Source organism: Cheilinus undulatus, linkage group 18 (assembly GCF_018320785.1).
Source record: "Cheilinus undulatus linkage group 18, ASM1832078v1, whole genome shotgun sequence".
NCBI lineage: Eukaryota > Metazoa > Chordata > Actinopteri > Labriformes > Labridae > Cheilinus > Cheilinus undulatus.
In genome coordinates, this window is record NC_054882.1 from 43227798 (window position 1) to 43296165 (window position 68368).

The window sequence follows — 68368 nt, forward strand, 5'->3', positions numbered from 1 at the left end:
AACTAAATAATTGAAACTACACTTCAAAAAATCATTTTGGGTTCACTGAAACTAAATAAAACTAAGCTTTAGCTCTGTTGTGTGCCTACAAACTAACTTAAATGAAAAAAAAAAAAAATGGGGACAAAATCTGCTTAGTTTTAGTCTTTGACACAGCCAGACTGACTGACACCTACACCAGAGTCTGGGGAGTAAAATGGCCTGATCTGATTGGTTAAGACTTCACACAGTGGTAGTTGTATGTCTGGAGTTTTATTCAAACATCACCATTAAATAAATAAATGAAAAGTGAAGAGTAGCCTGTTAGAATATATTTTAGAGAATATATGACGTTCACTCAGACCTGACATCTATCCATAAAAAATAAAACTAATAAAAACTAAACTAAAACCGAGCATTTTTGCAAAAATAAAAATTGAACTAAACTAACAAACCAGCAGTCAAAACCACTAAAACTAGACTGAAATTGAACACAGAAAGTGAAACTGAAAGAAAAATAAAAACTAACTAGAAAAGCACTGAGAGAGCGCAGACCTCCACCATCAGCCCTACCTCCCAGTAGTGAAGAATCCTTAAAAACATTCCTGGATCCGTCCCCATGTGCCCCCCACCACGGCATTCGCTCCCCGGTGGGGTGGAAACATGGTGAGGAAAAGCATTGGCTTTGCTACATGTGCCATCAGATGCACCCTTGGTCTCACCGGATGACTGGAAGTCATGTCAGAGGGTGAATATTCCTCTATTCCTCCCAGCATTGTGAGTATTCTCACTACAGTTCGCTGTCTTTCTCTCTGTTACGCTCCGACTCGTCTCCTCGACCGGGCGTGCGTCTTTCAAACTCTATAAACTCCAAAACTTTGAATAGAAACACACCCACAATGCTGCTGGGATTGAAGTGTCCGCCATCTCCTGGTGTAAAGTGGTAACAGCACACTTCCACCATTAGCCCTATCTCCCAATAGTATGGAATCCTTTAAGAAATTCCTGGACCCAGACAGTGATCCGGATCAGTTCCAAAATCTAATCAGTTCTTCCTTATGCCATTTCTGACATTTCCTCAACATTTCATCAAATTCCACCTGCAACTTTTTGAGTTATGTTGCTAACAAATGAACAAACTAACAAATTAACTAACCCACCCGATCCATAACCTCCTTGGCGGAGGTAAAAATACACCCAAAACTATAATAACCTCGCTGACAGTACAAGGACCAGAACAGATATTCCAAACAGAAAAGAAAATTAATCAAATAGAAATCATTATTTGGAGAAAAAGGGGGTTTATTTAAAAGTCATGTTTTGTGTTTTTGTACTTCAACTACAGTCAGCTGTTTACCAGACGCCCATGTTGAAGAAGCGTACATGGACTGTTTAGGAGTGTTTAAAGCCAAGGGCATTCATGTGAATATAGACAACATTTCCTGTGATTGTTTAAACACAGGAAGTGCTCCAAGTGTAATTACAGGAAACTGAGTAGGAAAGCCCCCCACCCATGAAGCCCACGAGGATCATGGAAGCCACTTCATCCAGGTTTCTGCAGAAATATTATCTGAATTTTGTCTGCATGAAACCCTGTTTTAGGAATTACCTAAAGGCGATGTTAGCAAAGTCTAACAACACTGAGCAGCAAACGTGAACAGATGGGATCTAATAACAAAGATTTAGTATCTGTGGAAACATTTTAAGGTTTACATCTGTAAAACAAATCTACAGATGTAAAAATAATGTGTGCACTGTTATCATTAGTATGCAGGTTCTAATAAAACTTTTTTTGTATTACAGGAAAAAATACCTGGAGGATCCTCACAGAGCTGATGTCCCGCGGTAAATACTGGTCTGTAAATACCAGCCCCTGGTTTTATACACTGAAGCCACAATCAAAAGAATTTTATTGACATAAAAATGTTGGAACTTGGTTCAAAAAAAGTGTAGTTTTGTGGGAGCAATAAGAATCCTTGTACAAATGACTGACTGTGGTTGAATTTTGCTCTGACAGATTAGAATCTGTTCCTATTGAAAGGATATTTAACTTTTGTTTTTAGATATAATACACTATAAAACTCTGAATTTATCTGTGACGGTGTTTCCCAGCCGTGGTCCCACTGATTATTCAGATAAATTATGCTTTGATTTCAAAATTAAAGACAAAATAATCATCTCTGTAAGTGTATGTAGAATTAGACATGGGATGTAATGATAAATATATGACCCCAGATCCAGTATTACAACGCTGGCATTCATTTAACCTGCTGTAACATACTCAACGATATTTATGCAAAATGATCTCAATTTAACTATAAGGAACATTATGACATTAATAATTAATACAAGTCTTTGTAATTCAGCCTGAGTTAGGTGTTTATTAGAGACACCGCTCTTCATCGTAACTGAGTCATCATCAAAGATAACACCAAAAACTACCACAGCCCTGAGACTCTCACAAAAACTAACTTTTATCTGATAAAGCCACAGAAATGATCATCATATCATCATCTTTAATGATCGCATTCCCTGTTTCAATAATAGAAATAATGTTGTTGATGTCCATCTGTGGGTTCAACAAAATGTAGAGACAGAAACGAGAGAGAGAGAGAGAGAGAGAGAGAGAGAGAGACAGAGAGAGAGAGAGAGAGAGACAGAGAGAGAGACAGAGAGAGACGGAGAGAGAGAGAGAGAGAGAGAGAGAGAGAGAGAGAGAGAGAGACAGAGAGAGAGAGAGAGAGAGAGAGAGAGAGAGAGAGAGAGAGAGAGAGAGAGAGAGAGACGGAGAGAGACAGAGAGAGACAGAGAGAGACGGAGAGAGAGAGAGAGAGAGAGAGAGAGAGACACAGAGAGAGAGACAGAGAGAGACGGAGAGAGACGGAGAGAGAGAGAGAGAGAGAGAGAGAGAGAGAGAGAGAGAGAGAGAGAGAGAGAGAGAGAGAGAGAGAGAGAGAGAGAGAGAGAGAGAGAGAGAGAGAGAGACAGAGAGAGACAGAGAGAGACGGAGAGAGAGAGAGAGAGAGAGAGAGAGAGAGAGAGAGAGAGAGAGAGAGAGACAGAGAGAGAGAGAGAGACAGAGAGAGAGACAGAGAGAGAGAGAGAGAGAGAGAGAGAGAGAGAGAGAGAGAGAGACAGAGAGAGAGAGAGAGAGAGAGACAGAGAGAGACAGAGAGAGACAGAGACAGAGAGACAGAGAGAGACGGAGAGAGAGAGAGACAGAGAGAGAGACAGAGAGAGACAGAGAGAGAGAGACGGAGAGAGAGAGAGAGACAGAGAGAGAGAGACAGAGAGAGAGAGACAGAGAGAGACAGAGAGAGACGGAGAGAGAGACAGAGAGAGACAGAAAGAGAGAGAGAGGGAGGCTGTAGATAGATGGTCAATCTCTAAATCACTGAGACTCAACGTGTGGCTCTTTAATCTGAAATATTATTCAGAAAGGGAAACTTTGACCACAGAAATTATCCACTGAAGTCTCATAAATCAGTTTGTTTCCTACACTTCTAAAGTGAGCTTTAAGCTTTATTTTTTCTCTGTATAATTTCATTGTCTTTATTTGAAATTTTTTGCCACTTTTAATCCTTTTTACTGCTTTAAGACCACGTTTGCTGCTTCTTTTGGCCCATTGTCGCCACCGTTATCCAGGTTTTGGCCCTTTTCCCCAGTTTTGACTTCTTTATCCTGTTTTTACTATTTTTGCCACTCTTTACCCATTTAAGCTGCCTTTTGCCACTTTTTTTTTTTTTTTATTACCAATTTTGACACCGTCTGCCCTTTGTACCACTTTTTCTCCACATTTTTGTCACTTTTCACCGTTTTTGGCATTTTATGCCTACTTTGCCCCTTTTAGCCACTTTTTGACCATCTTGCCCCCTTGAACTTATTTTCATTGCCACTTTAACCCATTGTTGCCACTTCTCATGGCTTAGATTGTGGCTCTTGCAGAGGTGTTTTCAACTATTTGTCTGTTTGGTGGAGCAGGGTTGAGTAACGCTGCTCTAAATCATTGGCTTATAACAGACCTGTCTATTTTAGGGCGTATCCAGACTCCTTGTTAGTCGTGATGTTTCTCCTCAAATGTAAAAACAAAACAACAACTCACTGACCTTTAACTTCATATGTAAAAACAAGTACTTCAGAAGATCTCCCTGATGAGCAGCGATGACCACGGTGATCTGAAAGCTGTAATGAATGGAATTTTCAAACTGAACTGGATTAAGAACGACTCGGAAAAACCCGGATCTTTATGGTTCCACAGACCAAGGTTAAAGTAGGAGGACTGGAACGCTTGATGATCTGTAACTCTGTAACCTCGAAACTGCCTTTTAAGCTTCCACAGACAAATTCTACATTGCTGAGAGAATTTTACAGCACATGATGCCCCCTTGTGGAATAAAAGGACGATTACAGTCAATAAGAAACCCTCATTTGGACAGAAAAACATTTAGTTTGTTGTTGAATAGATAAAAGATAGAAAATGAAACAACAAAGTTACTGGAAAAGTTTAAAAATGTGAATTATATTTGATTTTGATTAACTTATCCAAATAATGAATGAATAAAAAATGACAGTCAACAAAAACTGTAAATATATCAAATGGCCTGAAGCTCCAAAAATAAAAGAAATGTGACTCAGAAACTGACCAGTGTCTGCCCAGCTTCTGGACTTGTTTTTGTGGCGATCCACAAGACTTTTACTAATAAGAGCCTGAAACTATTGATCATTTATTCTACTTTTACCAGATCAGGATATTTACACTGGAACTGATAACTCATCCTTTAAAACTCAGTCCCAGTGGAGGCCAGAATCTGGATTTAGGTCTAACCTGAGGGCCGACCAGGGTCAGCATTTAACCAGAAACTGTCAACCTCATTTTCACCAGTGATGAATTTAGGGAAGTAAAATACAGATCAGCTCTGATGATAAAGGATTTTTGGATTTAAAAGTCAAAATGATCAGTTTAAAGGCTCAAAATCTGAAGTAAAAAGGCAAACTTATTAGTTCAAAAGGTCAAAACACAAAATTATAGGAAAAATAGAATAGAAAAAATAATTAAAGGCAGAAATATGAGACTGAAGCTTCATAACCCAAGCTTCCTAACCCTAACCCTAACCCGATTCATTCAGCTTCACAGCTTCATGAATCTAAAAGAACAAAATATCAGACAAAATTCACAACTGTGAATTTTAAAGGTGAAATATGAAAACATGAAATAAAAAGCTGTGATTTTTAAAGGTAAAATATGAGATAAAATAAAAAATCAGGAGTTTTTTTAAGGACAAAATGTGAGGTAAAATTTAAAATCATGACTTTAAAGGCTAAATATGAGATAAAACTGAGAATCATGAGTTTAAAAGGTCAAAATATGAGGTAAAAATAATAACTGTAAATTTAAAATGTAAAATTTGAGATGAAATAATAAATTTTGAGTTTAAAAGGCCAAAATTTGAGGGAAAGTAATCAATATCATGTCTTAAAAGTTCACAGTATGAGATAAAAGGCCTAAATATGAAATAAAAGTTCTAAATCCTCAGTTTAAGATGCAATTGAAAGATGCAAAATTGAAAGTTGGATATGAAAACACAAATTAGTTTTATCTTTTTGTTTTTACTCTTGACGCTGAAATTGATGACTTAAGGATATTTTTAACCATAAAGGTTTAGTTGACATTTTTATACTGGAGTACTGGTGGGTCGGTTAGAGTTAAAATGTGATATGATCCGGCAGGCTGGGTATAATTGTACCATGGGCCGGATTTGGCCCCCGGGCCTTGAGTTCGACACCCGTGCTTTAAACCATGGAAGATTCTGATTTATATGGAGCTCAGCGAAAGTTCGAGCAGGAATGTTTCTGCTCATTCTTCAGTCTCCACTCATTTACATCTCTCCCTCTTCCATCCTTTCTCTCTTCACTCTGACCATCCGCTGATTGTGGGCGTTCACTCTCCTAAGTACTCAGCTAATCAGATTCTGCCACAGCCCCGTTTGACCAATCATAATGTGACTGTCAGATTTTAAATCTGTCATTCTCACAGTCAGCCAGTCATTCTGTGCAGATGCTGCAACCCTCCTCCACCCCAGCCACCTCCATTCAGTTATTCAGGGTCTAGTCCAGATCCTCACAGGTCTCCTGCTCATCTTATCCTGCATTCCTGGGTTCCTGGGCAGCTCCTGGGGGGGGGTATTCACCACCCCTTCTAATTGCCAAGGACTTTGCACAATTCTTTTTCATTCAATTTGTAAAATAAATGATCGTCAAACTCGTATTCAGTCTCTCCTGATTGAAATGAGTAATCTTCCAAGAATATATCAAGCATGGTTGTAATCATTTTAGTGGGTGAATATCATAAACATAAATACAAATGGAATAACATCAACAAACTCTCCATAAACCATTTTTAAAGTTAAATTTCAGCTCTACATCTCATCTGTTAAACTGATTTCTCAGGAAAATGTTACAAAACTCTTTAAAACCAAGTCTTTGTTCCTAAAACGTTCAAACACTACCCATGGCTTAAGTTGTTTCATTTACGTTTCTCTTCTTTCTCAGTGTATTACTGATGTAATTCCTGCCTTTTTGAGCTCTGCTATATTTAGGTTGTACCCCGATGGTTTTATGTCTTATACTTTTTGTTTCATGTGCCAGTGTTGTACTCTCTGCTGAAGTCTTTTCAGTAAAGTTGTTTCAATTAAAAAACTGTTTGTAACTTCATGTTTGCACATGAGTGTACGGATTTTGAGTGTCTCTAAATTAATGGTCATGTTTGTAAGTTTAGAATCACGTCTGAGGATCAAACTTTGTGTCCGTGAAATATTCAAGATGAAATATTCAGGCACAAACACAAGTGGGTGCATGGATGGATGGATGGATGGATGGATGAATGGATGGATGGATGGATGGATGGATGGATGAATGGATGGATGGATGAATGGATGGATGGATGGATGGATGGATGGATGAATGGATGGATGGATGGATGGATGGATGAATGGATGGATGGATGGATAGATGGATGGATGGATGGATGAATGGATGGATGGATGGATGGATGGATGGATGGATGGATGGATGGATGGATGGATGGATGGATGGATGGATGGATGGATAAATGGATGGATGGATGCATGGGTGGATGGATGAATGGATGGATGGATGGATGGATGGATGAATGGATGGATGGATGGATGCATGGGTGGATGGATGAATGGATGGATGGATGAATGGATGGATGGGTGGATGGATGGGTGGATGGGTGGATGGATGGATGGATGGATGGATGGATGGATGGATGATGATGGATGCATGGATGAAGGATGGATGGATGCATCGATGCATGAATAGATGGATGGATGGATGGATGGATGATGATGGATGCATGGCTAGATGGATGGATGCATGGATGAAGGATGGATGGATGCATCGATGCATGAATAGATGGATGGATGGATGATAGATGCATGGGTGGACGGATGAATGGGTGGATAGATGGATGGATGGATGGATGAATGGATGGATGAATGGATGGATGGATGGATGGATGGATGGATGGATGAATGGATTGATGGATGGATGGATGAATGGATGGATGGATGGATGGATAGATGGATGGATGGATGGATGGATGGATGGATAGATGCATGGGTGGATGGATGAATGGATGGATGGATGGATGGATGGATGGATGGATGGATGGATGGATGAATGGATGGATGGATGGATAGATGCATGGGTGGATGGATGAATGGATGGATGGATGATAGATGCATGGGTGGATGGATGAATGGGTGGATGGATGGATGGATGAATGGATGGATGGATGGATGGATAGATGGATGGATAGATGGATGGATAGATGCATGGATGGATGGATGGATGGATGGATGGATGATGATGGATGGATGGATGGATGATTGGATGGATGGATGGATGGATAGATGCATGAATGGATGGATGGATGGATGGATGGATGAATGGATGGATGGATGGATAGATGCATGGGTGGATGAATGCATGGGTGGATGGATGGATGCATGGATGAAGGATGGATGATGCATCGATGCATGAATAGATGGATGGATGGATGGATGATGATGGATGGATGGATGGATGGATGGATGGATGGATGGATGATGATGGATGCATGGGTAGATGGATGGATGGATGGATGGACGGATGGATGGATGAATGGATGGATGGATGGATGGATGGATGGATAGATGGATGGATAGATGGATGGATGGATGGATGGATGGATGGATGGATGATGATGGATGGATGGATGGATGATTGGATGGATGGATGGATGGATAGATGCATGGATGGATGGATGAATGGATGGATGAATGGATGGATGGATGAATGGATGGATGGATGGATAGATGCATGGGTGGATGAATGCATGGGTGGATGGATGGATGCATGGATGAAGGATGGATGATGCATCGATGCATGAATAGATGGATGGATGGATGGATGATGATGGATGGATGGATGGATGGATGGATGGATGGATGGATGATGATGGATGCATGGGTAGATGGATGGATGGATGGATGGATGGATGATGATGATGGATGGATGGATGGATGGATGGATGGATGGATGATGATGGATGGATGGATGGATGGATGGATGGATGGATGGATGGATGGATGATGATGGATGGATGGATGGATGGATGGATGGATGATGATGGATGCATGGGTAGATGGATGGATGGATGGATGGATGGATGGATGGATGGATGATGATGGATGCATGGGTAGATGGATGGATGGATGGATGGATGGATGGATGGATGGATGGCCTTGGAAATGTGGTTGTAACCTTTTCCAGACTGATAGATTTCCATCACTTTGTTTCTCATTTGTCTCTGTGGTTAATTACAGTTAAAAGTTACTTTTTCACTGGGGCAGATAGGTTTGGATTTTCTCCCCCTTAATAAATAAATTCATCATTTAGAAACTCTATTTTGTATTTCCTTGGATTGTCTTTGTGAAACATTATAATTGGTTTGATGATCCAAAATGAAAGTGTGATCAATACTGCAGCATCTCAAAAAATTAGAATATCATCAAAAAGTTCAATATTTTTTGCCAGTCTTTTCTGAAAGTGAAATCCATAAATTATATAGTGGTACAGGAGCAGATTAGTCAAAATAAAGTCAAAATGACAAGAAAAAAGTCATTTTGACTTTATTCTCGTCTTGCCCAAAATTATTTTCTCCTTTGAAAATGGCCCTAATCAGCTTCCGTACTGTTTGTCAATAGCAGAAACATTTAATCTCCAGTGTCTGTCAGTGAAGTATGACATGTCTCTGTAGTGTTTCCTGTGTACACAGAGAGGAGCTTTATTCAGAGGAGAGCTTAAACTGATCTTATACCAGAGGTGAATACAACATATAACAGTTTCCCATCAGCAGAATTGTGGCTAGTGGAAACACGAAGCAGCTAGTAGCCATTAACCACAGAAACTACCAAAGAAACTATTTTCCCACTTCCGTATTGCACCCTGAATGCAGCATCACAGATTCTCACCGGGCATTTCTTACCTGCACAGAGGAAAGTATCCTAAAGATCACAATGCAGGGTAACTTTGAAAAGTAGGGACACTCAGGAAGACGTTTTTATGTATCAATGCAGTAAGTAGGCATGTGGCTAGCATGGACTAGCTGAATGCTAGTAGCAGCTGTTTATGTTGAGTTCAGCTCAAACTTCTGTCTTCAGTTGATATTATCTGTTCTTGCTAGCATGTGGACCGTAACTCAACAGTGGCTGTGGCTGCACAAACCCTGATTTTACCAGCTGTCAACAGCTGCATAAGTAACTGACACGCAGATGTCATCGATGACAACTGAAGACTGAAGTTTCAACTAAACGCTTTAAAGACTACAGAGCTTGGTCCGCATTGCTGGAAGTAAGTCGGACTCGTTCCCGGTGCGGTTTGGACTCCGCCAGGGCTGCCCTTTGTCACCGGTTCTGTTCATAACTTTCATGGACAGAATTTCTAGGTGCAGCCAGGGCGTTGAGGGCGTCTGGTTTGGTGGCTTCAGGATTAGGTCTCTGCTTTTCGTGGATGATGTGGTCCTGTTGGCTTCATCAGACCGGGACCTTCAGCTCTCTCTGGAACGGTTCGCGACCAAGCGTGAAGCGGCTGGGATGAGAATCAGCACCTCCAAATCTGAGACCATGGTCCTCAGTCGGAAAAGGGTGGAATGCCCTCTCCAGGTTGGGAATGAGATCCTGCCCCAAGTGGAGGAGTTCAGGTATCTCGGGGTCTTGTTCACGAGTGAGGGAAGAATGGAGCGGCGGATCGTCAGCAGTGATGCGGTCTCTGTGTGTTGAGTCATTATCTCAAAGTACCCACGTTTCCTGAAGTCAACATACACAGTAAATTTACCTGAGTAAATTTTACTCCAATTGAGTAAAATTTTACTCTAAAAATCTAACATTTGGTCCTGGTGGAGTAAAATTCACTCTGCTTGCAGAGTAAAGTTTTCAGAGTTGTTTTTACTCTAAAAAGTGTTTTAATTTAACTCTAAATGACGATTATGTACTCCATAACAAACAAAATTAAAACAACTCTACAGCAACTGTACTCACTAGAGTAATTCAGACCGTAGTTTATTCATTATAGAGCTGTTTTTCTCAATACAGTGTTTTATTTAGTCCTTTTAGAACTGTTGTTCATCCCTTATAGAAATGTTTCTTCTCATTACGGAACATTTTCTGCTGCATATAGAACTGGGTAATGGTTATGTTGAGCTGTAAATAGACTGCTCTTCCTCTTTTCCCGCTTAATAGATAATTCTGCCTTTCCACCTATAAATGGCGTAACAACAAAAGAGGTGCTTTTACCTGCATATATTAGACAGTGCTCTAATATTACAGAAACAATTGCGATGAACATGACAGGAACTCAGGAGCAGAGCAGAGACTAGGTGGTAAAGTTAAAGAAGTTTATCTGACAACAGCAGAGCAGATGATGGTGAGAGTACTGGCTGCTGGTTAGAAACAGCTCTGGCAGAGAGACGGAGACACCGCAGAAAAAGAGGACAAATGGAGTTAGACAAGGCAAAAAAAACCTCACTGAAAAATCTCTAGATCAGCAAAGGTTGAAGAGGAGTTACCTGGCTAGAAGCTGTAGTCCACAGGTGTCTGAAGGTTCATCACCAGGTGAGGAGGTCTGGATTACCAAGGATTATCTGCAGCTGGGACCGTCCATCAGTGATGGAGCTGAGCTGGAACTTATGTGGGTGTGGTTAAAAGTTTTACTCCAGCAGAATTTACTCGTTTTTACTCTAACTCTCATGGTGGCTGGTAATAAATATACTCAATAAAGAGTAAATTTTACTATTTTTGAGTAAAATACTTTTTAGTCTGGATAAGTTGCTCCACAGATTTTCCTGTGTAATTGGGGGAAGGCTCTGAACCTTCGTTGCTGCTGTCACTCACAATTCCACACCCTTCTCAGTCGAGACCACGCCCCCCACGCCAGAACAGGGCAAAAAGTTTGAACCTGAAAAAATACGATCTGAAAGTGAAAAAAAAAAAAAATCTGAACCCAAGAAAAGAAGATTTGTAACAAAAATATTTTAATCAGAAAACATTAAACCCGCAACAGAAAAAAAACATCTCAAATGTGAAAATATATTCAAGAGTAAAAAATGAAAAAAAAAATAATTTAATTGAAATAATTACAGAACTAAAGAAAAAATTATATTTAGATTGAAAAAAGCTTCCCTTCTGCTTATTTGTAGTCTCAGTTTTGTGTTTTTTTTATTCAGGATCAAACTAACTCTTCTACTTTCAAATTTATTTTTTTCAGTTACTTTTTTTTTCAGATTAACAAAACTTTTGGCACGTGTTTAGCTCCATAGAAATGAATGTATGGCTTGAATATCTCTATTGCCCCCTTGTGGCTTGGGATTTAAGTGTGTGAATAGGGAGTGAGTTCACCGTTAAATGCTAAAGGAACATTTCAAAGAAAACACAATTATTTAGACAGAAACATTTATTTTATTTAGTTCATTTAACGTGCCGGCCCTCACAGTGTCAGCACAGACATAAGCTGGCCCTGGTACAAATGTAGTTGACCCCTGTTATAGGGTGTGACCTCATTGATAAGTTGGGCTGATTGATCATTGATAAGGAGGGTATGTTATACTACTTGTAGTAAAATGTTTCACTGGTGTTTGTCAGAGGTAATGTGGGTTATTCCTGTCAGCTATTGATCATATCTTGAATACAATAATCCGTTTATTCATATATTTTATTAATGTCAGTATAAATGCCTATTTCAAACCAAGAAAATATGTTTTTAGTCCTTAAAAGACACATTAAAGTTTGAAGAATGAGGATAAATAAAGAAAAGACCTCACCTGACATAGGTCTGTTGGTTCAGCCTAAAACTCCACTAATTTATTAGTATATATGGACAAAATTTACAGTCGATATATGCTGAAATACACGGGCAAAATATCAGATGTAAATATTGGGAGAAATTATGACATCTGCCAATACTGATATCAGACTGATAATATGCATCCCTACTTAATAGTGGTAAAAAGGAGGAAAAGGAGTTTGAATGTGACTGAAAAGGCATTAAATTGGCAAAAATTGGTTAACTGAGAAAGTAAATGTTGGCAGATTCTGGCAGAAATTTGTTTAACTAGCAAAAATGTCCATATCAAATGGTAAAATGGGGTTAAAATGGGAAAAATGAGTGTAAAAAGTGGTTCAAAGGGGTCATTGGTAGAACTATAAGCTTAAGTGGCAATAATTGGTTCAGAAGTGGCAGAAAGTGGAAAGTGGTGGAGAGAGTTTTAAACTGACAGTAATAGGTGTTAAAAATGTGTTAAAATTGGTGGGAAAAATTGGTGTAAAGTGGCAGCAGTGTAATTTTAAAAATATTCTTAGTTTTTTAGGGCAACTGGCGACCCCCTCTCAGTGTCTCGCTAACTCAAAGGGGGTCCCGAACCCAAGGTTGAGAACCCCTGGATTAGAGATAAGATATAATTTGTGTAACATGATTTATTAATGCTGTTACGAAAACACATTAATGGTGTCCGAGGTTTTAATGTCTCAGGATATAGTTCATCATTACTTTTGTGATCAGTACTGGAAGTTACACCTGAGTTAAAGAGAAAAAAGAGAGATACTATACTGTACAGTAACTGAAGATTGATAATAATTTTATTTCCTGTTATGGCAGATTGGGTTTTTTGAGTTGCTGGATCTGCATCTGCATCTGGAGACAGCGTCGGTTCCAACCAGGGTTTCTGTCTGATGTGAGGCAGGGTTAGAGAGGATCCAGATTCTCTGTCTTCATCATCGTCCTGGAGATTCATACCTGGAGCAGATAAGATCTACACTGCACAGCAAGCACACATATGACACACACACATAGATTCTACCTGGGTAGCACACACACATACACTGAACCAACGGACCAACTTTGATATCAGACAGCGATAAGCTGTGAAAGGGCACTTTAAGTTTTTTATTTTTCATATATTGGGGAAATTTAATCTGAACTGTGATTCAGTTTTTTGTTGATTGTGGAAATAAACTTCTGTGTTCACCTGCTACACTAATCCATCCCTCGCTCCTTGAGTTGAGCCTGAGTACAGTGGTGAAGTGTTGCTCTTACCGAGTTACAGGAACATAAAAGCTGACAACTGAAATACAGAAGCTGTAGCAGACAGGCGATTCCTGCTGCACAGCTGAGTAGTGAGAGGGACGGGGTGTGGTGCTGCAGAGGAGAGGGTGTTAACTGTAGACACCTGTGAGCTGAGTGAGGAGAAGAAGGGAGACAGTAGCTGGGTTTCCATTACACTTGGAAATGCGCAAAATCGAAATAGCGCAATAAAAAACTGGGGAGGTTTTTCAGGCGTTTCGATATAGAAATATATCGCAAAAGTGTAATGGAAACACTTTTTCTGCATTTACAAGTCACGTGACGTGACGTATGGTGTCACATGACCAGTCACTCCGGGACTGGTCATGTGACACCGTAGACAGAAGAAGAGACGAGACTTTTCTTAACATCATACTTCTACCCTTATACGTGGCTTTTGCCATACATACGGACTTCACCTCTGAACTATCATCCATTTCCTTTGTCTTTTGTTCAAAATTATCAAAGCAACCGTCGTAGATGTAACCAAAACCGTACCAACACACAACAGGTTCTGAGCGTCAACCTTCCCTGCAGTGGATTCATGTGAGATGAGATTTTACGAGAATTACATGGCCTACGCCCAAAACTCCCTTCAATGGAAACGCATTCAAAGTGCAGTTGTACTTAATCGAAATTTAAGAAACATCGCTTTTATTTTGTGAAACACTGTAATGGAAACCCAGCTAATGGCTTTCTGGAGGGAGGGTGAAAGAGAGCAGAAGGAGTGCAAATACCAAAAAACCAGTATAAAGAAGTGATATATCTGCTAAAAACTGGAAAAGAGAGCACATAGAAAGTCCAGAGTGGGTGAACAATTAGCCTTTTTGCTTTGGAGCCTTCTAAAAATGTGAACCAGAAATCCTGGAGCAGTGTGAGATCCTCTGTCTGTGGTGGCACTGACATCTTCTGGTGGCTTGATTACCCTCCAGTCTTGGATTGTTAACCTCCTGATCCGACTCAGACTCTTCTAACCGCAAGTTTACCCCATTACCTTCTCTCCCACCTCCTACCCTAACCCTAACCCTACCCTATCTTTCACCTTTTATTTCCCATATACCCGACATTCACACACACACACACACACACACACACACCATTTTGGTTTTGGCTGAAGAGGCCTTGACCATTGAACATTGGGTTTTGATTTTGTCTGAACTCGGGGAATATTTGATTTGATTTTGCTTGAACTTTGGGGGGAGTGGGGACATTTGAATCATGGACTGTTTGGGCTGGAGGAACGTTTGAATTATGGACTGATGAATCTTGGGAAACACTGAAATTGTTTTGTTTGTGCTGTGGGGCATTTGAATTACATTGAACTGTTGGGACAAATTGGGTCATTACCTGAGTGAACTGATATATTTTGTAAATTGAAGAAATGCATGGAGAAATGTGCCTTAATTGAAAGAGTTTGGTTATGGTACTGTTATTCATGTCCTTAAAGGATTAATGTGTTACCCTGAATTTTGGTTAAAAGAAAGACAAAAGAAGCAGAACTGATTCTTGGCCTTCATTCCTTTTGTAGCAGAGTTGTTGTTTTCTTTAGGCCTTAAATATATTTTTTCTCCACCCTGAGATTTTAAATGATAGACTAATTGTCTGTCTGGCGCCCAGTTAAATGAACATATATATTTTTCTGGCCTTTAGTTACGCTACAAAGCATATCAGTAAAAATAATCTGATCTGACATGAGACCACTGTCTTTGATTTAGGCCTTTTTCTAATCACAGTCCTGATCAGCTGAGGTAAAGAGAGTCCATCAGTTAAAGAGAAAGCATGCAAACAGTCAGAAAAAATTATAATAATGAGGGGGATTTGCATATTACCCATGGGAATAACCCAATTGCCCGCTTTAGCCTATTTTTTAATCTTGTAGATTTCAGCTTTAACTTTAAAGGCTGAATTTACAGCTTTAATTTCATATGCACAAATTTTTAAAAATCTCATAGAGATTATCACTTCAGTCTGTTGTTTCCACAGCTCAGATGGAGATGATTATTCATGCATTCATTTCCTCCTGTTTGGACTATCCTAACTCACTTTTCACCTGTCTACATGAAACACCTTTAAACCAGCCAGCTTAGTGCCGGTTGCAGTCCAAGCCTGTAGCAGCAACAATCTAAAACATATCTTTAAGAGTTTTAACAGCTTTGATCCTGTTTGGATTTCATTTGTATGGGCGATAGTAACTTATGCTGCCTTTATAGCAGGGGTTCTCAACCTGGGGGTCGAGACCCCATTGGGGTCACGAAACACTAAGAGGGGATTGCCAGATGAAAATGGAGAATACTTTTGAAATGATTTTTTTTTCTCACCCAATTTTGTGACTATTATTTGTCACTTTTCATCAGTTTTGCACAAGTTGGATTTTTTTTTACAATGCAATACAATACAATAACTTTATAACAACCAACTTTATTTTTTACCACTTTACTCCATATTCACCCATTTTCATCCCTTTTTACCAAAAGTTTCTGCCAATTTTAACACATTTTTGCCACTCTAAACCCATTCTTATCCATTTTAAACCCTTTACACCACTTTGTACTGCCGGTTTCGCCACTTCTATACCAATTCTTGCAACTTTTCATATATTGTTGCCTCATTATTGCCACTATCAAACCCTTTTTATCACTTTTTTGCCCATTTCAACTACATTTCACTGTTTGATATGCCCATTTTGACCAGTTCAACCCATTTCTGCCAGTTTATCTTCTCCAGTTTTTCTCCATTTTTGCCTGTTTAAAGCACGTTTTACCACTTTGAAATCCAATTTTACCAATTTTTGCCACTTTAAAACTTTTTTTTGCCACTCCTTGATCCATTTTTACCACTTTTTGTGCCTGTTTTTACCACTTCAACACATTTTTGCCATTTTTTTGCTATTTTTTCCACTGTTATCAAATTTATGCCACTTCTAACCCATTTCTGCTTCTTCTAAAATCCCATTTAACCACCTTTCCCACCACCCTTTTAGCCTTATTTTTTACTATTTTTATTCTGTTTTAAGAAAAGGGATTTACATTTTTAGGATGAATATATATTACGGCACAACTGACTTAAAAAAAGATACCTGTTGCTATGTTAAGAGTGGTTATTATTCAGGTGAAATACCAGATATCGATATGGATATCTAGCTAACTTTACAATGGACCATGATTTTCCTGACCTCCATGGCCCCCAGTTCGGCATGGCCCCAGAAAGCTCTCCCATTTATCCCCCCTTATGGACGGCCTTGTCTGCACATCACTATTCTTGAATGTTCATGGCTGTGTTCAACCGCCCCGGTCTCTGGCACCTTTATTTTTGGGGTCACGGGCTGAAAAGGTTAAGAACCACTGCTTTATAGCACACTCCGGGACCTGACTCTAGTCTTGTTTTTTCACATGTCCAGAATGACACTAAAATGGACCTTGAACTAAGAGCTGGCCCAAGTCTAAGCCAGCTCTAACCATAAAACCTATCAAAAAGTTCAGTTTGAAGCCGACACTTAATGTACTTAGAAAATTATGCACCTAACATGTGGAGGGAAATTTTAAATTCTGTTCTCAATTTTTAAGTAAAAGTGCAAAAACAAGAAGACTTGTAATCTCAGTTCAAAGTGCTCTTTCACGTGATTTTTCCTCATTATGGAAGTGATAATAACACATATGCATTCAAACATAGTTCATGTCAGTATACAATTGCTGAGAATACGCTGTTGCAATCCTTTCTGTAGTTCCGTTTAAGTCCACAAGATGGAGCTACAAGCAAATCTACTGTGACCTGGCCTGACTGGCCTGAAGTCACAGACAGCTATTATATCTGTCAGTGTGTGTTTGGATAAGAGAATACATGCTTTACCTGCTGGTCATTAAAGAGTCCATGATTCACACTGATGTCCACAACAAAGTCTAATCTTCATGGAGCACCGTGAAACTGAAATAAAGACTATTTCAGGTTTGAATGATGATAAATCATATGAAGTCTGACATACAGTGCTTAACAAATTTATAGACCACCTGTCATCTCTGTCTCAGAGACCATCCAGCATCATGAAGTGCTTTAATGTGGACTCTTTCATTTTCAGTCAGCTCTCCATGTTTTACCATTTTGAACAGGAATGAGGAATTTCAAACTGAATTCACCCAAATGTGAGCTGGCTCACTGGGCTTCTCTGAGAAGTCAGAAATGAATCAAGCATAACATTCAACCACTAAAACTCATTTTTCTGTTCAGGAATGACAGTAAATAACTATAATCTGACATATTAATCAGAAATATTAATGTGCTTTACTATTTTTTCAGTTTTTTTGTAAATCAGTAAATGTGAAAATTCATGGATAACAATAATAATTCTATTTTAGCATTAAAAATATCATTTGCGTTAAAGAGCTTCTACATATTGGTGTATTAACCATTGCTGAAAGATAAAAAATGATTTTGGTAATTACCAATGCTGTTAATTTAGAGCAGCTGTGGCAGAAACCTGACTGTGGTTAGGGTTAGGGTGCTCTAATACATTTGTTAAGCTCTGTACATCTTAAAACAACATTTAACAACTCATGAGCAATAAAATAAATGTTATCATTCCTTCCAAGCACAGGCAGACACGAGTGGCTTTCTTTCAGTGGGTTTTCTGGAAGCTTCTCCCATTAGTTTAAGAAACTTAGAAAATAAATTAGTGCTTTTATTCAAATACAGCAGGAACTGTTGCTTAAAAGTCCTCCAGTTAGCGTCTACGTTTCCAGTCAGTTTCAACTGACTTGGCGGTTTTAATGCATCCATCTTGTGTTGCTTCTTTGTCTCTGTGAAGTTTTACCCTGTCCTGGTACCATGTTAACCTTGCAAAGCAGATGGATACGCCCATTTCCTTGTTTCTCACTGGTGAATCCATCTTCTTAAACTCCCCTCTGAACTGTTTGGGCCCGGTTAGAAAGTGACGGGACCAATCAGCAATGGGGGGCAGTACTTTCAGGCGGAGTCGTGACGTAAACAAGCAGCAACAAGAGGCCGGTGCAATTATGGCGGAGGAGATTAGCGTGGATGCTGCTAAAGCGCCAGTTTATCAGAACTTGACGACATTTCTTGGTTAAAAGAACAAAGAACAGCAGTGAGATATTTTCTTTTCAAAACGACAAAAGTCGAGTACTGACATGTCTACAGTCGCCATGTTTCATCAAGTATTCTGTTGCTCTGATTGGCCCGTTAAGATGTGACAGACAGAACTTTCATCCAGTCACACTTTGAGTTTTTTCAAATCCTCTGCCTTTTCTCAGACGTTTCCTTTTGAAGCTTTCCCAGATGGGTGTGTCAGGTTAGTACCCTGTAATGTTCTTATTAACTTTAATATAAACACTTTGTGTTCAAGCATCACGCTAGCTTGACTAGCTGCTTTTATTGAACATCAACCACTGCTGCTTCATGCTCTTGCTCTGGTGTTATGCTGCCACCTACAGGCTAGTTCTGGCATGGTGAATGAGAACGCCTATCATTACACCTCCCACATGAAACTTGAAAGCAGTCTGTTTATAGAACAGAAAAAGGATTTTGGCAGGAAAACAGGAAGACTTCAAAACAAATACAAAAATGTGGGCGGGAGGTGGATTTTTCCAGCTAAAGCTAGATGGCGCTCCAACGCTGGAGGTCTAATTCTAATCCCTCAAGCAAAGGTGTGAAGTTAGCTTCAAACCAACCAGAGAGAGAAGGGCTGATACTGACCTCCAGATATCTGAACTCTGAACCTGCTTTTCCTTCTCACTGATATAGAAACATGAGCTTTTTAATGGTTCATCCTGTAGCCTGAAAAATGGCTGAAGTCACCCAGGATCTTCAAACCTCATCTGAACAAGATCAGTGTTGGAGGTAACACGTTACAAAGTAATCTGTAATTAGTTACATTTTCATTTAGTTACATTTTCATAGAAGTAATCCTGTTATTAGTTACATTTTCATTTAGTTACATTTTCATAAAAGTAATCCTGTTATTAGTTACATTTTCATTTAGTTACGTTTTCATAGAAGTAATCCTGTTATTAGTTACATTTTCATAAAAGTAATCCTGTTATTAGTTACATTTTCATAAAAGTAATCCTCTTATTAATTACATTTTCATAAAAGTAATCCTGTTATTAATTACATTTTCATTTAGTCACATTTTCATAGAAGTAATCCTGTTATTAGTTACATTTTCATTTAGTCACATTTTCATAAATGTAATCCTGTTAATAGTTACATTTTCATAAAAGTAATCCTGTCATTAGTTACATTTTCATTTAGTTACATTTTCATAAAAGTAATCCTGTCATTAGTTACATTTTCATAAAAGTAATCCTGTCATTAGTTACATTTTCATTTAGTTACATTTTCATAAAAGTAATCCTGTTATTAGTTACATTTTCATTTAGTTACATTTTCATAAAAGTAATCCTGTCATTAGTTACATTTTCATTTAGTTACATTTTCATAAAAGTAATCCTGTTATTAGTTACATTTTCATTTAGTTACATTTTCATAAATGTAATCCTGTTATTACATTTTCATTTAGTTACATTTTCGTAAAAGTAATCCTGTTATTAGTTACATTTTCATTTAGTTACATTTTCATAAAAGTAATCCTGTTATTAGTTACGTTTTCATTTAGTCACATTTTCATAAAAGTAATCCTGTTATTAGTTACATTTTCATAAAAGTAATCCTGTCATTAGTTACATTTTCATTTAGTTACATTTTCATAAATGTAATCCTGTTATTACATTTTCATTTAGTTACATTTTCGTAAAAGTAATCCTGTTATTAGTTACATTTTCATTTAGTTACATTTTCATAAATGTAATCCTGTTATTAGTTACATTTTCATTTAGTTACATTTTCATAAAGGTAATCCTGTTATTAGTTACATTTTCATTTAGTTACATTTTCATAACAGTAATCCTGTTATTAGTTACATTTTCATAACAGTAATCCTGTTATTAGTTACATTTTCATAACAGTAATCCTGTTATTAGTTACATTTTCATAACAGTAATCCTGTTATTAGTTACATTTTCATTTAGTTACATTTTCATAAAAGTAATCCTGTTATTAGTTACATTCTCATTTAGTCACATTTTCATAAAAGTAATCCTGTTATTAGTTACATTTTCATTTAGTTACATTTTCATAAAAGTAATCCTGTTATTAGTTACATTCTCATTTAGTCACATTTTCATAAAAGTAATCCTGTTATTAGTTACATTTTCATTTAGTTACATTTTCATAAATGTAATCCTGTTAATAGTTACATTTTCATAAAAGTAATCCTGTTATTAGTTACGTTTTCATTTAGTCACATTTTCATAAAAGTAATCCTGTTATTAGTTACATTTTCATTTAGTTACATTTTCATAAAAGTAATCCTGTTATTAGTTACATTTTCATTTAGTTACATTTTCATAGATGTAATCCTGTTATTACATTTTCATTTAGTTACATTTTCGTAAAAGTAATCCTGTTATTAGTTACATTTTCATTTAGTTACATTTTCATAAATGTAATCCTGTTATTAGTTACGTTTTCATTTAGTCACATTTTCATAAAAGTAATCCTGTTATTAGTTACATTTTCATAAAAGTAATCCTGTTATTAGTTACGTTTTCATTTAGTCACATTTTCATAAAAGTAATCCTGTTATTAGTTACGTTTTCATTTAGTCACATTTTCATAAAAGTAATCCTGTTATTAGTTACATTTTCATAAAAGTAATCCTGTCATTAGTTACATTTTCATTTAGTTACATTTTCATAAATGTAATCCTGTTATTAGTTACATTTTCATAAAAGTAATCCTGTTATTAGTTACGTTTTCATTTAGTCACATTTTCATAAAAGTAATCCTGTTATTAGTTACATTTTCATAAAAGTAATCCTGTCATTAGTTACATTTTCATTTAGTTACATTTTCATAAATGTAATCCTGTTATTACATTTTCATTTAGTTACATTTTCGTAAAAGTAATCCTGTTATTAGTTACATTTTCATTTAGTTACATTTTCATAAATGTAATCCTGTTATTAATTACATTTTCATTTAGTTACATTTTCATAAATGTAATCCTGTTATTAGTTACATTTTCATTTAGTTACATTTTCATAGAAGTAATCCTGTTATTAGTTACATTTTCATTTAGTTACATTTTCATAAATGTAATCCTGTTAATAGTTACATTTTCATAAAAGTAATCCTGTTATTAGTTACGTTTTCATTTAGTCACATTTTCATAAAAGTAATCCTGTTATTAGTTACATTTTCATAAAAGTAATCCTGTCATTAGTTACATTTTCATTTAGTTACATTTTCATAAAAGTAATCCTGTTATTACATTTTCATTTAGTTACATTTTCGTAAAAGTAATCCTGTTATTAGTTACATTTTCATTTAGTTACATTTTCATAAATGTAATCCTGTTATTAGTTACATTTTCATTTAGTTACATTTTCATAAATGTAACCCTGTTATTAGTTACATTTTCATTTAGTTACATTTTCATAGAAGTAATCCTGTTATTAGTTACATTTTCATTTAGTTTCATTTTCATAAAAGTAATCCTGTTATTACATTTTCATTTAGTTACATTTTCGTAAAAGTAATCCTGTTATTAGTTACATTTTCATTTAGTTACATTTTCATAAATGTAATCCTGTTATTAGTTACATTTTCATTTAGTTACATTTTCATAAATGTAACCCTGTTATTAGTTACATTTTCATTTAGTTACATTTTCATAGAAGTAATCCTGTTATTAGTTACATTTTCATTTAGTCACATTTTCATAAATGCAATCCTGTTATTAGTTACATTTTCATTTAGTTACATTTTCATAGAAGTAATCCTGTTATTAGTTACATTTTCATTTAGTTACATTTTCATAAATGTAATCCTGTTATTAGTTACATTTTCATTTAGTTACATTTTCATAAATGTAATCCTGTTATTAGTTACATTTTCATTTAGTTACATTTTCATAAATGTAATCCTGTTATTAGTTACATTTTCATTTAGTTACATTTTCATAGAAGTAATCCTGTTATTAGTTACATTTTCATTTAGTCACATTTTCATAGAAGTAATCCTGTTATTAGTTACATTTTCATTTAGTTACATTTTCATAAATGTAATCCTGTTATTAGTTACATTTTCATTTAGTTACATTTTCATAGAAGTAATCCTGTTATTAGTTACATTTTCATTTAGTTACATTTTCATAAATGTAATCCTGTTATTAGTTACATTTTCATTTAGTTACATTTTCATAAATGTAATCCTGTTATTAGTTACATTTTCATAAATGTAATCCTGTTATTAGTTACATTTTCATTTAGTTACATTTTCATAAAAGTAATCCGTTACTGAAAGGAAAATCCCAAATGTCCTCTCTTTTTTGTGGCTTTAAAAAGAGAGAAAGAAAAAAAGGAATCTCTCTGAAGCGTCTGTTTGTCCTTCTCTCTTCCTGTAGTCATGTTGCTACGTAGCGCCGTGCTAACAGACGGTAAACATTCTGTGCCAGTACGCGTTCATTGTTAGCTTGTTGAACCAGAGAGATGACAGAGAGGACCGCAGGCCTCTGTGGAATTATCCCCATTATGATGGATTTTTGGATTAAAGGGACAAGAACAGCTTCCTGGTGAAACGATAGTTTATAAGCTCTGTTTGCTTTCATTGAACCAGTCGTTCCCATTATGCGCTGTTATTACCACAGTGAGTCTGTCTGCCTCTGCTAGCTTGTTGTCAGACTGTGAGCATGTTACAGAGCTGTAAAGGTTTTCCTGTCTGTTAGTGGCGTTCTCAGGCTGCACAGATACAGATTATGGGCTGTAGATTAGGCTGTACATCGGCATTAGAGTCTGCACATTTAAATTCAGACGTGCGGTCGTTAGGTCATTTTAACAACCACCGAGTGGAACGAGTGGCTAAAGGGTTTTAATATTTAGTAACGCAGAAGTACTCTAACCAGTTTTAGAAGTAGGTAACGTGACAAGTTACTCTTCTCAGTATGTAGCGCAGTAATCTACGGTGGCCAAGAGGTCTCACACGAATGCAAATTCAAAACGCTTTGCAAAAAGAAAAAACACGACGACATTTGAGAAAAACACAAAAACAAAAGTTCACAACACAAATACAAAAACTTGCTGCAGCGCATGAATACAAACACTCAGCGCTAATAACGGCCCCACTTCTGTTGTGAGTTTTTATTTGCATCTGCTGCACCATGTTGTTGTATTTTTGTGCTGTTGTGGAATCTGTTTGCCTCCGCGCTGTGCCGAGTTTATGTATCCATGCGCGGCGCTGAGTGTTTGTATTCATGCGCTGCAGCAAGTTTTTGTATTTGTGATCTAACGAGTCAGTTTCTAAACTAACGCTACCCAACACTGCCCCCCCCATACTACATGTAATCTTAGCACTTTGAAAAGCTACAGTGAGACCTTAAAGGGGACATTTTGTGCAAAAATCACTTTTTCTGGCTTTTTTAAGAAAAAGATGTGCCCCTGTCCAAAAGCCTGTCCTCAGCTGCCAGCTGAGAGCTGGATCAGGAGTAGGGATGTAACGATAACCGGTATCACTATAAACCGTGGCAAAATTCGAGACGGTTAGTATTACCGTTTCAAATTTTAATTACCGTTAAAACCGTGTTTGATTACCGCACTTTGAAAACGGTGATACTGCTCCATTCCTGGAGAAGCCGCAGCGCTCTGTGGCAGTAATGCAACTTCATGGATACCAGCTGCCGTTAAACACCATAGAAGAAGAAGGAGCAGTGCTCTCTAAAACTCTGGTCTCCGTGTGCAGTTCGAAACATGGCGAGAGAGAACGTGAGAGAGAGTGAAAGAGCGAGAGAGAGAGCGAAAGAGCGAGAGAGAGGGCGAACGAGAGAGAGAGCGAAAGAGCGAGAAAGAGGGCGAACGAGAGAGAGAGCGAAAGAGCGAGAGAGAGGACGAACGAAGGAGAGTGAGAGAGAGAGAGCAAAAGAGCGAGAGAGAGAGCAAAAGAGTGAGAGAGAGAGGGCGAGAGAGAGGGAGAGCAAAAGAGTGAGAGAGAGAGGGCGAGAGAGGGGGAGAGCAAAAGAGTGAGAGAGAGAGGGCGAGAGAGAGGGAGAGCAAAAGAGCGAGAGAGAGGGCGAACGAGAGAGAGAGCGAAAGAGCGAGAGAGAGGGCGAACGAGGGAGAGTGAGAGAGAGAGAGCAAAAGAGCGAGAGAGAGAGGGCGAGAGAGAGGGAGAGCAAAAGAGCGAGAGAGAGAGCAAAAGAGCGAGAGAGAGAGAGAGATTGTACACAAAGGTACATGAAACAGTGAAAGTGTTCCTTCTGTACCAGTTTTTCTGAGATCTGTCAGACTAGATCTAGTCTTTAGCCCTGAATGTAAAGAAAAGTATTCTTGGATCTTATCTACAATTTGCACAAAGTGCAGCTACCTCTTATGGCCATCAGGTGCCATCTTTAATGCACATTTATATGTTTGATGTTAATATTTTAATGTTCTGCCAACAAAGTACATTGTGTGTGTTATTTTATTTTTTAAAAACTTGGTTAAATGATTTCAGAGTGTGTCTAAGTACTTTTTGGACCTTTCAACAATACTGTGATAAGCATGATAACCATGATAATTTTGGTCACAATAACCATTATATGAAATTTTCATGTCGTTACATCCCTAATCAGGAGTGCCACATCCATTTCCTGACAGGGGCGGAGTCAAGGCTTGGTTATGCTCTCTGCACGGACGGCCACATGGACAACAACTGGTGCTGAATCATGATGCAGAAACATCTGGTACATTTACACCTAGCGCTGACTTCCTCTTCGCCGCAAACTGATATTCTCCCAAAAGCTAGGGGGCAGTGTCTTCAAGAATCATGTCTGTAGCGTGTTTAATGTCCACATCTGCGGCAGTAAGAATTTTGGGGGTATGCGCGGCCAGACGGCCCCGTGAAATGTCTTAATGTTTGATGTCACGTTTGACACGCGGACACTCGCAACCTCGCGGTTGAGCCAAGCATAAAACAGACTTCAGACAGCTCAGTAAGATTTAACGCACAGACAGAAACAGCAGGTTCTGAGCAGGGCTGAAACAGAGGGGTTTTTAGACATGCAGACATCAATACTGGAGTGTTTTTACAGAAACAAACTTCTCAGGCATGTTTAGGGACCTCTGAGACTGAGATAAACTTGATTTAAAGGGTTAAATATGGGACCTTTAAGGAACTGCAACATTTATAGATAAGGCTTATCTGTGATTGTCGCAGTGATTGTTTTTAGTTAACTGATTGATGTAGCGTTCCTGTGCATGCCACCCTGGAGCAGCAGGTCTCAATGTTGGGGTCAGGACCCCGGCGGGGGTCACGAGACACTGAGAGTAGTTCTCCAGATGCCTTTAAAAAACTAAGAATATTGTTGAATTACACTGTTGCCACTTTACACCAATTAAGCCTAATTTTAACCCGTTTTTATCACTTTTTTCCCACCAATTTTGCCAATTTTTGCAACTTAAAACCAATTTTTTTTGTCAGTTTTAAACCCTTTCCACCACTTTTTTTTCTGCCCGTTTTTGCCACTTTTAAACCAAATCTTTCCGCTCTCTGCCCATTGTTGGCTCTGTTGACCCATTATTACCACTATTAACCCCTCTTTACCACTTTTTACGCCACATTTCACAAGTTGATATGCCCATTTTGGCCAGTTTCTGACCTTTTCTGCCTCCACTAACCCTTCTTTTTCAGTTTATAGCAATTTTTCATCCCATTTCACCAAATTTCCACCTTTTTTGCCACTAACACCATTTCAGCCCCTTTTTTGGCATTTGTAACCCATTTCTGCTACTTTAAAAATCCAATTTAACCACCTCTCCCACCATTTTTTTGCCATTGTTAACCCATTTTAGCTATTTTAAACATATTTTAATTCTATTTCTTACAAAGGGATTTAAATTTTTAAGAGGACTACTTACCACACAAATGAATTAAAATGTTTTTTTCTTGATAAGAGTGGTTATTATTCAGGTTAAATATAAAACACCACAGCTTAACTTTACAATAGACCATGATTTTCCACCCCCCAGGTTGGCTGGGCCCCAGAAAGCTCTCCCATTTTTCCCCCCTAATGGACGGCCTTGTCTCCACATGACTATTCTAGTGGGGGTCCCCAGTCTCTGGCACCTTTATTTTGGGGGTCGTGGGCTGAAAAGGTTGAGAACCCCTCCTCTAGAGGACCCCCAAAGCAACTCAATGGAGCTTCTGCAGCCAGGAACAGTGACACATTCCCTTCTTTTTAGTACAGCAGTGGGTTTTCTCTGCAAGAAGAAAGTGCTGTAAACAACTTATCTTTCCTTTGACTAATAATTGACTGCTTCTACAAGAAGCCATGAGCAGTATACAGGACAATAAAACTATAAACAAACTAGGCTAAGCTGGTTTGAAAAAGAAGCTCTGCAGGTTACAGGGTACCAAAAGTGACAGCCTGACTTATAGAAGACTGCAGCAGTATAGGGGAAAAACTACAGGCGGGGTTTGTTCCAGAGTAGACCAATTTGAAGCAATCCTCGCCTCAGGCATTTACAGGAAGTATATAAGTGACAAAACCGCGCTGCTGAACTACATATCCACCTCCTGTTTCTGACTAGAGACGCTGAGGTAAGGTCTTCAAAGCCACGTTGAAGCCAGTTCATTCAGATTTCATTACTGAGATAGTCCATAACTATGGTTATCATGCTGGCTCATTTTAATGTTGAATATGGATCTTGATTTTAAACATGTTTGAATATGAATGGGAATTTTTGGAGTGACAGCAAATGAGGGAATGTCTTTTTGCAATTAATATTTATCCTTCAAGAAAAGACTTGTATATTTCAGTGCTTTGAATAATGTTGATTCCCATCGTTAAATGCTCCTCATAATGTGTGGTTACATTAATATTTGCACACTTTGTTGTTTCAAAGGTTTGGTTTTGAAAAATGGCCTAATTTGACTGTTTTTTGCAGAAGGAAAACGCTGCTACAATGCCTCCTCCTGGTGTGTGTCTGAACATTATGGAGGCTCGTCAGAAAAAAGAAGGTTATGGGAGTCCTGAGAACCCTGAGAAGTTCCTCAACCAGGACTACCAGCAGCTGAAGCAGTACTGCCTCATCCAAGGAGTGAGGTACATCGACGAGATGTTTCCCCCTGACAGGAGATCCATTGGTGAAGGGCTGCTGAGTCCCTCTGACCTGGAGCGAGTGATGTGGCTTAGACCATGGGTGAGTGTTTGTTTTAAAGGTTTTAGTAACAGAAAAATCTAATACCACAGTGAAGCATGCATGTTCTTGTGTTCTGTCAACACCATGTAAGTACACTGACTAAGCTGAGCGTCTCTGAATGACTAATAAATAACCACAAGGCCGACACTTGTTACCTCGCTGGAGGCAGAGTTCCACGTTCTGCCTGCATTTAAATGGCTAGTCTAGCAACCTGGGAACCCATTGGCTGATATCATCTAATACAGGGGTTCTCAACGTTGGGGTCGGGACCCCATTGGAGGTCGCGAGACACTGAGAGGGGGTCTCCAGGTGCCTTGAAAACACTAGCTATATTTGAAAATTACACTGTTGCCACTTCACACTAGTTCTGATATATTTTAACCAGTTTTCATCACTTTTTTTTGCCACTTCTAAACCAAATCCTTCCACTCTCTGTCTATTGTTGGCTCCGTTGACCCATTATTGCCACTATTAACCCCTCTTTACCACTTTTTACGCCACATGTCACTATTTGATATGACAATTTTTGCCACTTTAACCCATTTCTGCCTATTTCTGCCTCAGCTAACCCTTTTTGGCCAGTTTTGATCTATTTTTATCCCATTTCACCAAATTTCAGCCTTTTTTTGCCATTTCAGCCACTTTTCAAACCCCTCTTGCCACTAAAGATATCTGTTTTTGCCATTTTAACCAATTTTTGGCATGTCTACCCCACTTCTCCTACTTTTAAAATCCAGTTTCACCACCTTTCCCAACATTTTTTGCCATTATTAACCCATTTCAGCTATTTTTAATGTATTTTATGTAACATTTTTTAGAGGGCTACTTACTGCACAAATGAATTAAAAATATATTTGTTTGTTTGGTAAGAGTGGTTATGATTCAGGTTAAATATAAAATACTACAGCTTAACTTTACAATAGACCATGATTTTGCTGGCCCCCAGTTTGGCTGGGCCGTTTTCCCCCTATTGGACGGCCTTGTCTCCACATGACTGTTCTTGAATGTTCACGTCTGTGTTCATCCACCTTCAGGTCCAGTGGGGGTCCGCGGTCTCTGACACCTTTATTTTGGGGGTCTCAGGCTGAAAAGATTGAAAACCCCTGCACTAAACAACTAACACTAAATCATCCTACCAATGATTTATTCCTGTTGATATATCGTTTTAACTTTTAACAACAAAGAGACAACTTACACTGTACATCCTCTAATCCTAGTCTTTAATAAAATGTTGAAAAAAATTCAGAATTCAGAATTCAAGTACCTCCAGAAGCAAATGTGCTGTGTAGAGAAGCAACAAGCAGAAAAATCATGACCCCTGCACTGATTCTTTCTCCACACTGAAAATAGAGATTCCTTACCTAGTGAAACTTTACTTCATAGTACGGTGATGTTCTGGGTTTTTTGGATACAAGCTGGGAGGACAGTCCAAAAAAGACTCACATAATGACATGAGTTGTTTTACTGGATATAACCATCAAGGTCCGCTCACTGCTCTAGTGTAGGGATAGAAAAACAAAAGAGAAAAGAGTTAATACTTTCAGAGGATTGCTTTATTTTTCACACTGAAAATGTCTTCCATTTGAGGAAACGGCTGTTTTGGATGGAATGTAAGATTTTGTCCTCAACTCTAAGCGGAGGGTTTTGCAGTAGGAGTCTTTTTTAATGGCCAGTATAAAAAATGGAATCATAGGAATAATAAAAACTTGACAATTGTTTTGTGCATATATGCATCTTAAAATCTAGAGAGAGTTTTGGTTTGTTCACATCTTCGGATCTTTTATTTCTTCTATTCTTTAGAAACTTGTGCCTAATCCAGCCTTTACGGTGGATGGGGTGTCAAGATTTGACTTTGGTCAAGGAGTAATTGGTGAGTATTTTAAGTATTTATTGGTTATATTTCTGCACTATGCTTGACTGTTTTTGACAACCCAATAATCCTATTTTCTTTCTTTCTTTCTTTCTTTCTTTCTTTCTTTCTTTCTTAGGAAACTGCTGGTTTCTTGCAGCCATCGGAGCTCTGACCTTCCAGGAAAAAGTCCTCAACCATGTTGTTCCTTTAGAGCAAACATTTGATGAGAACTACTGCGGTCTTTTCCACTTCAGGGTAAAAACCACAAACATACCTGGTCGTGAGTTATAGTGGGATCATTTCATTAAAAACTGATTGAAGTCAGACATTCTGCAGTAAAATGTGTTTGGTATAAGATTTCACTCATGGTCACAAACCTAGTTACTGCACTGTGCACTTTTTTAAGCAGCTGAATCATCAGAAACGAAATTTTCTGTCATTAATGACAGTTATAAGATAAGCTGACAAAGCACAACTGCATGACAAAAAGCTTTTTTGGTGCTCTTGGAGCTGCACATATAATGCCCTAACAGCATAAACAAATGAGCACAAATGTCTAGTGAAATGGTAAACACCAGTGCGTTTAATAAGGCGTGGTCACAATTCATAAACTTTAATTATGTTTCATGTTTTTTAGTGGTTTAAAAGGGGGCGTAGTGTGCAAAAATCACTTGTTCAGGCTTTTTTTTTTAAATGTGCACCTGGCCTGTCCACAATCCCCTCAAGTGCCAGACCCCCCCACCCCCCCACCTTTCAGAAAATATGTGCTGAAACAAGCCATTCTCAGATTATCCCCTTATAATGTCATGTGGGGAGTTAGCCCCGCCCCTATGTTTGGTTGGCCCTCCCCGTTTGGGAGAAAGTTCCGCCAACCTCTCCTGATCCTCCTGTCAGCTGCCAGCTGAGGTGCTGGATAGCTCAGTGGGTTACCCTGCTGACAACGGTCTGGGAGATTGATGGTTCAAATCCCAGTCAGGTCCTAAACTTTGAATAAAAGCATCTGTAACATCAGGAGAGCCACATCCATTTCCTGAGAGGGGTGTGGTCATGGGCGGAGTCAGATAGCTCATTAACATTTAAGCAAAAGAAACAGCTGGTTCTGAGCAGGGCTGAAACAGAGGGGTTTTTAGACATGCAGACATCAATACTGAAGTGTTTTTACAGAAACAAACTTCACAGACATGTTTAGGGGACCTCTGAGACCGACATAAACCTATCTTAAAGGGTTAAATATGTCCCCTGTATGGTTTCACTGTGCATAGTTTCCTTTAAAAAAATAATTGATGTTCATGAAATAAAACTTAAAATAAATCGCCACCATTAATCAGTCATTATGAACACACTGTGTAATAAATGTTGAACTAACCTCACCTGATGACAGGTGAGTTGCTAAATTCCCTTTTCTTTGAATCTTTCAGTTTTGGAGATTTGGAAGGTGGGTGGATGTCGTCATTGATGACAAGCTGCCGACGATCAATGGAAGACTAATCTTCGTTCACTCCAAAGATCAGACTGAGTTTTGGCCTGCTTTGATGGAAAAAGCTTACGCCAAGTATGGAAGGAACATTAACATAAGAATAAGTCCACCTCTGTTGTCCAATGCTAGAGCTCCTTTAATTGAACATCTCCCCCTGGGTCAGGGTGTGTGGCTCTTACAGTGACATGAATGCTGGGACTCCTGCAGAGGCCATGATGGACTTCACTGGTGGCGTTCACATGTGTATCCAGCTGTCTGAGCCTCCTCCAAACCTGTGGGAGATGATGTGCAGGGCTGGTCAGTCCAAGACCCTGATGGGCTGTGGTACACATGAGGGGGTAAGGAAACACTTTTACTTCACTCTGTCACTTTTTTCTTCTTCAACCATCCTCATTTTGATGAAAAGTTGATGCTGCTCAACTCTGAAGTAAAAGCTTAGCATTAGTTAGCTTAGCATTAGTTAGCTTAGCTTAGTTGAGAAAAACAAAGCAAACAAATAAAAATAGAAGCAAAAACAATAATAATAGTATTAACTGTATTTTTATAGCACATGGGTTTACAAAGTGCTTTGACATGTGCAGAAGCAAGCAGACGAACAAAGAAATAAACCAAACAATAGACAAGAAGAGAGAACATGACATGCAAACAACATCAGCAGAATCCAAACATTTACAGAATCTAACCAAGAATAAGGACGAGATGATAATTCATCAGCACCCAAATAGATCAAAACCTAGACGTCATGTGATGCCATGCATACTAAGACATCACAGACATTAATCAGAGTGCAGACATGAAACCGTACTACATTAAGACATCATGGACGTCATCAGGATGCAGGCAGGACAGACATCAAGTACCATAAAACGATAGAAACTCAGGCAATGCAGGAACCCAGCTACACAGGCTGAGACTGAGAGGACCAAAGTTAAAAACGTCAGAAATTAAAAGAGAAACAAAGAGGAGTAAAAACAAAACAGGAGATAAATGAGAAAAGGCAGTGAAATGTAAATAAGAGGGCAAAAACAGATAGTAAAGTGAGATAAAACAAGCTCTAAAGCTGTAAAAGCAGTAAAAGTGATGAATATTATACCAGAGGTAAACGAAAGAGCAGCAATAAAGACATAAAAGCTATAAAGTGAGGAAGACAGTAACGATTAAAATCAGCCAAGGGCCAAGGAAATAAAACGAGGCTGGCAGGGAGTAAGGGTGAGATTAAGAGAAAATTAAACTAAAATAGGTAAGAATCTGTGAGGAGATAAAAACCAAATGAGAAGAAGACGACATCACATAAAAGCAAGTCTATAAAAGTGAGTTTTAAAAAGTAATTTCAAAGATGTCAATGATTCTGCATGCTTCATCTCCTCGGGCAGGTCATTCCAAAGTCGAGGGGCTCTGATGGAGAAGGCCCTGTCACCTTTAGATTTGAGTCTCGACTTTGGAACGACCAGGAAGCCCCTGCCTGAGGATCTAAGGCTGTGGGCTGGCTCATAGGGGGTTAAAAGTTCTCTCAGTGCTTTAAAAGTAGATCTTAAAATCAATTCTAAAACTAACGTGAAGCCAGTGTAACTATGCTAAAGGGGGGTGATGTGATGTCTGTTAAAACCAGTGAGAAGCCTAGCTGCTGCATTCTGGACCAGTTGGAGGCAACAGAGTGATTTCTGAGAGATACTGTAGAGGAGTGAATTACAATAATCTAATCTGGAAAAGATGAAGCATGAATGAGTTTTTCCAGGTCCTGTTGAGTCAGTATTGTTTTTATTTTGGAGATGGTGCGTAGTTGGTGGAATCAAGATTTAACAACTGATTTTATGTGATGATCAAATGAGAGATCGTTGTCAAATATCACACCTAAATATCTGCCAGTGGGTTTGCTGGTTGTTGCTGCTAGAGGAGCGAGGTGGCTGATGATGGAGGGGGAGTAGTGGGGATTAAACAGTATCATTTCAGATTTTGAGTTGTTAAGTTGTTAGAAGTTCTGTGCCATCCAACAGTTAACATCATTTAAACAGTCAGTAACAGCAGCCAGGCTTCTTGGGTCCTCAGGTCTCAGGGGCAGGTATGTCTGAGTGTCGTCTGCATAGTAGTGGAAGGAGACTTCATGATTCTGGATTATTTGACCAAGGGGCAGCATATAAACAGAAAATAAAACAGGACCTAAAACCAAACCTTGCGGTACACCACAGGTAAGGGTAGAGGTAGAGGAGGATGCTACGTTTTAGCCTTAGCTTCACAGATTTATTCCACTGACACATGTGAGGTGTCAAACTTCTACGTCATCCTTGGACTCTTGAAAATTCTTCAGCAACCTAACCTTTATTCATAGACATTTCTTTCTGTTACACATTAATAAAAAGGCTTTTTTCACACAATATTCTAGTCCAGCAGTGTCAAACTCAATCACAGAAGGGCCCGGATTCTGAGTTAAGGTCTGACCTGAAGGCCTAACAGGGTCCACATTAAACCAAGCTGTTATACATTATGGGGAAAAAATAAATACTGATGATAAATGATTTTAATATTAAAAAGTCAAAATGATGTTTAGATGGCTCAAAATCTGAGTCTTACTTATTAGTGCAAAAGGTCAAAACAGAAAATTACATGTAATGCTTCAAAGGCAAATATATAAAAAAGGAAGTCACAATCATATTTTTAAGGCAAAAATATGACTTAATATGTAAAATAGTGGACCTAAAAGGTCAAAATATGAGATAAAGGATGAAATTATAAATTGAAAAGGTAAAAATATTAGATAAAAAGTGAAAATAATAAAATTTAAAGCTCAAAATATGAGATTAAAAGTGAAAATAAAAAATTGACAAAGTCAAAATATGAGATAAAAGGTCAAAATTATAAATTTAAAAAGCCAAAATTATCAGTTGAAAAGGTCCAAATATAAGACAAATATTCAAAATAGCAAATGTAAAAAGTCTCAATATGAAATAAAAGTCAAATTAAAAATTGAAGTCATAATTTTGCTATGGGAAATTGAAAATATGAAATAAAAACACAAATTAATTTCTTTTCCCACATTTCTTTTTATCTAATTATTTTTACTCTTTATATTTTTCTACATTTTTATGACTTAAGGATATTTGATATCATCAAGGTTAAGTTTACATTTTTATACTGGAGGAAATCTGCAGACCTCATATTTTAGGGCCAGTTATAACAAGAATATGAAATAATCTTGTGGGCCAGGTGTAACTGTACCATGGGCCGGATTTGGCCCCCGGGCCTTGAGTTTGACACCCCTGTTCTAGTCCATTTCCTAAAAGACTTTCCTTTTAACACCTGGACACCAAAATTTCTTTTATGCTGTAGATTAAAATGAAAATTCTTTGGCTTTTAGGAAACACCTGAAAATACGGTACTGCCAAACGGATTAGTCCAAGGCCACGCCTACACGGTCACTGGTTTTAAACAGGTAAAGACATAACACATACCTGATATTGATCATAAAGGTTAATTATCATAAAAGTAAACAGATATATTTGTTTTACTGAACATTTTTGTGAGTTGTTTTAATAATTCTAACTGTACTGATGGTTCATAATGATTCTGGCATTACTCTGCTGCCAGCTGATGAGCCACGGGGAATCGGTTCACCTTGTGCGTTTGTGGAACCCTTGGGGCCAAGGAGAGTGGAATGGAGACTGGAGTGATCGGTAGGACTAATGTACTGTTTGACAAAGACATCGCTGGAATGCAGCAAAATAAGATAAATCAACTTATTTTGCCTTTATATTCATCTATTGTAACAGACGCCCACACACTGAGGACAGAATGCAGTACATCTAATCCCATGTTCTAAACATGTCGGTGCAGGAGTTTTCTCTGATTTTTTTTTGTCACTTGCCCTTCAATGCACCTGTCCGGGTAGCATTTTCTAAACTTTATGTCTACAAAGCTTTTGAGGGGTATTAACTGTACGCTCAGCATGAAAGAATAAGAAAGGTCATTTTTGAAAAGGGCTCCAGAAGTATATGTCAACTGTCTTTTAAAAATCTCCCCCCGGTCGTTCAGGACTGGTTTTTCCAGTTGGGTTTAAAAGATCTCCTGTGCTATCTTGTCCTGAACGCAGCTTAGAAGACTGTAAAAACACCCACAGAGAAAACCACCTTCACTGCTATTCCCCTGAGGGAAATGTGATGTAACTGGCCTTTAAAGCAGGTAATAATTACATAACACCTTCTCTCCTGCTTTTATGAAAACCTGTCTCCAAGCTCATCCTTGTGGAAAACCGTCAGTGCTCAAGATCGTGAGATGTGCCTTTCAGTAGTCGATGATGGAGAGTTTTGGTAAGAAATGATGACTCTGCACTAAATAAATCAGACATTAAGCTCCATGAAACTGGTTTTCAAACAAGCACACTGGTTTTTAAAACACGAAGGGCATTGTTAGATCTAAATAACGTTTTATTACATTACTAAAACAGACAGTGAGCAGTATTTCATGTTGATTCATATTTCCATGTTTCTGTAATGGCGATAGGATGACCCTGGAGGATTTCTGCAGATTTTACACAGATCTTGACATTTGCTCCTTGTGTCCTGATTTCCTTGATGGGAACCATTCCTGTCACTGGAAGAGTTCTCTGCATGAGGGAAGATGGGTCGCAGGAACCACTGCTGGAGGATGTATGAACAATCGAGGTATTTCAACAAAACTATTAATAATAAAAATGACCAAAGTCTTTGATAATAAACTTGATTTATACTAGCGCATCTCAAAAAATTATATCATGAAAAAAAGTTCAATATTTTTTGTCACTCTTTTCTGAAAGGTAAACCCATATATTATATAGACTCATTACACACAGAGTGAAATATTTCAAGCCTCTATTTCTTGAAATGTTGATGATTATGGCTTAAAGATAAGAAAACCCAAAATTCAGTGTCTCAAAAAATTTGAATATTACATAAAATCAATTAAATAAAGGATATTTTCAACAGAGATGTCAGGCTTCTGAAAAGTATGTTCATTTCTATGCCTTCAATACTTGGTTGGGCCTCCTTTTGCATGACTTACTTACACAGTGGACCAACACCAGCAGATGCCATGGCAGCCCAAATCATCTCTGACTGTGGAAACTTAATACTGGACTTCAAGCAACGTGGATTCTGGTCCTCTCCACTCTACCTCCAGACTCTGGGACCTTGGAGAGGCCCAGAATCCACGTTGTTTGAAGTCCAGTGTGAAGTTTCCACAGTCAGTGATGATTTGGGCTGCCATGGCATCTGCTGGTGTTGGTCCACTGTGTTTTCTGAAGTCCACAGTCAACGCAGCCATCTACCAGGGCATTTTAGAGACCTTCATGCTTCCTTCTGCTGACAAGCACCATGGAGATGCTGATTTCATTTTCCAGCAGGACTTGGCACCTGGCTACACTGCCAAAGGTACCAAAAGCTGCTTCAATGATCATGGTGTTACTGAGCTTGACTCTGACCTGAACCCCATAGAGAATCTATGGAAGATGAGAGACACCAGACCCAACAATGCAGATGACCTGAAGGCCGCTATCAAAGCAACCTGGGCTTCATTACACCTGAGCAGTGCCACAGGCTGATCGCCTCCATGCCACGCCGCACTGATGCAGTAATTCATGCAGAAGGAGGCCCAACCAAGTACTGAAGGCATAGAAATGAACATACTTTTCAGAAGCCTGACATTTCTGTTTAAAATATCCTTTTTTAAATTGATCTTATGTAAAATTCCAATTTTTTGAGACACTGAATTTTGGGTTTTCTTATCTGTAAGCCACAATCATCAACATTTCAAGAAATAAAGGCTTGAAATATTTCACTCTATGTGTAACAAGTCTATTTAATATATGGGTTTACCTTTCAGAAAAGAGTGACAAAAAATATTCAACTTTTTCATGATATTCTCATTTTTTGAGATGCACTAGTAATCTAAAGACTAAGACTAAAATTAAAAATAGCTGCCAAAATTAACACGGTACACAACAGCATTAATATCAACCAGTAAAAAATAAACAAAAACTTCATAGTTATAAAAAAGAGAAAAATTTCATCAGGATGCAGACTTGATGAAACTCCTGTTTAAGCAGATTACTTTGAACCATAAGACCCTGCAGCAAAGAGCAATCCTCATCTGCTTTACTGCCATAAAGTGTTGATTCTGTGATAAACTGACCAACTGAGCTTGGAAAGATTGATGAGTACAGCTGGTCAGCTAGTGTTGCTATTTATTTCATCTTCTAGTCATATACATAATAACATTTGATTTTAATTTTCATTCAAGACAGTTTCTGGACTAATCCACAGTATCGGGTTCGAATTGATGATGACTACTCAGAGAAACATGGCAAAAAGAACATGCTGGTGTCTCTAATGCAAAAGCCTGACAAGAGGAACCGACGTCTGGTACAGAGCCTCCACATCGGGTTTTCTATATTCGAGGTAATATTTTACACTGTTTTAGGCTCCTGAAGTATTTATAGATATACCATTAGTTACCATGTTTGTGTTTAGTAAGGTAAGGAACCAACATTTTTTCATGGAAATATAAATGAATAAGGACTCGTTTACCACTCAGGTGCCAAGTTACTGAAAAAGTAACTATTTCTGTGAAGATTTAACTTTAATGGATTAGAACATAATCATAGATTTTAGAGTTTATTAGATTTAATCAACAGCATTTCTATACATAAATATTGAAATACATCATCATTTTTTAGTGGAGTTAACACCTCTGGTTGGATTCAGGATGTATGTCCAAATGAAAATAATAAACTCTTGTATCATGTTCTTTTAAAATCTTGTGAGAGTAAGAAAGGCTTCTCTCTCTGTTTCCATGATCTACTGTTATTCCTGAAGGTGACTGATCAGGTAAGATGCAGCTTTATTCAGAATGTAATTCTCCATCAAACTCTGGTTTGTGTTTAAGCTGCAGTGAACTGATGAATGCATTTTTGATTACAGTACAAGATGCACAAGGGTAAATTTCCAGCCTCATTCTTCAGCTCCCACACACCTGTGGTGCAAACTAAAACCTACATGAACGCTCGTGAGGTGATGGAGTTCTTCATGCTGAAGCCCGGTGAATACCTGATTGTGCCGTCCACATTCCATGCAAATGAAACCGCATCCTTCATCCTGAAAATCCTCTCCAAAGCAGAGACCCACGCCTAGTACGTTCACTCTCTTATCTACTGTGCATCCCATAGTTTAAAGCAGGGCTGTCAAACTCAATCACAGTAGGGGCCGGATTCTGAACTAAGGTCTAATGTGAGGGCCTAAATGGGTCCACATTAAACCAAACTACTATACATTATGGAGGAAAAATAAGCTCTGATGATAAACGAATTTAAGATTGAAAAAGTCAAATTATGTTTAGATCGCTCAAAATCTGAGATAAAAAGTCAAACTTAATGGTGCAAAAGGTCAAAACACAAAATAAAATGTAATGCTTAAATAGGCAAATATATAAAAAAGAACATCACAATCATGTTTTTAAGGCAACATTATGACTTGATATGTCAAATGGTGCACCGAAAAGTTAAAAAAAATGAGATTAAAAGTGAAAATAAAAAATTGACTAAGTAAAAATATGAGATAAAAAGTCAAAATTATAAACTGAAAAGGTCAAAATATGACACAAAAAGTCAAAATATTAGATTGAAGTCATAATTTTGCTATGGAAAGTTGAAAATATGAAATGAAAACACAAATTAATTTCTTTTCCCACATTTCTTTTTATCTAATTATTTTTACTCTTTATTTATTTTTTTATTTTTTTTACATTTTCATGACTTAAGGATATTTGATATCATCAAGGTTAATTTTACATCTTTATACTGAAGGAAATCTGCAGACCTCATATTTTAGGGCCAGTTATAACAAGAATAGGATATGATCTTGTGGGCCGAGTTTGGCCCCCGGGCCTTGAGTTTGACACCCCTGGTTTAAAGGAGTACATCCAGAATTGCAGATAGGCAACATGCTGTGGCACTCTGATGAGCCTTGGGGTGCGTTCAGGTGTGTCCTGGGAATTTGTACAGCCATGTTGTTACAACAACCACAGATCTTAATATGGACAGCCTCGATCTTAGGTGTGCCTTTGGGAAGTGAAGTGTGAAAACCACTGATCTAGAGCTTATGTAACACGTTTCAGTTGTTTTATGATGGAATATAAAACATTTTAATCCCATTTTTTTGACAGTGAGAACTCTGGTGGCCAAAGACATGAGCCAGTTGGAAAGGTATGTGAGAATGAGTTATACAACAGAAATATCAGACTGTGATATTTGACACAACCTTAATAACCATTCAGAACTGTTCAGTCCTCTTTTTCTTTGTTTTTTTAGCTCAAGAGGGTCTCAAATGAGCAGGACAATGAAAACAAGAAAATGATATTCCGCCAACACTCTGACAAGGTGATGTTTGTTTCCCTCTTTATGTCCTTCATGGTAGAAAGCTCTGTTGGCTGGATGATTACAACATGGAGCCTCAAATAAATAAAATTTAAAAATCTTTTCCAAAATAAGTTTGACACTAATAACATATGAGGATATATGAGGAGAAATAAGTTTTATTTAGGAACAGACAGGTATTAAGTTCACTGCTGAACTTCCTTCATCAATACATCAATTTAGAATTTCACATCATTGTTTCAGTATAAAGGTTTGGCTCTGCATGCCTTAATCAAACTCATCTAAAACTACAGCTCTTGAGGACAAAAGTAATTTTTTCTTTAATGTCTCATGTGTTTATCCTTGGAGGACAAAGTCGACTGAGCTGCTGTTAGTCCACTGTTAATGTTGGCAGCTATCTTTAATTTTAGTTATGGTTTAAGTCTTTAAATGAAATGTCTTTTAGTTTTAGTCACATTTTAGTCATTCCTATCCTTTTTAGTTTTAGTCTAGTTTTAGTCCATAAAAGTCCTCACAAAAATAGATCTGTGATGACTAAAACTAGACTGAGACCAACAAAAATAGATCTGTGATGACTAAAACTAGACTGAGACTAACAAAAATAGATCTGTGATGACTAAAACTAGACTAAGACCAACAAAAATAGATCTGTGATGACTAAAACTAGACTGAGACCAACAAAAATAGATCTGTGATGACTAAAACTAGACTGAGACTAACAAAAATAGATCTGTGATGACTAAAACTAGACTGAGACCAACAAAAATAGATCTGTGATGACTAAAACTAGACTGAGACCAACAAAAATAGATCTGTGATGACTAAAACTAGACTGAGACTAACAAAAATAGATCTGTGATGACTAAAACTAGACTAAGACCAACAAAAATAGATCTGTGATGACTAAAACTAGACTGAGACTAACAAAAATAGATCTGTGATGACTAAAACTAGACTAAGACCAATAAAATAGATCTGTGATGACTAAAACTAGACTAAGACCAACAAAAATAGATCTGTGATGACTAAAACTAGACTGAGACCAATAAAATAGATCTGTGATGACTAAAACTAGACTAAGACCAATAAAATAGATCTGTGATGACTAAAACTAGACTAAGACCAATAAAATAGATCTGTGATGACTAAAACTAGACTAAGACCAACAAAAATAGATCTGTGATGACTAAAACTAGACTGAGACCAACAAAAATAGATCTGTGATGACTAAAACTAGACTGAGACTAACAAAAATAGATCTGTGATGACTAAAACTAGACTGAGACTAACAAAAATAGATCTGTGATGACTAAAACTAGACTGAGACTAACAAAAATAGATCTGTGATGACTAAAACTAGACTGAGACCAACAAAAATAGATCTGTGATGACTAAAACTAGACTGAGACTAACAAAAATAGATCTGTGATGACTAAAACTAGACTAAGACCAATAAAAATAGATCTGTGATGACTAAAACTAGACTGAGACTAACAAAAATAGATCTGTGATGACTAAAACTAGACTAAGACCAATAAAAATAGATCTGTGATGACTAAAACTAGACTGAGACCAACAAAAATAGATCTGTGATGACTAAAACTAGACTGAGACCAACAAAAATAGATCTGTGATGACTAAAACTAGACTGAGACTAACAAAAATAGATCTGTGATGACTAAAACTAGACTGAGACTAACAAAAATAGATCTGTGATGACTAAAACTAGACTGAGACTAACAAAAATAGATCTGTGATGACTAAAACTAGACTGAGACCAACAAAAATAGATCTGTGATGACTAAAACTAGACTGAGACTAACAAAAATAGATCTGTGATGACTAAAACTAGACTAAGACCAATAAAAATAGATCTGTGATGACTAAAACTAGACTGAGACTAACAAAAATAGATCTGTGATGACTAAAACTAGACTGAGACTAACAAAAATAGATCTGTGATGACTAAAACTAGACTGAGACCAACAAAAATAGATCTGTGATGACTAAAACTAGACTGAGACTAACAAAAATAGATCTGTGATGACTAAAACTAGACTGAGACTAACAAAAATAGATCTGTGATGACTAAAACTAGACTGAGACCAACAAAAATAGATCTGTGATGACTAAAACTAGACTGAGACTAACAAAAATAGATCTGTGATGACTAAAACTAGACTGAGACTAACAAAAATAGATCTGTGATGACTAAAACTAGACTGAGACTAACACAAATAGATCTGTGATGACTAAAACTAGACTGAGACCAACAAAAATAGATCTGTGATGACTAAAACTAGACTGAGACCAACAAAAATAGATCTGTGATGACTAAAACTAGACTGAGACCAACAAAAATAGATCTGTGATGACTAAAACTAGACTGAGACTAACAAAAATAGATCTGTGATGACTAAAACTAGACTGAGACTAACAAAAATAGATCTGTGATGACTAAAACTAGACTGAGACCAACAAAAATAGATCTGTGATGACTAAAACTAGACTGAGACTAACAAAAATAGATCTGTGACGACTAAAACTAGACTGAGACCAACAAAAATAGATCTGTGATGACTAAAACTAGACTGAGACTAACAAAAATAGATCTGTGATGACTAAAACTAGACTGAGACTAACAAAAATAGATCTGTGATGACTAAAACTAGACTGAGACTAACAAAAATAGATCTGTGATGACTAAAACTAGACTGATCCCAATAAAAATAGATCTGTGATGACTAAAACTAGACTGAGACCAACAAAAATAGATCTGTGATGACTAAAACTAGACTAAGACCAACAAAAATAGATCTGTGATGACTAAAACTAGACTGAGACTAACAAAAATAGATCTGTGATGACTAAAACTAGACTGAGACTAACAAAAATAGATCTGTGTCACAACATCATTGATCAACAAACCATATACACGCAAAGTTAAGAATTCAAAATAAAGCAAACCAGCTGCAGGCCAGAACAGCGGCTCACATCCTGGTACCAGTTCATAAGAAAGAATTCAAATCACAAAATCAAGATTATGTCACCCTGACCCCAAACTTGATTTACCTTGACTCTGTACTTTCTCATCTTAATAGCTTTAATATTTTTTAAAATAAAATGTCTGACTTGGTTTATCTGTGAAGATTGTTCCATAAACTAATTCCTTTCACAGAAACACAACGTTTCATCAGTTTGGTTCTAAATCTTGTTTTTGTCTGTTTAAAAATCTCTGTTCCTTTTAAATTATAGCAACTTTCTCTTTTTCAAATCTTTGCTGGATGTTGGCTGGTAATAATTATTATGAGCTTTATACATAATCCAGAATACTGTAATCAACTTATTCATGAAAATTCAACAGTTTTAACTGAATAAATAATGGGTTTGATGGATCCCTATATTGACTTCCACTGATTGTATAATAAAAATTAACTGAATAAATGTTTTACAAGCATTACCCCAACCTTCAACACAGAGGGTCAGATATGGAACAATTCATGAATTATATAAAAGGTACAAAGCTTTATTATCTAAGGAATCCTTTATTTTGTATAACAGAGAGACTGTTTTAGATATTTTCCCATTTAAGTAGTCTGTGTGTGATTCCAGTTCAGCTTTTCATCAATGATAACACCTAAAGATTTAGTTTCCTTTACCCTATGAATTTCAGTTCATTCATCATTTATACTTTTCTCTCTATTACTGAAAATCACTTAGTATGTTTGATTGAGATCCATTGATAATTTATTGACATAAACCATCATTTCATTTTTCAGCTCTTTTTTTAACCACCTCTAACTCCTGTGTTAAGTTACTACCAGAGTAATATTTCTTCTTTTTGATTTTATTTCTAGTATGAAGAAGTTGATGCTGAACAGCTTCAGAGGCTTCTGAATGACAGAATCCTGAAAGGTCTGGCCTGAAAAAAACAGAGCATGCTCAACAAACACCTACTGATTTATTTTCACTTGACAGGGTCCTTTAACAAGGGAAAAGCTTCATAACAATTTTAAATGTCAGAATCTGTCTCTTGCCGATTTTTCTGTGTGTTTTTTTATCATAGGTGACCTAAAATCTGGTGGATTCAGCCTCGACGCCTGCCGCAGCATGGTTGCTTTGATGGACGTATCCATTAAAGATGCATAAGAGGAACAGCGAGAATATGAATTAGTAGTAAAATATTTCCTTCCTACATTTCCTTAAGATGTCATAACAACCATTTCCAGCACAAACATCTCAATGAAGCTCAATAAGATAAAACATGTTCAGTTCAGTTACCTTAATTCTGAGTTGAAAAGACATCGATCACGGGCAAACTGAACGGTGAAGAATTTGTTCGTCTGTGGAACAAGGTTGTTACATACAAGGTAAATGGAACCATATTTATCAGACAACATAAATTAACTCACTTTCATAGTGTTACCCTTCTCCTTCGTCTGAACCATAAATGCTTTTCTGAACTTTACATTGTGTGCCTTTTTTAGGATATCTTCTTTCTCACTGATGTTTCACGAACAGGAACGCTGTCATTGAGTGAGCTGAGAAATGCATTCATGGCCTCAGGTAGGACAACTTAGTCATAACTATAATTATACAGCAACAGAAGATGTTCCTGTCCAACCTTATCACTAAGATCAACATGTCAAACACTGTAGACTTACTGCTTTACAGTATCTCTTTTTTCCCACCAATTTTGCCAACTTTTAACACATTTTTGCCACTTACAATCCATTTCTGTCTGTTTAAAACCCTTTCCACCACTTTTCCTCTGCTTGTTTTTTCCACTTCTAAACCAAATCTTACCACTCTCTGCCTATTGTAAGCTCTGTTGACCCATTATTGCAACTATTAACCCCTCTTTATCACTTTTCACGCCACATTTCACAATTTGATATGCCCATTTTTGCCAGTTAACCCATTTCTGACTATTTCTACCTCAGCTAATCTTTTTTTGCCAGTTTATATCAATTTTTCATCGCACTTGACAAAATTTCCACCTATTTTTGCTACTTTAGTGCCATTTCAGCCACTTTTTAACCCCTCAGTATGCCTGTTTTTGCTACTTTAGTGCCATTTCAGCCACTTTTTAACCCCCTTTTACCACTTAATATGCCTGTTTTTGCTACTTTAACCCATTTTTGCCATTTTGGGGATTATTATGAATGTATATCTAATTTTTGGCACTTGTAACCCATTTCTGCTACTCTTAAACTCCAATTTCACCACCTTTCCCTTCATTTTTGCCATTATTAACCCATTTTAGCTATTTTTAATGTCTTTTAATTCAGATTTAAACATAAATGTTTAAATTTTTAAGAGGGCTACTTGCTGCACAAATGAAATAAAAAGATATTTGTATGTTTGATAAGAGTGGTTATTATTCAGGTTAAATATAAAATACCACAGCTTAATTTCACAATGGACCATGGTTTTGCTGGCCCCAGTTTGGCTGGAACATTTTCCCCCCTAATGGGCGGCCTTGTCTCCACATGACTATTCTAGAATGTTCTTGGCTGTGTTCATCCACCTTCAGGTCCAGTAGGGGTCCGCGGTCTCTGGCACCTTTATTTGAACCCCTGGTCTAAAGAATCGTATTTATGCCACAAGATCAAAATTATGTTTTCAGGTTGTTGGAAATGATTGTTGTGAAATCAAATCAATCCCCAAACTCCTGCTAAACTCTATACCTTTATATGTTGACAGGAATAAATGTCAGCGATGACATGCTCAACTTGATGGCTCTGCGTTACAGTGACTCCTCCAGACACGTGACCCTGGAAAGTTTCATTGGTCTCATTCTTCGTTTCGACTGCATGCAAAGTAAGTAAAGCTGAAGGGAAAAATTATTATAGGCAGCCCTAAGGAGTATTCGGTCATCCTTACCTTGTGAAAAAAGAAGAACAACTCATACAGTATGGCCCCGTTAAATCCATCCAAGTCCTGCAGCAATGAACGATCATGCTCCAAACACCTCCATTATGTACTAGCGTTTTTGAATTGAGTTTTATCAATAAATACTGCTCCAGTGTTAGTTTTGGCAGCTATTTTAAATTTCAGTCTTATTCTTTAGATGAACTGTCCTTTAGTTTTAGTCACATTTTAGTCTTTTCTGCCCTTTTAGTCAAGGAAAACTCAAAACATTTTAGTCTAGTTTTAGTCAAACAAAAACTCAAAACATTTTAGTCTAGTTTTAGTCATCACAGATCTATTTTTGTTAGTCTCAGTCTAGTTTTAGTCATCACAGATCTATTTTTGTTAGTCTCAGTCTAGTTTTAGTCATCACAGATCTATTTTTGTTAGTCTCAGTCTAGTTTTAGTCATCACGGATCTATTTTTGTTAGTCTCAGTCTAGTTTTAGTCATCACAGATCTATTTTTGTTAGTCTCAGTCTAGTTTTAGTCATCACAGATCTATTTTTGTTAGTCTCAGTCTAGTTTTAGTCATCACAGATCTATTTTTGTTAGTCTCAGTCTAGTTTTAGTCATCACGGATCTATTTTTGTTAGTCTCAGTCTAGTTTTAGTCGTCACAGATCTATTTTTGTTAGTCTCAGTCTAGTTTTAGTCGTCACAGATCTATTTTTGTTAGTCTCAGTCTAGTTTTAGTCGTCACAGATCTATTTTTGTTAGTCTTAGTCTAGTTTTAGTCGTCACAGATCTATTTTTGTTAGTCTCAGTCTAGTTTTAGTCATCACAGATCTATTTTTGTTAGTCTCAGTCTAGTTTTAGTCGTCACAGATCTATTTTTGTTAGTCTCAGTCTAGTTTTAGTCGTCACAGATCTATTTTTGTTAGTCTCAGTCTAGTTTTAGTCATCACAGATCTATTTTTGTTAGTCTCAGTCTAGTTTTAGTCGTCACAGATCTATTTTTGTTAGTCTCAGTCTAGTTTTAGTCGTCACAGATCTTTTTTTGTTAGTCTAGTTCTAGTCATGGGGAAAAAAGGCAGTCGATGAATAGTTTTACACATTGTTTTAGTTTATAAAAAATTAAAACCACTACTGCTCTCAGTAAAGTAGATTAACTTATTACTAACTGTTATTTCATTGATGAATTTCATACATTGAGGGAGGAAGTGGCGAGCAGTCACAAACTCCTCACTAGTCATTTTTGGAGCATTTGCACAGTGAGTCAGCGAGGAAGAGAGGTTTTTATTGAGAAGAGTAGGTATTTTAAAAATGCTAATATTTTAAATAGCTTTCTCCCTAAATTTGTATGATCCATCCATCCATCCATTTTCTATACCGCTTATCTCATTTAGAGTCATGGGGGGGCTGGAGCCTATCCCAGCTGTCATTGGGTCAGAGGCGTACACCCTGGACTGGTTTCCAGTCAACCACAGGACTGACATAAAGAGACAGACAACCAGGCACGCTCACACCTATGGCCAATTTAGAGTCACCAATTAACCCAATGAGCATGTCTTTGGTGGTGGAAGGAAGCCGGAGTACGGAGAGCACCCACCCATGCATGGGGAGAACATGCAAACTCTGCACAGAAAGGCCCTCTGTGTAAGATCCATCTATGAAATAGGAATGCTGGTTAACTGCTTAGTAAGTACGCCTCGTGGAATGCAGCTTTTAAACAAAACACTACTCATGTCAAAAATGCAAATAAGCAACAGAGGTGGGTGGAGCATAAGTCAGTTAGTATGCATCTGTGGCCTTACTGTTACGGTGTTTCCCAACAGCAGATAGGTCTGCCTCTGTGTTGACACAAGTCAGCCTAGCGTAGATGTTATTAATGCCCAACTATCCCCAGTTTGAAAACAAGCTAAAAAAAACTTCAGTCTGCACACGCTGTTGTGGTTCCAGGTGCTACTATAAAACTATTTGTGTTCAACAGAAATCTTCAAACAGCTGTCAGATGGAAACGCCATGAGTCTGCGGGAGCCAGAGGTACTAAACATGCTGTGATTGTCCGCCTGTTCATAGGAGCTTTATTTCATAAGTGCATGAATTAAAACTCTTCTCTTTATTTGCAGTGGATTTACATTTCCATGTACACCTAATGAGAGGAGGAAACAGGACTGCAAAATTCATCTGGGCATGGAGCAGTAGATCTTTGAAAGAACGTTAACTTTCACTCTGCCTGGCAGAGACAGAGGAATGATGAATGCTTCCTCTGACACATCACAGTGTGAATGACTGACGACCACCGTACTGTTAGTTTGTGAATGAATTTAATTTCACTTAAAATCTCTTTTCTCATTCTTCACATCAGTGTTAGCATTGTGCCTTGACAGCATCTGATATTCTTAAAGCAGATTTACTACTGTTATATGCTTCCTCAGATCTGGGCCTTACTACAGTCCTCTCTCTTTTTTTTAATTTTATTGAGCAATATTATACAAACGGACAGACAAGTGCTTAAATACAAAAATAAAACAGGAATAAATAAAAGGTAGTTCAGAGTATAAAAAATAAATTGACATTAAATGAAAATTTGGATATTCACACCATCATAAGAGTACAAATAAGGATTATAGGCCTTCATCAGACCCAGTCCCAATCACTCCAGTCCAAGAGTCTCACTAAAGATGTCAGCTGTTTTATTTATATTTTTTAGAGTCAATGGCTGAGTCCCATTTCTCTCCTCAATCCTCAATCTGAACCCTCAGTCTGAACTCGCCCCTCTGAACCAAGTGTAAGGACCATCTGTGACTTAGAAATGGGACACCCCTTAATAGCAGTGACCATTTCAGACTGTAGAGGGCAGTAATGTGCCAAAACTCCGTAGTCTGTCAATTCAGAGCAAGAAGAAGAAGAACATGTTAATATTCAACCAAATAACATGTATAAACACCACAACCACGGACATGTTCAGCTGAAAGTTACCATATAACACATCCATTAGCGAACGCCAAACACCAGCTGTAACTCGTAGGCTTGTCTGTGAATGCACGGTTACCGGCTTACCATCGTAAAAATAAAAGTAAATGTTACGCTGCAGAAAGGCAAATAATCCATAAAATAACATTAAACTAAGATATTGGAGTGGTTTTAGTCATTTTTAGAGCTCTATTAACAAAGAACTTTACATCTGTAGCTCGATTTCTTCCCCGCATTCGCCGCCATCTTTCTTTGAGTGATAACCCTCAATACCAAGGGAGCTCCAGGAACGTCTCAGAACGGGGGGAGATAAAGCCTCAAACTGGGACGGCCCTCACACTTCGTGGGAACGTGCATTTGAGACTAAAGGGTTAAGATTTAGGGTTAAGGGGAGAACTGGGATTCAGCCTGAACGTACCGTTTCAGAAACCAGGAAAGTTTTCCTTTATCTGCATTTGTGAATGTGGAATTTCCCATACAGTCACAAAAAGCATACAACAGGTTCAATGTTACATTTGTCATGATTGTCATACATTATCACATTTTTATGATCAATAATGATAAGTTTAGTTTTACTCAACACATACTCCATCAGTAGGTTCCAGAAATGACTAGAGTGTGTACAACGGTAAAATAAATGTGTTACAGCAGTGATACTCAACATGTGGCTCTTCTGTGATTATTTCTGGCTCTTTTCTGTGTTAATTTAGATAATATTCCCCCAGAAAACCTTAAAAAGGTTTTCTTTTTTGCCATTTTTAACCATTTTTTGCCACTTTCCACCCATTTAAGCCTCCCCTTTTCCTATTTTTGGCCATTTTGCAACTTGTTGACATTTTTGCCACTTTTATCCCATTTTTCCCTTTTTTAACCATTTTTTGCCACTTTTTGTCCACCATAAGCAACCTTTTGCCATTAAATACCACTTGTTTCCTTTTTTCACAAATTTTTGCCTCTTCTTTTTCCCACTTTTTTGCCCATTTTTGCCATTTTTCACCATTTTTTGGTCACATTTTGCCCATTTAAGCTACCTTTTTCCGTTACGTACCACTCGTTACCTATATTTTTTGCCCATTTAGTCACTTTTCATTATTTTTTTGACATGTTGCCACTTTTGGATCATTTTTTGCCACCTGTAACTCATTTTTTGACACATCTCACCCATTTTTGCCATTTTCTGACCATTTTTCCACTTTTTCACCCCATTTTCACCCCTTTTCACCCATTTTTGCTGCATTTTGACCCTTTTTGCCACCTTTAACTCATTTTTTATTGCTACTTGAAGCCATTCTTGCCACTTTTTACCACTTGGACTGTGGCTCTTGCAAAGGAATTTTTCAACAATTTGTCTCTGGTTGAGTAACACTGCGTTACAGATTAAATATTGTCATCACAAAAAGTACACTTGTTACCCGTATCTGTACGTTTGGAAAGGTAGATATTGGTGGGATATATGTTGTGCTAAATTCTGAGGTGCAATTCTCTAATTTTGTTGGAATGCAGCATTTGTAGGTAACCATGCCTTTGCCAGCCAGTATTTTCAAAAATGTTCCAAAAAGCTTTTCCTATTGGGGTCATTTTTGTCTTTTCAGAATAAACTGCGTCCATGTTTGTTATTATAGTGTGAACTGAACAAAGACAACAGTCCTCTGAGCTCATGGCTTGGTTTTTGCTCTATGCATTGTCAGCTGTGAGCTTCTACAGAGAGGTGTGTGCCTTTCCAAATCAAGTCCAGTCAATCTAATCAGCCACAAATAGACTGGGATCAAGTGTAGAAACACCCCAGCAACCATCCAGAGAAGTGGGAGGAGCCTGAGCTCATTTTCAAGGGTTGTTGGGAAAGGTTTGAATACTTATGTCAATGTTTTATTTCAGCTTTATCTTTCAATAAATTTACAAAAAAATCTGAAATTCTGTTTTCACTGTGTCATCATAGGGTACTGAGTGTAGCATCAGGCTGCAACCATAACAAAACTGTAAATAAAAAAAGGTGAACGGGGTCTAAATCAAGGGTGTCAAACTCAAGGCCCGGGGGCCAAATCCGGCCCATGGCACAGTTATACCAGATCAGATCCTATTCTTATTATAACTGGCCCTAAAATATGAGGTCTGCAGATTTCCTTCAGTATAAAAATGTGAACTTAACCTTGATGATATCAAATATCCTTCAGTCATGGAAATGTGAAAAATATATACAGAGTAAAAATTTCATTTCATATTTCTGATTTTGCACAATTATGACTTCTATCTATTGTTTAAACTTTTATCTCAGATTTTGACCTTTTACATTTATTATTTGGACTTCTAGACAGTACTTAGGTTTTTTTCAATTTATTATTTTGATTTTTGGCTTTTATATTGGCTTTTTCTATTTATAACTGACTTTTTATCTCATATTTTGACCTTTTAGGTTCACAGTTTTAAATTTCAAGTCATAGTTTGGCCTTAAAAACATGATTGTGACTTTCTTTGTTATATATTTGCCTTTTAAAAGCATTATCTTAACATTTTGTGTTTTAACCCTTTTGCACTAATAAGTTTGAATTTTTCTCTCAGATTTTGAGCCTTTTAACATCATTTTGACTTTTAAATCTTAAAATAATTTATCACCAGTGCTTATTTTTTCCCCATAAATTATTACTGGTGAAAATGAGGTTGAAAGTTTGGTTTAATGTGGATCCTGTTAGGCCCTCCTGTAAGACTTTGATCCAGAATTCGGACCCTTCTGTGACTGAGTTTGACACCCCTGCTCTAAATATTTTCTGAATGGACGGTGTATATGTATGGTGTTGGGGATTGTAGGTTTATATCTTTAGAATTATGTAGGAAATATTCAGTGATATATAATCATGTGCATTCATTTACCATGTATAGTGATATTGTCACGAGAATTACAATAATAACTATAATTATTCACGTATTTGTGACTTGAGTTTTATCACAGAAGTTTGGTGTGTCATGAATATTTTTGTGTTTACTGGTTTAACTCATTTTGTCACAATTGTTTCTACTTTTCCTCAGACACAGTTTTTCACTTTTCTAAGTCACTACATTATAATTTTATTTTTCATCATAAACATATTTTGAATTATTTTTGAGGCACAGAGAGAACAGTAGAAACCTGTCATAATATCTGTGATTTAAACTTCTGCACTGAAATCATCAGATTTTTAAAAATATTCAGCTTTCTTCTCTTTTCCAGTGTGACGCTGTATGATACTGTGTCAGCATATTCCTCTTAAATTACAGAAACCTTTACTATTAAACATTCAGCAGTAAGATCAGCACTGATGCCCCAGAGTTTGGTCAGAGCAGCTTTTACCTTTGACCTCCAGACAATGACAGGACAGAGTTTTCAGATTCAGTTACAACGGCATGGCTTCACAGTGAAAGAGAGCAGGTCTGTCACTATCAAAGCAGTGGTTCTCAACGTTGGGGTTGAGACCCCATTGGGGGTCACGAGACACAGAGAGGGGGTCTTCAGAGGCCTTAAAAACTAGGAATATTTTTAAATCTACACTGTTGCCACTTTACACTAATTTTGCCGGATTTCAACCCGTTGTCGTCACTTCTTCCAACCAATTTTGCCAACTTTAACACATTTTTGCCTCCTAAAACCCATTTTCTGTCAGTTTTAAACCCTTTCCACCACTTTTTTTGCCTGTTTTTGCCACCACTAAACCAAATCTCACCACTGTCCATTGTTGGCTCTGTTGACCCATTATTACCACCATTAACCCCTCTTTACCACTTTTTACTTCCCTTTACTTTCTGTCTCAGCTTACCCTTTTTTGTTAGTTTATATCAATTTTTCATCCCATTTCACTAAATTTCCACCTAGTTTTTTCAAATTTAACACCAATTCAACCACTTTTGAAACCCTTTTACCACTATATATGCCTTTTTTGCCACTTTAACCCATTTTTGCCATTTTTGGTTATTTTTTGCCACTTCTATCTAATATTTGGCATTTCTAACCCATTTCTGCTACTCTTAAACTCTGATTTCACCACCTGTCACAGCATTTTTTGCCATTATTCACCCATTTTAGCTATTTTTAATGTATTTTAATTCTGTTTTAAACAAAAGGATTAACATTTTAAGAGGGCTAATACTGCACTAATGAATTGCACAGATATTTGTTTCTTTGATAAGAGTGGTTATGATTCAGGTTAAATTTAAAATAGCACAGCTTGACTTTACAATGGACCATGATTGTGCTGGCCCCCAGTTTGGCTGGGACATTTCCCCACTAATGGGCGGCCTTGTCTCCACATGACTATTCTAGAACGTTCCTGGCTGTGTCCAACCACCCTCAGGTCCAGTGGGGGTCCCCAGTCTCTGGCCCCTTTATTCTGGGGGTCTTGGGCTGAAAAGGCTGAGGACCCCGGGTTTAAAGAATTGTTTTAAGAGGACCTGGTTCACTGAGAAAGATGTGGTTTTGTTAGACCTCTCGTCTAAATGGGAACCTGTTCTGATAAAAACAACGTTTTGTTTCTAATCTCACTGGAAGAAGCTTCAAAGCTCTAGAAGTCTGTAAAAATAATAATTTTCATTCTGGATGGCTGATATATTGTGGTTCCACATTTTCAGCTAGAATTTCTGAGATGGATTCTTCCAGAGACTGGAACTGCAGCTAAAATCCTGTCGATTATGAGCCTTTAGTGATGATGTAGAGCTGTTACTGTTCTTGGAAATGAATAGAAATTACTGTTCTAAATCAAACCTGTGTATTCTCTGAATGGAGTAGATTCCTTCTATCTCCAGCTTATTAAGAAGGAAACTGTAATGAAATGGTAAAATGACAGTTGTGGAGCTGTATTACTGATTTTAAGGCAGAAACTAAACTTCTATCAGATTATGTGTGTATGGTTTCTGACACAGTCACACTAACTGAGGTTATCTGTCTTACAGATTAGTGTATTTTATCATCATTGTTTCTCAGGTTTCAGTAGTTTAGGTCCCTCAGAGGAACTCCCACACCCTGCTTCTGTTTACACTTTTAACAAATGACAAGCCATTGGCTTTTATTCAGGCAGAACTGAACATGTAGAACAGGTTATGACCTCGGCTCTTATTTCACATTGTTAATTTGTGTTATTCCTACAATTGCCGCACAGTCTCCTCCCCTGTATGTGAGTGTGTGTGTGTGTGTGTGGGTGTGGGTGTGTGTGTGTGACAGCTGAAGTGTCTTGGATGGATCAGGTTGTTCAGAATGCTGCAGCTGGTTGGAAAAAGCAAATCAAGATTGGTACTAGGGGTGTAAAGGTATGTGTATTTGTACCGTACTGATTCGGTACGGTACAGACGTGTGCCGAACGGATACATGTGGAGCGAAGCTCAAACACAGAACACCAGAGAACAACAACAACTCACTGTCACACCGTCCTGGCAGCCACAGCAAACCACAGCAACAGCCTGAATATTCCCAGATAACAGTGTCCTGTTTAGGAACTCTCTGTTTCCCAATAAAATACAGAGACTAAAGACTAAAGCTCCACCTCCTCCACCCCAGCCTCCTCCTTTATAGACTAAAGCTCCATCTCCTCCACCCCAGTCTCCTCCTTTATGGACGAAAGCTCCATCTCCTCCACCCCAGCCTCCTCCGTTATAGACTAAAGCTCTGCTCACGCTCATATTCAGATTCATACTACTATGGATTCATTGGTTCTGAATGTGTCCATCTACGTGTCCATCCATATGAGGGTTTCTGGCCATGAACTCCCTGAAAGTCAAAGCAGCTGCAGACTAACCCAGTAATGCAATGAAATGGTTAAATGTCTGATGAGTGTTCCTGACTGATTGTTGGTCATAATAGGGTTTTTTTTTCTTGAATTTGTTGAAAAATGCAAAAGTTGAGCAATGTAATAATAATCACATATTAAATTGCAATATTTCGGGGAAAAAAAAACGCAATTGGATTATTTATGCAAATGGTTCAGCCCTAGATGATTCGTGCAAATTTAGCTCACAAAATATATTATTCCGTGCTCAGAGTTTCCCACTGTTCATTCAGAAGTGAGGCACAAATATACCTCCATGAGTAATAATGAGAGAGAGGGAGAATGAGTGCAGCAAAGAAATGAAGCTTATCTGGCTGATGCAGCGTTTTACTTTCCTAAAAACTTAATAAAAACCTTCATTGTATAGAATAGGGACCCCTAGGCTACCACGTATACCCCCTATATCTTAAACCAGCCCTGGGTTCTCATGCTGTAAATCCCCGCCCTACTCTAGTCTGCCCTCAGCAGTGTGGGGAAAATCCTCAGGTTACCTCTGGTTCAGTTTCATAGATGAACACACTCTGCTGACAGAAGGAGCCTGAGGCTTTCTGTCAGTCTTAAAAGAACTGGGCCCAACCCATCCTCTACAAATACTCAGGAGAGGCAGGTAAGGTAAGAATGAACGTTTTATTCACTTTTTAATACATGATGGACTATGAATCTTAACTTTCACTCACCCATACGTGCATAGAAGAGTGACATTTTTAGATCAGGTTTAAAACTTTAAATAGAAACATGGCTGGAAAATATTGTTTCTATAATCTTAGGATAGCACTGTTAACTTTTTCTCTTGCTTTCACTCTCTGTCTCTGTATGTTTGTATATATATATATATATATATATATATATATATATATATATATACATATATATATACATACATATATATACATATATATATACATACATACATACTTATACATACATATATATATATGTACATACATATACATACATACATACATACATACATATATATATACATATATGTATATATATATGTATGTATATATGTATTTTTTTTTTTAGAAAGTGATTAATTTATCTGTTTAATAAAAAGGTAACTTTTAGAAGTGGATTTAAAAATCCTGCATCCTACAGACATTTCTCTATGGCACACTAGCGTGTGCAGGCACGCCTGTCCTAGCATGCATCACTGAGGGACTGAGCACGGCCCTCCGAAGATATGAAATAAATGATAAGAATCCAAACGAACAAACAGAAAAGAGAAACTAAAGTTGTTTACTCTCGGGCAGTTTCTTCATGGCTTAAAGGGATATTTCAGTATTTTTGAAGTACATGTCAATACACCACGTTTAGTTTTTCAGTTAAACTCATGGAAGTTTTGTGTCTCAGGGCTCTGTGGATCACTGAGATCAGTCTCAGACACCTGTGATCATTAGTCTGCCAGGTGAGCGTAATTAAAGGAAAACTACTGAAAAAGGATGTTCCACATTATAAAGCAGGCCACAGGTTTCAGCAATATGGGAAAGAAAAAGGATCTCTTCTGCTGAAAAGCCTCAAATAGAGCAATGCCTTGGTCAAGGAATGAAAACATGAGATATTTCAGGAAACTTCAGCGTGATCATCGTACTGTGAAGAAATGAGTGTCTGATTCAGAGCACAGACGGGTTCCTGCAGATAAAGTCATGATGAGGAAGTTTCTGACAGACCAGTTCATCAGATTAAGAGAGCAGATGCTAAAATGCCATTACAAAGCAGCAAACAGGTATTTGAAGCTGCTGGTGCCTCTGGAGTCCCACCAACCTCAAGGTGTAGGATCCTCCAGAGGCTTGCAGTCGTGTATAAACCTACTATTCAGCCCCCCTAACCAATGCTCACAAGCAGAAACGGTTGCAGTGGGTCCAGAAATACATGAAGACTCATTTTCAAACAGTCTTGTTGACTGATGAGTGCCGTGCAACCCTGGATGGTCCAGATGGAGGAGTAGTGGATGGTTGGTGGATGGCCACCATGTCCCGACAAGGCTGTGACATCAGCAAGGAGGGGGTGGAGTCATGTTCTGGACCAGAATCATGAAGAGAGAGCTGGTAGGCCCCTTTAGGGTCCCTGAAGGTGTGAAAATGACCTCGGCAAAGTATGTAGAGTTTCTGACTGACCACTTTCTTCCATGGTACAAAAAGAAGAACCGTGCCTTCTGTAGCAAAATAATCTTTCTGGCTCAGGAACAATCCTGGCTCCATTCCTGTTCACACTGTATACATCAGACTTCAAATACAGCACTGAGTCCTGCCACATCCAGAAATACTCTGATGACACTGCTATGGTGGCATGGATCAGAAATGGACATGAAGCTGAATACAGGGATCTGATAAGTGCCTTCAGACTGGAGTCACAAAAACTGCCTCCTACTCAACACCTCAAAGACAAAGGAAATGATCATAGATTTCAGCAGATCCAAACCCGCTCTTCAGCCAGTGAACACTTGTGGCGTGGACATGGAGGTGGTGACATCATATAAATATTTAGGTGTACGCCTGGATAATAAGTTGGACTGGTCTAAAACCGTAGACTTCATCCACAAAAAGGGGCAGAGCCGCCTCTTTTGCCTCAGAAGACTCCGATCAATAGACATCTGCAGTAAGATGCTGCAGATGTTTTATCAGTCTGCTGGGGAGGCAGTGGAAAACACAAGGATGCAAGGCGTCTGAACAAACTGGTGAAAAAAGCTGGCTCTGTTGTTGGAATCAAGCTGAACTCATTGGAGGATGAGGAGGAGAGACGCGCACTGAGCAAGGTGGAGGCCATTCAGAGAAACATGGATCATCCACTTCATATCTCCCTCAGTGAGCAAAGAAACAACGGTGGTGGACGCTCCTGTCCCTGCGCTGCAGGACAGAAGATTTAGAAAATCTTTCCTACCATCAGCTATTAGACTGTATAATTCTACAGTAAACAGATGAGACTCCCAGACGACTGAATTTCCCTTCAGGGATAAATAAAGTTGTTGTGTTGTATTGTAATGCTGCAGATTCAACACATGACCATTTTCACTTCTTTACAAACTATAAAATGTTCTGAAACTCTGAAGAAAACAGTTATCATTGGGAGGTTTGTTTGATAAAACCTGAGTTATGCTTTAACGGTTGAAGACTTTTAGACTATTTAGAAAATCAGAGAAAAATATCACTTGCATGATAAATTGGAACACGGTGTACATGCAGCCCAACCCACAATGGCCTACAGTACAAAATTCATTGAGCAGTTTTCTTGTCTTGTGTCTCAAAAAGAGCCTGTTATTCAAATCTGAAGTCTGCATGGAGTTAATCTGAAGTCCTGCAGCATCTTCAGGGTTATTGAGTGTTTCCATAGTTGTTTCATTACCTCTGTCGTTTTTATGAAACAAGTTCATCTCCTTTTCAGAACAGAAAGTGCAGCCATGCCTCCCCCAGGTGTGTGTATGAACATCATCAATGCGCGGCGCAAGAGAGATGGTTATGGAACTTCAGCCAACCCGGAGAAGTTCCTCAACCAGGACTTCGAGCAGCTGAAACAGTACTGTCTCATCCGGCAAGTGAGATTTGTGGATGATATGTTCCCCCCTGACAGGAGATCCATCGGTGACGGGCTTCTGAGCCCTGCTGACTTAGCCAGAGTCCAGTGGCTAAGACCAATGGTGTGTATTTTCAATGTTTTTAGTGTTTTCACTCTAAATTTGAAGGGTTGAAAGTTCCTACTTATAACCCAACATCTCCAAACATGAATTATTTGGCTTTTAAAATACATAGAATAAGGCAAAACTGTACAGTTTTTCTATCATCGTAAGTAAGTAATCACATCTCTTCCTTTGGTTGAACTGTTCCTTATTTTGAACAGGATATTGTTGTAAAATGTTTTACAGAGGGTCAAAAATGGTTCTGCTTCTCAGTTTTATCTACTGAACCACCAACCCTCTCAAATAACCATTCCTTTAGAAGTTTTAATTCTTCATTACCTCCACCAAGGGGGTCATGTGATCGGCAGGGTTACTTTGTTAGCAACATAACTCAAAAAGCTGTGGATGGATTTTGATGAAATTTTCAGGAAATGTCAGAAATGGCATAAGGAAGACCTGATTAGATTTTGGGAGTGATCCAGATCACCGTCTGGATCCAGGAACTTTTTAAAAGATTCTGTACTATTGAGAGATAGGGCTAATGGCGGAGGTCTGCGCCCTCTGAGTGCTTTTCTAGTTTAAATATATAATCTTAAATGTGTCTTTTAAAGAAAATTAGATATTGTATTATTCTAGTTCAGTGCCGTGAAAAAGTATTTGCCCTCGTTCTGATCCTGATGTTTTTACATATTAATCACACTTAAATGTGTCGTATCATCAAACCAATTTTTGCTCTCACAAAGACAACCCAAATGAATAGAAAACAGTGTCTGAGTGATTATTTGGTTTTTAAGGGGGGAAATAATCCAAACCTATCTGACCTTGTGTGAAAAGTAGTTGCCCCCTTGTTAAACCATGAGTTAACTGTGATTAACCACAGTTCTTGGAAAGCTGAGTTCAGTCTCTCTGTCCACACCCAGACCTGATTACCTCCAGATTAGCTGAATGTAGAAATCCCTGAAATAGAAGCTGTCAGACAAAGTGAAGTAGGCTACAAGATCTCAGAGAAAAACACATCATGATTGAAATCCATCAGTCTGGGGAAGGTTACAGAGACATTTCCAAGGTTTTAGGGCCATTACCCACAAATGGAGAAAACTGGGAACAGTGGTGAACCTTCCCAGGAGAGGTCGCCCAACCAAAATGACTCCAAGAGTGCAACGAAGACTCATCCAGGAGGTCCCAGAAGAGCCCAGAACCACATCCAAAGACCTGCAGGCCTCGCTGACTCAGTTAAGGTCAGAGTTCATGACTCAACCATCAGAAAGACACTGGGCAACAACGGCATCATGGGAGAGTTACAAGGCCAAAACCACTGCTGACAACAAAGAACACAAAGACTGATCTCACATTTGACTACAAACATCCTGATGATCCCCAAGACTTCTGGGAAATATTCTGAGGACTGACCAGACAGAAGAGGAACTTTCTGGAAGGAGTGCAGCCCGTTACATCAGGAGTAAAAATAACACAGCATTTGATAAGAAGAACATCATGCCAACAGTAACAGACATGGTGGTGGCAGTGTGATGGTCTGGACCAGGACCTGGACCACTTGCTGTGATTGATGGAACCATGAATGCTGCTGTCTACCAGAAAATCCTGAAGGCCAACGTCCGGCCATCAGTTCACGACCTCAAGATCAGGCTCTGTTGGGTCGCAGCAGGACAACGACCCCAACATACCATTAAGTCCTCCTCTGAGTGGATCAGAATAAACAGAATTAAGGTCTTGGAGTGGTCTAGTCAAAGTCTGGACCTAAATCCAACTGAGATGCTGTGGTGTGACCTTAAACGGGCAGTTCATGCTGGAAAACCCTCCATTTTGGCTGAGTTCAAACAGTTCTGTGAAGAAGAGTGGGACAGCATTCCTCCACAGCGATGAGAAAGACTCATCAGCAGTTATCACAAACGCTTGATTTCAGTTTTTGCTGCCAAGGATGGAACAACCAGGTGTTAGGTTCAGGGGGTGATTACTTTTTCACACAGGGACATAGAGGTTTGGATTTTTATTTTTATTATCCCCATCATTCAGAAACTGACTTTTCTATTTACTTGGGTTTTCTTTGAGAGACATAAAAATTGGTTTGATGATCTGAAACATTTAAATGTGATAAATATGCAGGAAACATCAGGAATCAGACGGGAGGCAGATACTTTATCACAGCTCTGTATATGTGAAAGCTGTGCTGATACTTCACTCTCTCTGTTTCAGAAACTTGTTCAGAGTCCCTGTTTTACGGTTGACGGAGTTTCCAGGTTTGACTTTGGTCAGGGTCTCCTTGGTAAGAAGTTTCCTTCGTTGTTTACAGTTCTCCACTTAAAGATATTCAGAGGTCAGACACACATCTGACAGCTTCGTTTCTCCACCAGGAGACTGTTGGTTTCTTGCATCTATTGGGGCGCTCACATTCCAGAGTGATATCCTCAAACAAGTCGTACCGGATCAGAGTTTTGACGAGGACTACTGTGGCCTGTTCCACTTTAAGGTAAACCAGTATCAGTGTAAATGGAATTCATGCTGAAGCTGGTAAATCATTCTGGTAAATTCTGCCTCTCATTCTCTTCATTCTGATCAACTCAGTTCTGGAGATTTGGCAGATGGGTGGATGTCATTATCGATGACAAGCTTCCAACAGTCAATGGCAGACTGATCTTTGTTCACTCCAGAGACCCAGCTGAGTTCTGGCCCGCTTTACTGGAGAAAGCTTACGCCAAGTATGAACACGGTGTCGTGTTTCTCACAGATAAAACTCAACATCTGAGAACGATCAGTCTTTTTTAACCTGTAGCTACTCTGACTGCTGCTCCTGTCAGGGTGTGTGGTTCCTACAGTGACATGAGTGCTGGAACTCCTGCTGAGGCCATGAGGGACTTCACCGGTGGCGTTCACATCTGCGTCCAGCTGAAGAATGCGCCACACAACCTATGGGATCTGATGTACCGAGCCGGCCAGTCTGTGTCCCTGATGGGTTGTGGAACACCACAGGGGGTAGGCACTGATTTACCACACACACACATACACACACCAGCTGCCTCTGTTTATTTCCATGCATGGTGGAACACCAATTAGGATTTTAAAAGGTGAATAAAAACAGATGGAAATGTTTGCTACCTCAGTGAATGCTGATTGGTTGGTTGATTGGATGTGATTCTGCACCTTTAAGCTGCCGACACTTACAGATCAGGAACCTCAAGCAGAAGCAGGCCTCTTTGTTCTCATGTGGAATAAGATGAGTTTCAACAGGTCAGGTACAAAAGCTCATTCATTCAGAAGTGTAACACCTGAACAGGTGAGGATTCAGCCACAGGCATGTTAAAAAGACAGCATCACACAGGAAACAAACTGCTTTAAATGTCACACTGGACAAGCTGAAAATACTCAGACTTTTTAGTTAAAACTGATGATGTCAAAGCTTTAAAGTAGTGGAAATACATTTTCTCAGAAAAACAGAGCTGAAATAGTTAATTGGACTTTTAAGTTAATACATTTTTATTTCTAACAGCCTCCAGTTGTGGGGTCTTACAGGGTCGTAGTAACAGAAAAGCACTGCCTGATCAGAGCTGCCAGAAAATAAAGCCTGCCAGTTTTCACCTCCTAAGACCCTGAGTCCACATCTGGGGACATTACCTTACATTATAGTCGTCATTTTTGGAGTTAGAATTCATGAGAAAAGTTTAAGGGATTTGCTTGAAATGCTGGGATATTTCCTGTTTGGATATTTGAGGTAATTTGTTTGGAAATTGTCAAGTTTTTTATTATAAATTTAGAGGATATTGTATATTTCAGAGAGTTTTTTGTTTGTTTGAGTTTCTTTGTATTTTCAGGGGAATATGGGAAATTTCTAACCAAAATTTGGGGGAACTGTATTGGAAATTTGGGTTTTGGGATTGTCCTTTGACATTTTCAGGATTTTTATTTTTAAAAATCGGGGTTTTTTTATGTTTCCATCATTTTCATAGAATTTTGGATAATTTTTCTGAACATTTCTAGAATTTGCCAAGAAATTTAAGAGGGGATTTACTTTTATATTTGGGGAATTTGCTTGAAATTTTTCATAAATGTTTGTGGAATTTTGGGAGAAATTTTTATTGGAATTTTAAGGCTTTATGAAACGGGTGCCAAACTCAAGGCCCGGGGGCCAAATCCGGCCCGTGGTGCAGTTTTAGCTGGCCCACAGGATCATATCATACTTTCATTAGAACTGGCCCGCAGGTCTGAAGAGTTCCTCCTGTATAGAAATATAAATCTAACCTTGAAGATTTAAAAATTTTTTGTTACATCATAAAAGTTTGAAAAGGTAAAAATAATGAGATTGAAAATAAGGAATGCGGGACAGAAATTAATTTGTGTTTTCATTTAAAAATTTCAATTTGCATCTGAAAAAAATTCTGACTTAAACTTAGAAGTTTGACTTTTTATCCCATATTGTGAACTTTCAAATTCCAATTTTAAATTTCAAGTCATATTTTGAAATTTCAAGATGTTGATTTCAAATTTAATCTCATATTTTGCCCTTTTGAACTTCTAACTTTGAATTTTAATCCCATATTTTGACTTTTTAAACTCTAAATTTAGAATTTCATTGCATATTTTGACCTTTCAGATTCACAATCTTAAATATTGAGTTATATCTTGACCTTTTAAACTCAACATTTTGATTTTTTCTCATATTTTGACCTTTAAACTCCTGATTTTAACTTTTTATCTCATATATTTGCCTTTTGAAAACATTATTTTCACTCTTGATTTTGTATTCTGACCTTTTTTTTACTAATATTTTGACTTTTTATCTCAGATTTTGAGCCTTTAAACTCATCATTTTGATTTTTTAAAAATCTCATAATCATTATCATCAGTTTTTCTCCCCCTTAAATGTATTACCTGTGAAAATGAGGTTGGCAGTTTATGGTTAAATGTTGACCCTGTTAGACCCTCAGGTTAGACCTGAATTCAGAATCCGGCCCCCGCGGTGGCTGAGTTTGACACCCCTGATTTATGAGGCAGTTTCACTGAAAGATCTGAGGACTATCTACAGAAATATTTGGGTGCTTTTCATGGGATACTCTGACAATATGTTTAAGAATTTTCAGATAAATCTTAGTTTTTATTTTATTATTATTTTATGGAATTTGTTTGGGTTTTGGAAAGGAAAAAGTCCAATAAATTCCTGTTCAACAACAAGGCTGATGTATGAACTTATCAGACGGTACTTAACCCAAATAAGTGGGAGAAACTAAAAACGCTCTCCTAACAAAGACTCAGGTCTCTGTAGCACATGCACTAAACATGCACTTCATTTAAGTAGGTCAGTTATGCTTGAGGGACTCTTCCTGTCACACTTCATTACTGCTCGTTTATGGAGCTGAAATCTGACATTACATTGAAAAGAGTTTAGTTTACAAGACATAAAGTAGTCCCCTTCATGTTATGTGAAGTTGTAATCGTTGTCCCAGTGATGAGGAAGAAAATGAAGAAACATTGGTCTTCTATAGAATATTACAGGATAATATTTTCTCACAATAGTTTCTTCTTCTTTAGGAGACGTCTGAAAACACTGTCCTGCCAAATGGACTGGTCCAAGGTCATGCCTACACTGTTACTGGAGTCAAACAGGTGAACACACGGCGGTTGTTCTTCACACCTAGGATATAAATATATATATTTATATATGATCATTGAAACCGATTTCTCTGAAACGTATTGATCAGGTGATGAGCCAAGGGGTGCTAGTACATCTGGTGCGCTTATGGAACCCGTGGGGTGAAGGCGAGTGGAAAGGGGACTGGAGTGATCGGTAAGACTGCCGCAGACAGAAATAAAAGGTCAAATAAATGGGTACTTACTGTTTTAGTCAGAGAAACCACTGCTGCCTGTTGGTATTTATTGACAGTTTACTTCAGAATAATCACAAATGTAAAGGTTTGTAGCATTTCATTCAGCTGAAAACGACCTGTGGCTTTGAAGGAAAATATTAAAGACCCTGTAAAGTGTGAATCTGTAAATCGGTATTCAGGTCTGTTGTATGACAGCTCACTGTGTTATGAACCCCTAAATCCAATTTCAGATTCAAAATCGTGAAAAATGAGGCAGTAAAATCTGCTCCAGGATGGTGTGGGCGTGTCTGTTGAATGAGCTGAAGCCACGCCCACTCAGGAGAAATACAATCCTCTCAGATTTAAAAAATGTTAAATCTAATTTGAGGAAAGCTCTCACTCCATTATCCTGCCTCTTGACCTTTTGTTGACCTTAGAAGAAGAGCCAAAGTCTGTTTCCTGTCTCCAGTCTCTGTTCTGGTGCTGTCAGTGATCCATAGACCACTGAGGCTGATAGATTTGGTAAATTTACCTCACAGTGAACATTAAAACAGCATTTAACTGACTGTTCACTTTAATAAAGGCAGAGACATCAGCTAACAACAGACTGGACTGAGATGAACTGCTCTGTGGTTTTAGATTGGAGTGTTAGAGGGACGGGGCTGGTGACATCATGAGTCCACATATTGGCCCCGCCCACATTAAACCCAGCCAGGGAGGGGTGAAAAACTTTCTAAGTCCCATGTAGATCTCAGAGTTTTCACATGTTTACAGAAACCAGATTCACACATTTCTAGGGTGTTAGGACAAAAAACTTTGGATTTCACTTTGCAGGGACTTTAAAAGCCCTAGTGGGACCACATTTGGTCCTGCTCACCTTGATCCAAACAAACCTGCTCTGTGCTGTCTTATTGTGCACATAAATAGTCATGTTACACATCAAATTAAACAGAAGAAGCTCAGCTACAAGCCCAAATAAACCATTTTTACCTACACTACATCCAACTTAAAAAGGACTCAAATCAATGACCGCATATCAGAGTGGCTGTAGTGCTACCTAGCCAGACACATCTGCCCCCTACAGGATGGTGCCTGGTACTACACACACAAAAGCCCAACCTCTACTGAAAGTTCTACTCATGTTTGTGCAGTTTCCATTTGTTTCAACAGTTTCTTTTTGTTTCTTCACTTTATTTTGTGTTGCTTTTTGTGCCGTTGAAAATAAATCTGCTCCTCTTGGTGTCAAACTTTAGTTCCTTTGTAAGACTTCCTCTGAAAGGGAACTTTATGGAGGTCTGGGTGACGGGGGGGGGGGGTGATTCCATGATGCAGTGACCACCTATAATGGTATATGAGTAAAGAAAAGTTTGATACCTGAGATTTTTTAACTAAAATCTCTCTTATTTTGTCCTGATAACCCTCTAGTGCTCTAGTGGCTTGAAAGTTCAAAGAGGTAATGTCAAAATGTGGTGCTTTGACCTACTGGAGAGTTTTGGACTTCAGCTGCATTATTTCTATGATATATATATATATATATATATATATATGCTAAAACTGCAAAAAGAATTAGGTGAAAATGAAATTTTTCATTTGCCAACTTGATTCTCTCTGATCCAGTAACATATGTACACATATTTTCACTTCTGAATAAATTTCACAAGTGCCCTCTTCATAATGGTACCTGGAACATTCAAATAGACCCTGTAGTTACAGACTCATACTCATTTAAAGATATGGATATTTTGAGCAGTAGCCTAATAACAGAGGCCAGGGATAACAGGTTAAAGTCAACTCTCAACTAAAAGTTTGTTGGCTGAGTGTCAGCAGTGTGTAAATCCAAATGACTGGAATAGTTTAATACAGCCGGGCCCTCCACAGAGGATCCACTGCCATCATTCTGTATGTTAATGGGAGAATGTGTCATGTAGTGCTGAAGTAGAAGAAGAAGAGCCAGTTTACCACTGAACACCCAGGCATGTGATGTCTGCACACTCTCACAGCACAGAGCCTTTCTTTTCTTTGGCAGTGAGGCGCTGCACAGTAAAAACTGTCAGTGTTCATTATTTAAGGGCGCTCCAACAGGTCAGTCAGCATGAACTATATACACAAAACATTAACTACCAGCACAGCTTTCAGCCACTGAAACTTTAACAATAAAGAGAAAATAATGTACAGTAACAGAGATAGGGTTTTCTCTCTGACTCCTGGATTCCACAGGTCCCCTTTGTGGCACACTGTCAGCCCCCAAGACCGAGAGATGTGCCTCGCCGTGGTTGAGGATGGGGAGTTTTGGTAAGGATGTTTCATTTACAATTATTATTGAAATATTTGTTAGATTCAAATGCAGTTTGAATGTTTCATATAGAGAGAGTACTAAAAGTATTCACTTGAGCTGGTGCATAAATAAGGAATTAATAAAAATACACACAACTTAAAACATGAAAATACAATAAATACTTTGAATTGACCACCACTATTTATTTAAATGTTTCACCTATGAAAACATACCATAAAAATATCCATTAATATTGTTTCATACAGACTGAAATCAAATACTTGGTTATTATTTAGGTACTGCATTGCTCTAGGTCAGTGATACTCAACACTCTTCTGTGATGATTCGTGACTCTTTTGTGATGATTTATGACTCTTTTGTGATGATTTATGACTCTTTTGTGATGATTCGTGGCTCTTTTGTGATGATTCGTGACTCTTTTGTGATGATTTATGACTCTTTTGTGATGATTTATGACTCTTTTGTGATGATTCGTGGCTCTTTTGTGATGATACGTGGCTCTTTTGTGATGATTCGTGACTCTTCTGTGATGATTCGTGGCTCTTTTGTGATGATTTATGACTCTTGTGATGATTCGTGGCTCTTTTGTGATGATTCCTAGCTCTTTTGTGATGATTTATGACTCTTGTGATGATTCGTGGCTCTTTTGTGATGATTCCTGGCTCTTTTGTGATGATTTATGACTCTTGTGATGATTCGTGGCTCTTTTGTGATGATTCGTGGCTCTTTTGTGATGATTCGTGACTCTTCTGTGATGATTTGTGGCTCTTTTGTGATGATTTATGACTCTTGTGATGATTTGTGGCTCTTTTGTGATGATTCGTGACTCTTCTGTGATGATTCGTGGCTCTTTTGTGATGATTTGTGACTCTTGTGATGATTCGTGGCTCTTATGTGATGATTCGTGGCTCTTTTGTGATGATTCGTGACTCTTCTGTGATGATTTGTGGCTCTTTTGTGATGATTTATGACTCTTGTGATGATTCGTGGCTCTTTTGTGATGATTTATGACTCTTGTGATGATTCCTGGCTCTCTTGTGATGATTCGTGGCTCTTTTGTGATGATTTATGACTCTTGTGATGATTCGTGGCTCTTTTGTGATGATTTATGACTCTTGTGATGATTCGTGGCTCTTTTGTGATGATTTATGACTCTTGTGATGATTCGTGGCTCTTTTGTGATGATTTATGACTCTTGTGATGATTCGTGGCTCTTTTGTGATGATACGTGACTTTTTTGTGATGATTCGTGGCTCTTTTGTGATAATTTATGACTCTTTTGTGATGATTCGTGGCTCTTTTGTGATGATTCGTGGCTCTTTTATGTCATAATTTGAAATATTATTCCCCAGAATATCTTTAAAAGGAGAAACTTCAACCTCAGAAATTATCCACTGCTTGCCACATTAACCAGTTTGTTGCCCAACCTTTTTTGCCATTTTTTTTCCCACTTTTATCATTTTTACGTGCTTTTAGAACATTTTTTCCACTTCTTTTTGCCACTTTTTAGTTGTTTTTGCCACATTAATCATGCTTTTTGCAATATTCAATTACTTTGCCTTTTTTTTGCTCATTTAAGCTGACTTTTGCCATTAAATGCCACTTTTCCCCATTTTTTCTACTTTTGCTACACTCTTTGCTGCTTTTTTCCAATATTTCCCACACTTTACCGCCTTTTGCCCTTCACTTTTCACTATTTTTTTTTACATTATTGCCACTTTTTGACCATTTTTGCCACCTTCCACTCATTTGTATTACCACTTTAACCTTTTTTTTCTACTTTAATCATTTTTTGCTGCTTTGGGCACATTATTTGCCACTTCTTTTTGGCACTTTAATCCTGCATTATGCTATTCGCAGTTGTTTTCCCTTTTGTCGCCCATTTAAGCTGAATTTTGCCATTAAATGCCACTTTTCCCCATACTTTGCTACTCTTTGCTGCTTTTTTCAATTTTCCCACCTTTTTACTGATTTTTTTTGCACATTTCTGTCACTTTTCACTAATTTTTTTCCATGTTTTGCTGCCTTTCACCAGTTTTTCCCACCTTAAACTTTTTTTTAACCCTTTTTTTGCCACTTTTCCCCCCTTAGATGGAACTCTCTCAAAGGTATTTTTCAGCTCTTCGGCTCTTTGGTTGAGCAGGGTTGAGTATCGCTGCTCTAGGTTGTCCAGCCTCAAGTTAACTATTCATTTAAAGTGACTTTCTTTGATCACTCAAGTTAATCTCCAATTTTAAAAAATCCATGATTATCATCAACAGGATGACCATGGAGGATTTCTGCAGGTTTTATATGGATCTTGACATCTGCTGCCTCTGTCCTGACTTCCTTGATGGGACCTCTTCATGCCACTGGAAAACCTCGGTCTATGAGGGCAGATGGGTCGCAGGGACCACTGCTG

The 68368-nt window shown here is 37.9% G+C and overlaps 2 protein-coding genes across 2 annotated transcripts in view; both read left to right on the plus strand.

The window, feature by feature from the left end:
• The first annotated feature begins 23340 nt into the window (after nucleotides 1–23340).
• On the plus strand, nucleotides 23341–47691 carry LOC121526517 (calpain-1 catalytic subunit-like). The gene is made up of 23 exons (XM_041813169.1): nucleotides 23341–23373; nucleotides 25331–25441; nucleotides 27645–27899; nucleotides 29700–29769; nucleotides 29888–30006; nucleotides 31170–31303; nucleotides 31392–31566; nucleotides 34581–34655; nucleotides 34811–34896; nucleotides 35455–35529; nucleotides 35723–35883; nucleotides 37496–37653; nucleotides 38071–38082; nucleotides 38176–38384; nucleotides 39416–39455; nucleotides 39561–39629; nucleotides 43484–43541; nucleotides 43693–43754; nucleotides 43928–43996; nucleotides 44114–44192; nucleotides 45333–45449; nucleotides 47471–47523; nucleotides 47610–47691. The coding sequence occupies exons 2-23, from the start codon at nucleotides 25424–25426 to the stop codon at nucleotides 47634–47636; spliced, it is 2121 nt and encodes a 706-aa protein (XP_041669103.1). The 5' UTR covers nucleotides 23341–23373; nucleotides 25331–25423; the 3' UTR covers nucleotides 47637–47691.
• Nucleotides 47692–57639: 9948 nt separating this feature from the next.
• Nucleotides 57640–68368, plus strand: part of LOC121526592 (calpain-1 catalytic subunit-like) — a 26105-nt gene continuing 15376 nt past the window's right edge. Inside the window, exons 1-9 of the mRNA XM_041813238.1 lie at nucleotides 57640–57876; nucleotides 60070–60139; nucleotides 60228–60343; nucleotides 60439–60572; nucleotides 60672–60846; nucleotides 63397–63471; nucleotides 63567–63652; nucleotides 65889–65963; nucleotides 68229–68368. The exon at nucleotides 68229–68368 is cut by the window's right edge and continues 21 nt beyond it. Coding sequence (XP_041669172.1) covers nucleotides 57640–57876; nucleotides 60070–60139; nucleotides 60228–60343; nucleotides 60439–60572; nucleotides 60672–60846; nucleotides 63397–63471; nucleotides 63567–63652; nucleotides 65889–65963; nucleotides 68229–68368 — 1108 coding nt within the window. The remainder of the gene's footprint in view (nucleotides 57877–60069; nucleotides 60140–60227; nucleotides 60344–60438; nucleotides 60573–60671; nucleotides 60847–63396; nucleotides 63472–63566; nucleotides 63653–65888; nucleotides 65964–68228) is intronic.

Excerpts from the sequence above, each read along its gene's own strand:
- LOC121526517 (XM_041813169.1), top strand. Across the intron at positions 43,755-43,927 it reads GCATGGTTGCTTTGATGGAC|ACATCGATCACGGGCAAACT; the intron begins GTATCCATTAAA and ends TGAGTTGAAAAG. Across the intron at positions 43,997-44,113 it reads ACAAGGTTGTTACATACAAG|GATATCTTCTTTCTCACTGA; the intron begins GTAAATGGAACC and ends TGCCTTTTTTAG.